Below are 71,307 nucleotides of genomic sequence, written 5' to 3'. Positions count from 1 at the left end.
CACTGTCAGAGGTGAGCAGCCGCATGCAGTGACGCTGGGTGCACTGTCAGGTGAGCAGCCGCATGCAGTGATGCTGGGTGCACTGTCAGGTGAGCAGCCGCATGCAGAGACACTGGCTGCACTGTCAGGTGAGCAGCCGCATGCAGAGACACTGGCTGCACTGTCAGAGGTGAGCAGCCGCATACAGAGACACTGGTTGTGCCGTCAGCTACTGGAGTTACAATAGAATATTTTCATTTTTAGACAATCTCACTCAAGTTCAGGCTGACCTTGAAATAACAGGCCTCTGCCTCAACCTCTGAAGCGCCGGGATTACAGGTGTGTGCCCCACACCCAGCCTGCAGTGGGCTTTTGGACCCTCCTGATCACCCGTCTTCTACAGTCTCCCTTCATGACCACAGTCTGCCCAGAATGCCAACTTTCCCCTCTCTCTCCACAGGGATTTCAGGCCTGTTTATGAGCTGCTAATTCTCTGGACGAGGCGCCTCTTCTGGGAGGGCCACCACACTCGATGGCAGTACAAACAGGCTTTTATTGACCCATCTCCATCCACGCTCTCCAAGCCATCTACCCTTACTCCCCATTAGAGGCACCATCTGTTTGCCCTGACAGCGTAATGAATTGAGGGCTCACAAATGGAGCTGACATTTAAATTAGATCCAAATCGCAGTAATGGTGTCCTTTGCCAGACATGAATGGGCAATCACTTTCACAGCGCTAGGAGAAGAGTGGATTATGCAAACAGATACTTCACCCAAATTGGTGGCCCCGAGTGACTCTCCGTGATGCCTTTGGTAGGGAGAGGAACCCGCTGCCCAGGGAAGCCGGGAAAAGAGAGGTTTTCTGCCTGATCAGAGCAGGTCACACTCCAGGCCCTTCTACCCTGCTTTGCGGTGACCAGAAGAGGGTTTTAAGGAATTGGGGCATCGAAACAACAGAGAATTCAAATGAGCTTAGTAACCTTAGCCTGCCGCCTTGTAAGATGTGGCTGATGAGAGGAAGATCCCAAGGCCGGGGGACGGGGCTAGTGTGCTCTGCAACTCGTGGTTCCTCCGGAAACGGGGCTGTTGCTTAGAGACAGCCCACCAGCGCTAAGATGCCGACCAACAACAGTGTTCCCTGGGTTCCTTGGGTTCCACCGCCGCCACAACTGGGCTCTTCGATTCAGAGGCGCCCTTACCCTAGCATTCTGTGTTATCTCAAGTGACCTCAGTTTCCCAGGGTCTCACAATTTTAGAGGGGAAGAGTCAGAGAGGCTGACAAATTCTGCCCCTCAGGGCAGGATCTGACCAATGGGAGTTGGGGTTTGCCTTTTTTGTCCCTCCTCCCCAGTCCTGGGAAGGATACTCGGAGCTGTGCGGTTGGAAGCAGCTCCAGGACTCCTGGTTCTCACCCATCAGTCACTGGGGGTCACCGGCCTCCGCTTGGGCACCCTCCTCCACAGAAAGAGGCCCCAGGACTCCCCTTCAGGACCTGATGGCAGCTGTTGGCCAACCGTGGACCGTGAGGGAAAGGTGAATTGTCTCCGTGTAGCTGTATCTTCCCCATAAAAGGAAATACTTGCTGGAAAGAATATAGATCAAATAAGCAGGGACGGGAAAGCATCTCTGCAATAAACTAGTCCCAGTGAGGTGGGTCGGGCGTGCTGACATTACATTTGAATTTCAGATAAAGAATGTCAGGCCATGTGGTCCTAAGGACCTTCCTCTCCTGTCACTGCCTCTTCCTCATCCCCCTCCTTGTTCTCCCTTTCTTTCTGAGGCTCTGTAGCCCAGGCTAGCCTCAAACTCACGATCCTCGTACCTCAACCACCCAAATGCTGGGGTTACAGGTGTGTGCTAGCACTCCCAGCAAAGGAATTGTTTCTGAGACCTCCCGTTCTCATCGATCTAGAAAACTGGTTACGCAGGTGCTCGGAGTGCTGGAGGCGGAGATACAGAGAGGTGGACAAACTCCACAAGCTAACTTGACTCTTGACCTCTAAGTCAGGACAAAGACCGATGATGCCTGGGCCACCTGAGCAGCTCCTGGAAGTCTCTCTTATTAGGGGTACAGTGTGTGGGAAATATCAGCTGTTCTTGGAAACCCTGAAGATGAATCCTGTTATGAAGCACAATTCACGCATGGTCCGCGGCACACGTGCAGTAAAGAGGAGGGTGATATGAATGATGGCACACAGAGTCTGTGATGCAGGGACACGGGGGCTCTAGTATGATTGTCATGGTTATTGACAGCCAGCTGAGGGCCGGATGCTCCTGGAGAGTATTGTGCCTCCCGAGAGGGGCAGCCAGAGCATCAGAGGTGGCTCAGGGCAGGTCTCCAGGAATGGGAGGGGCTTGAGAGGGTTAGAAGAATGGTGAGCTTTGGGCGGAGAGAGGGGAGACGGCGAGTCAGGGGGGGGGGCACAGAAGCCAGGGGAAGTAGGGTATACATTCGACTGTGTGTAGTGTCCAGGCAGGGCCAGAGCTGGACTTTGGAGGAATCAAAGCACAGGAAAATTGCTCATGCTCACATTGGGTGTGTCAGCTCACTGGGTGCAAATAGATGGCCCTTGTAACTTTCTGTACTTCAGGCAATAGCTCCCGTTGAACTCATGACTAAGGTAATTACCTGTGAGTTCTCAGAAATCCTCTTCCCGAGTAACTCAGGGGAGAGGTCAGTCATTATGGGTGCTCTGGGCTGGGCCAGTGTGAGTGAGCACGGTCACCTCTGCCCAACTTGGAGGCCAAGCGAGAGCTTGTACTGCTGGGCCTCACTCTACTTCTCTCAGTCTCTAGGGTTGGAGTGATTTTAGTTTTACATAGTGGGCGGGGGGGTCTGAAGCCCAAGGAGGCTCAGCGCTGTGACCAGGATCACCTGGCTGACTGGGAGGCAGAAGGGACACAGAACAGGACGTGGGGAAACTGACTGGTGCCCTGGGGACCAGTGGAGGTGGGAGAAGTTGAGGGTAGGGTTTGCCCTCGATGACTGTGTTCTTGGGGGAAAGCCAGCACCCACAATCCTGTCTCAGGTCTCAGTTCTGGGCCAGGGATGTGGTTCCATGGCAGAGAGCTTGCTTAGTATGCCCAAGGCCTGGAGTTTTCTCGCAACCCTAAGCAAGACTAGGGCTTGGAACTCACAGATGCTCCTTTAAAGGCACTAGCCTTCTGCTGAACAAATACCAGAACTCACTTTTAAATTTGGGGTTCCAGCATCTGCTTCCAAATACCCTTTGTGGCATTTACTAATTTACTTCGGGTCCACATTTCTCTCCTCTATGAATATAATGAGGTCTTGTCTTTCCTGCCAAATGTCTCAGGGGCTCCGCTGTCTGACTATGTGGCAATTATAGTCATGCTGTGTGTTTATATTAAAGGACGTGTGACCCTTCATGGCAGCGAATCGAGGTGCAGAGCTCTGATCCTGACTAATGAGCAAAACCTGACTGCCTGCCTTCTGCAGTGCAGCCCTTAAAAGTGACAAAATCTCATTTTAGCATTCTCCCTGCCTTCCCTTTGAACAGTAGTATACAAGATGTGGAGCAGCAGCGCCCCCAAGAGGAGCAGAGCTGTACTGCAGGACGTGACAGCTGGCCCACCTGGTAGGTTGCTGCAAGGCTGACTTTTGCGTCCTCCTCTTGACTCTTAGTGATGCTGTGACTAACTTCTGTCTGGGTCATCTTTCTTCTAGGAGAAGCCCTTGCTGCTTAAGTAGAGCATCAGAAACCAAACCTTAGACGTGTTTCTTGGGCTTTCTGGACTTTCTTACACTCCCCTTTGCTGATCTGTTCTCCCTGGGCCAGACAGTCTTTCCATGGATGCTTCTATCAGGTGAGCAAAGGAACCCCAGCGTCTCCTAAGTCAGGTAGCTTTGAATGTTTTGTTTTTAATTCTGCTTAATTTCAGGTTAATGTGCCCAAACTGGTTCAAGATCTGTGGTTTTCCTTGAATGATTCTGAAAGACCGTAATGTCTGGAAATGTTTTAGCCATGAAAGAAAGAGAATCATCCTCTAATGCCTAAGAAAATAAACCATTAATATTACGACTTTGAATGTATAGAGAAGGGACTTTGCATGTTTGATGTTTGATGTATTTGTCACAGGGGGACACATTCGCTCCAATAGAATGACAGCTTCTAACTAAGATTGGAAATATCTAAACAATTCAGACTTATACCTTAAAAATTGAAAATAAATTTTTAATGTAATATATTTATTCTCGTCCCCCAACTCCTCCCAATCCTGCTCATGTCTTAACCCACCCAACTCCACACCCTCTCTCTCTGTCTCTCTGTCTCTGTCTCTCTGTCTCTGTCTCTCTCTGTCTCTGTCTCTCTCTCTCATCAGAATACAGACAGGCATCAAAACAATGAGAAGAAGAGGAAGGAAAAAGAAGAAAACAGCACAAAACAAACACAGAAGAAAAAGAGCCAAAGGAAAAGCCAGGAAACACATAGACACACACATTTACACACACAGAAGTCCAATGAAAACACAAAACCAGAAACCATAATATATATATACATATAGACACAAAGTATATATCTACATACACAAAGTATATCTATACATATAGACACAAAGTATATATCTACATACACAAAGTATATCTATACATATACACACAAAGTATATATACATATACATACAAAGTATATATACATACACACAAAGTATATACATGCGAAGTATATATATACATACACACAAAAGATATATACATATACACACAAAGTATATATCTATACATATATACACAAAGTATATATCTATACATATACACACAGAGTAATATCTACATACACAAAGTATATATACATATACACACAAAGTATATATATACATATACATACAAAGTATATATACATACACACAAAGTATATATACATATACACACAAAGTATATATACATACGAAGTATATATATATACATACACACAAAGGATATATACATATACACACAAAGTATATACATATACATTTACACACAATATATATACACACAAAGTATATATATACATATACACACAAAGTATATATCTATACATATACACACAAAGTATATACATATACATTTACACACAATATATACATATACACACAAAGTATATATATACATGTACACACTATACACACACACACATACACTCAGAAGTCCAATGAAAACACAAAACCAGAAACCAGAAAAATACACATACATACACACACACACACACAAAGAATTTGTGAGATTAAAAAAAAGACAAAGAACCCCCCCCCCCCCAATGTTACTAAGTTCATTTCACGTTTCCTATTGTTGGGCCCGGGGCCTGCCTCCAAGATGATTTGTGTATCCACAGTAAGACTCATTGGAAAAAACTAATTTTTCTTTTCTTTTTAAGTATTTTTTATTGTTTTTATTGAGCTATATATCTTTCTCCTCTCCCCTTCCCTTCTGCCCTCTCTCAAGTTCCCCATGCTCCCAATTTACTCAGGAGAGCTTGTCTTTTTCTACTTCCCATGTAGATTAGATCCATGTATGTCTCTCTTAGGGTCCTCATTGTTGTCTAGGTTCTATATGATTGTGAATTGTAGGCTGGTTTTCTTTGCTTTATGTTTAAAAACCACTTATGAGTGAGTACATGTGATAATTGTCTTTCTGGGTCTGGGTTACTGTTGTAGGAGAAGCTGCTTGTTGGTTCCTGGCCGCTCAGACCCAAAATATTCACACAGAAACTGTATTATTTGCACTTCTGTTTGGCCAATAGCTTAAGCATATTTCTGGCTAACTCATATCTTAAATTAACCCATTTCTATTGGTTTATATTTTACCATAAGGCTCATGGCCTATCAGCAAGGTTCCTGCTGGCAACTCACATCTTTTCCCTCTGGTGGTTACATGGTGTCTCTAAACTCTGTCTTTATTCTCCCAGCATTCAGTTTGGTTTTTTCCCACCTAGCTCTATTCTTTTGCCCTATCACAGGCCAAGACAGCTTCTTTATTAACCAGTGGTATTCACAGAACAGAGGGGAATCCAACATCACCTCCCCTTTTCTGTTCAGATAAAAGGAAAATTTTAACTTTAACATAGAAAAATTACATATAACAAAACAGGCATCAAGCAAGAATTACAGTTATAATATTTATATCTTTTATCATAACTAAGGAAAAATATAACTATTTATTCTTCAACTCCTACATTGACTAGGTGTAGAGAGAGTGGCTGACCTTGTCTTGTTCCTGATTTTAGTGGAAACACTTTCGAGTTTCTCTTCATTTAGGTGCATATTGGAGTGGACTGGCTGCAAATGAGCTTTATTGGGTTGAGGTGTGTCCCCTTTATCCCTCCTCTCTCCAGGACTTTTATCATGAAGGGGTGTTGGAGAGTGAAGACTGCCTACCTGAATTCCTGGCCAGCATGGTCACATGGTCAGTGGGTTTTCAGGAGAGAGAGAGGGGGGAGAGAGAGAGAGAGAGAGAGAGAGAGAGAGAGAGAGAGAGAGAGAGAGAGAGAGAGAGAGAGAGAGATATTTTAGGTTGAAGTATTACAGAAGATGAAGAGAAGTGCTTAAACAGAAACAGCCCAGCCTGTGATGTGCCCCGTAACACTGTGACCTTCTGCTTCCTAACCCCAGAGCAGATGAATAGGCCTTGGTGTGGGAGGCTGTCTGGACACCACACCTTCCTCCTCTGTGCTGACAGTCCCTAATCAAGCGCCCAGGTCCACCAGATCCTCTCTTCTTCTCCCTGCCCATTCTGGCCTGAGCGCTCTCTTAAGGAGCAGAACTGGGTGAAGGAATGTGATTTAAAAAATATCTTTTTTGCCGCGCACTTTTGTAATTAACCAGTTTTTCAGTGCTGGAAAAGCAGGGGGCACACCGTCTAATCGATGATTCACGTGTTCGGCGGTAGAGTCCTTTGCTGGAGTGTAGTGCTTACCCCCTTGGGGAGCCCAGGGCGACACCTACTGGCAGGAAGATGATACTACAGTCAGGAGACTTCCCCAGGAATGCTTTCTCTTTGGAAAATATAACCTGAGGTCTAAAAAGCCTCCTTTAATGGGACTGCTCCCCAACATGTGTACAAACCACAAACTACACACCACTTCACTTCTAAACCCCAGAGTTCCTGTGAGAGACAACCAAACAGCCCCAGTACTCAGGCTCATCAGCCCAGCGGTCTCCAACCTGAAGAGCTACTTATGTGCACTGTGCATGTGTGCACACACCCACTTATCTGTGTGTGCATTGCAATCACACAGGTGCCCAAGAAAACCAGAAGGGGGAATCAGAACCCATGGGCTGGAGTTACAGGGGGTGGTGAGCTCTTCCAGGTAGGTGTTGGGAATTAAACCCAGGTCCTCTTCAAGAGCAGTGAGCTCTCTTAACTGCTGAGCTGTCGCTTCAGATCCCAGTAGGTCTTTTTATTGATCGTCTTTCTTATTATCAACTAGTCATTTACGTTCAGGGTTCCTATGTGTTATGGGAATTCCGTTCAGTAGCCAACTGTATAGGGAGGCTTGTGTAGTCAGAGGCTGCTCATTCGTTTCCCAGCTGCCCAGACCCAAAATAATCATACAGAAACTATATTAATTAAAACACTGCTTGGGCTATTAGCTTAGGCTTCTTATTAACTAACTCTTACATCTTAAATTAACCCATTTATATTATTCTGTGTTTTATCTGGTAAGGTTGTGGCTTACTGGATAAAGTTCCAACAACTGTCTCCTTGGGTGGCTATGTGGCATCTCCCTGACTCCACCTTCTTTCTCCCAGCATTCAGTTTAGTTTTCCTGCCTAGTTCTATTCTGTCCTGTCACAGGCCAAAGCAGCTTCTTAATAAAGTTGCAGGGAACGGTGAGCCACTTGGCACAGGAGCTGGGAACTGAACTCAAGTCGGTTGGAAGAGCAGCAAGTGCTCTTACAGATGAGCCATCTCTCCAGTCCCAATCACTATGGAGGAGACAGCAGGCGCCCTCTACTGGGAGCTTGTCTGTGGATCTGTAACATCCTATGGTTACCAGAGTCTGGAACGCCAGGGGACACACACCACACACAGGATTGGTATCCCTTAACTTGATGTACCCCATCTCCTCATGACTCCCATATTCTTTCAGTTAATACACCAATGATACTAAATCATAGTCACAACATACAGAGAGTTACCCCACATCAGGCTTGGTCCAATGGGCATGGTCTTCCCTGGAGATGCAACTCAATAAGAACCAGGGGCCAGGGATCATGTGCCTTTTGGATCATGAAGGAGCTGGCAGAGCCACAACTTGGAGCCTCCCCTTTGTCATTTGGGAACAATGTTACGATAGAGGGACAGATAGCCAGTCCCCCAGTGGAACAGCGGAGTAGCTGGTGATGTGGCCCAGATCTCATTCTGCTTTGTAATCACTGTGTACAGATTTTGATAGTAACAAAAGGCAACACAATCCCCAGACTTCCCTCCTTACCTATGTAGCTCTGGGCACCTAAATTCCTACAGCACTGCTCCAGCAGGTAGGGACGCTGGAAAGATGAAGTCCAAGAAAGACCCAAACAGAAAGTGTCTTTGACTGTCTCTTAAGCATGGCCCTCCCCGTAACTATCCCAGCAGGAGCAAAAGTACATCTGTGTCCCTCTCTTCGGCTGTCAGACTACTGAAGACTGACACACAGGGTAAAACTTTCTTTAGAAATCCTATGCTGGGGCAGGGAATGCCTGAAGTGCTGATGCTAGCTAGAGGAGTCTCCAGAGAGATGTCACACAGCTCTGACAACTAGCCAGAGCACCTTGTAGGAGGAGGAACTAGTCCAGGCACAGAGGGCGGGTGAGGCCAGGCCTTTACCAGTACTGACGTGGTGGGCAGGGCCATGCTTAACCAGGACTGACATGGTGGGCGTGGCCTTTACCAGTACTGACGTGGTGGGCAGGGCCATGCTTTAGCAGGACTGACGTGGTGGGCGGGGTCATGCCTTCACCAGGACTTCACAGCTGTGCCGGCTTTTGCCTTCTGTTTAAACGCAAGCCTCTAGTTGAGGAGATGCCTCAGGCAGTAAAGAATCTGAGCGTGGATCCCCAGCACCCATGTACAAAACCGGACCTGGTGGTAACTGTCCATAATCCTGGTGCTGGGGAGGTGGAACCAGGGGAATCCCTGGGGCTTGCTGGGCCGCTTGGTCTTACCTGAGTCAGTTCCGGGTTCAGTGAGAGAACCAGAAAATAAGGTGGAGAACAATGAGGACAACGGACATCTGCTTCCAGCTTCCACATGTAAACACACAGACAGACACATACCCACAGAGACATACACACACCACACACCCCACACACAAGCATACACACATAGAGACATACACACACACATGCACACACACCACACAAACATACACACATAGAGACATATACACACCACACACCCCACACACAAACATACACACATAGAGACATACACTTGCAAGCGCGCGCACACACACACACACACACACCAAAAACACACAGGCACACACACGCACACACAACACAACACAGACACAGACACACAACACACATAAACACACAGACACACACAGACACACCAGAGATACAGAGCACACACACCACACACATACACCACACACACAGACACACAGACACACACACACACACACACACTAAGTCTCATGTCAACGCCCTGAACAGACACGCACACACAGACACACACCACACACATGCACATACACCACACACGTGAACCACACGCGCGGACCACACACACACAGACACATCCACACACATATGCACACACAGACACAGACACACACATACTAAGTCTCATGTCAATGCCCTGAACAAATACACACACACACACAGACACACACGCACACATAGACACACAACACACAGACACACACGCGCACACACACACACACACACACACACACACAGACACACAAGTCTCATGTCAATGCCCTGAACAGAGACACGGGACCACTGATCCTCTTGATTTATTCCCCTTCCCAGTGTAGTCACACACTGAATAAATAAATCACCTTCCCTTGCTTTCTGCTCTTTCTTGACTCCCCAGTTGGCATATTGGGCATGGGTGGGTGTCTAAGCCTTGCAAACGGAGACTGTTTCCCATCCTCCCAGACACAAATAATCACACAAAAACTGTTTTATTACAACACTGTTTGACTGATGACTCAGGCATATTCCTAGCTAGGTCTCACATCTTAAATTAACCCATTTCTATTAATCTGTGTATCACCATGAGGCTGTAGCCTACCAGTAAGGTTCCGGTGTCTTTCTCCTTTGGCAACTACATGGTGTCTCCCTGGCTTTGCCTTCTCCCTGCATTCAGTTTAGTTTTCCCACCCAGTTCTATTCTGCCCTTCCATAGTCTGGAGCAGATTCTTTATTAACCAATGGTAATAAAACATAGTCACAGCCTACAGAGGGGAATCCCACATCAGAACCTAGTTTATTGGGACTACCAGAGTCTAAACTTTGATCCTAAAATTTTGGTAAAATCTGAATAATTCAGCTGGGCAGTGATGGTACATGCTTTTAATCTCAGCATTTGGGAGGCAGAGGTAGGCGGATCTCTGAGTTTGAGGCATCCTGGTCTACAAGAGCTAGTTCCAGGACCGCTAGGAATGATACACAGAGAAACCCTGTCTCGATAAACAAAAACAATCTGAATAATTCACAGGGTTCTAGATAAGTTGTTTTTTGTTTATTTGTTTTGTTTTTTGAGACAGAGTTTCTCTGTGTAGCTTTAGAGCCTGTCCTGGAACTCGCTCTGTAGACCAGGCTGGCCTCAAACTCACAGAGATCCACCTGCCTCTGCCTCCTGAGTGCCCGGCCAGAGGAGTTTTGAAGAAACAAAACTGACAAGCTGCAAACACCTCAAACTGAGAGAACAAGGCGAGGCTGGATGCACTTCAGAGACCGCCGAAGCCCTGGAGTGGCTGCAGCCTGGAGGGAGGGGCAGTGTACGGTGAGGCACCTGGGATGGGCTGGGTAAGACCTCTCAGAAGGTTCCCGGCACCGTATGCAGATGCTGGAAGGATCGACTCAGGTCAGATGTGAAGTGGAGCCTGCTGGGTGGACCTTGACCATACAGTGAGCCCATGAAGCCCCATTTCGCTTACCCGGTCATTTGTTGGTACCTACCTTTCCCACGGTTCTCCCTCTTTCAAGTCTTTGCAGAGGGGACCTAGATGTAGTGTGTTTTAGCTTTAGCGTCGTCCCTCAAGTTCTCACGTGCTAAACTCTACAAATTTATCCCATCCCCAAACTACTTCAGACACAATCCTCCTCCCTGCCACGGACTGTGGACAGGTGGTTGTTTGGGGTTACAGAGTTCAGGTGGGACACTGAGGCAGATTGTCCTCTTTGGTAAGAGCAGAATTATTAACAGCAGACAGACAGCAGCGTGGTGGGGGCACCAGTGAGTGTTGAGACTCTGGAGGCAGAGTGGGGTTTCTTACAGGTCTCAGAGGAAGGGGTGACTTTCCACATAGTCACACTGTCTGATGTCCCAGGAAGCGTGGAGAGAGGGAGAGGGTTTTGCATTGCCAAAAAGGAATGGGCAACCGCAAGAATATGGGAGCGCTGAGGAGATGGGACACATCAAGTTAAGGGATACCCATCGTGTGTGTGTGTGTGGGGGGGGGGGTGTGTGTGCCCCCTGGCGTTCCAGACTCTGGTAACCATAGGATGTTACAGATCCACAGACAGCTCCCAGTAGGGGGCGCCTGTCATCTCCTCTACAGAGATTGGTGCCTGAGAGATGGCTCAGCTGTTCAGAGCACTTGCTGCTCTTCCAACTGACTTGAGCTCAGTTCCCAGCTCCTATGTCAAGTAGCTCATAGCTCCCTGTAACTTTAGCTCCAGAGGATCGGAAGCTGTCTTTTGGCTTCTTTGGTTACCTATGCACGTGCGCGAATGCATGCGTACACATAAAAATAAAAATCCTAAAAAAAGAAATAGGCTTTTCTAGGGGTCCTTGGACTGAGCAGGAGTCTGGTTTGGATTTAAACAGAGGACTCTTCATCTTCAGGAACATTTGATTTTGGGACCTTGTTTTGGCTCAAATCTCTGGAATGTTTGACCTTGGGAGACCTGTTGTGATTGTGGGGATTCTAGGCCTGCGCACACAAGGGTGCCACTGAGGGGTTTAAGCTGAGAGCTGTCTCATCTCTGTGAAGTACCAACACAATTACCTGTGCACTCATGAATGTGACTTCAAGCAAATAGAAAAGGACACAAAATGTTAAAGAAGTGTCCCAAGATCCTTCCCCTCAGTAAAAGAAACAATTGGGTCCTGGAACGGTGGAGAAGCCTGTTAAAGCTAATAGGACAAACCTCCACTGTCCAGGTTACAAGACAGACAGTGTGCACTTCTGCCTTGTCAGATGGAGTTTGTTACATTAGCTGTAAAACCTATATTACCTTTAACCTCTTTAACTTTTAGAAAGTCCAGATGAATTGAGACAGGAGAGGAAGATGGAGAGGTATGAAAGGCCTCACATGAAGGCAGAACACTAATAGACCCGAGAATCCATTGCGTAGAGAAGATGTAGGTTCTCTGCTTCTATGATGTGTGTGCATCTCGGCCCAGTTCCTTTTCTGGAATACAAGAATTTGGAAATCACTGTATGTGGCCCACTGGCCTCTTGATCCTCTCATCTCAGAATGGACCTAGGAAGCCTAGGAGGTGGCTCGGTGGTAAAGCACTCGGTGCACAGTGAGAGTGGCCGTTCAGAGACCCTGAGTGTATGAACAGCATGTCAGAACCCAGATGCTGCCCAGGCTACCGCCCCTGCAGCCAGCAGCCCTTCCTCTCCCAGATAACACAGGCTCCCACTCTAGTCAGCAGGGTGTCAGCATCTCTCACCCATGGAAGTGAGTTTAACCTCAGAATGGCTACTGGTGGCCACACATCCTGCCTCTAGCCGCCTTCCCCGCCTTCTGCCTGGAAATCAGAGAGCCTAAACCTCCCTCGGAAAGGGATAAGAAGAGACCCTTACTCTGTCCCGTGGATCCTAACTCCTCTCCTCAGAGCTCCCATCCCCCATTTGCTGGCTCTCTGCCCATGGCATTGGTAACCTTCTTATTCCCCAACAATCCATTTCAGAGCCTCTCACAAACATGCATTGAAGACCTTTTTCCTAGCAGCCATGAATGCCGGAGGGTGTGGCAGCTGCCCACAATCCCAGACATATCAAGAACTGGGTTTAAGTGAGGTTTTTCCTCAATGAAGACACTTGATATCAACCTCAGGCCTCCAAACACACATGCATGTGCATCCACACACACGTTTCCACACATGTTAACATACACACACACACACACACACACACATACACCACCACCACCACCACCACCAGCAACAAGAGCTTCTGCGAGCCAGAGAAACTGTTATGTAATTTATATTATATCTGCTAGAGTACAGTGTAGATGGTACACTAAGCAGAAGGACACCCAAAGGAAAGCTCCCACCTCCTCCACAGATTTTTTTTTCCCTGTACGCTACTCTGGATTAACAGCGAGTACATACAGGAGCCGTGACCGCCCTTAGAAATCTTCCACAACTCATGCGAGCAGAACTGCCTGCTGACAGTCTTCTGAAGTTCACCTGTATGGATCTGTGAATATCTGGTTTAAATGTAACACCCATCCCTCAGCAGGGAGACTTCTTTATATGGGGACATGGGCTGACGCGGAAACTCAGGGCTGATCAAAGTGTAGAAACTTAGTGTCTATGGGAAGCTTAGACACAAATAGGACTCTGTAGCACACTCTGTCCCTGAGGCTCAGGGATCGTGGAGGGAGAAGGGATGAAAAGCTATAAAAGCCCAAGGCCAGGGAAGGCCGGCTTGAAACAGCGTCTTGTGGGCATGGCAGTGTTGCTGTTCCTAGATATGGGAATAGCCAGGCTAGCTTAAAGATAGACAAATATATTTTATTTATTAAAAGGGGAAAACTCACGCCACAGGAACGGAAGATCCAGGCTCTGTGCGACCGTGAGGGGAGCTACGCAGAGAGCACACCTGGGTGGTGCACAGGTTTATATCTCCCAGTCCCAAAAAGCCATGCCTAAACTAGGTTCCACCTCTTAAAGATGATTGGTTAACAAGGCTCCCCCCCCCATCATGGCAGGACCACTATGGCCATGAGCTCCCAGTGGCTGCTGTTGCCTGAACTAGGCCTGGGAAAGACTGAGCCAGCCAACACTCTGTCTGGGGTTGGGGGATGCCTAGGGGCACTCACCCCGTGACCGAGGTGCTATGGATGGCTGATTGCTTCTGGTAGAGGCAGACTCAGTCTTCTCTAAGGGTGTGGCCCTTGGTAAGATGATGCTCCCGTGGGTATACGGGCAGCACAAACTGGACTTAGTGGGTTGTTATTTTATTCAGGTACAAAGTTGGGAGTAGGTGGGAGGTAGGGACGTATCTGAGAGGGATCGGGAAAAGGAGTTGGGGTGAATGAGATCAGAATATCCACAGCACACAATGGATGCTTCTGCCCCTTGGTGTTCACCCAAGCACAAGGAGCTGGTGTGGTACAAGATTTTGCATGAGAGCACTTTGAACTGCTTTGTTTATACACAGAACCCGGAAACAAATGTCCTTCAGCTGCAAATGCACAAAATTGGGGTATAAAGTAATCTGGTAGAATCGTTGAAAAACTGTTGGTGTGTTTATCGAAGTGAGACTCATGCATAACAGTTGTATCCCTAGGACACACTCAATGCAGCAGGCTTGTGTAAGAACGTAGCAGGACGGGCCTGTTCCTTCTCAACAGCTCTCAAGCGTGCGCCTGGTTCTCTCACACCCCACAGGTAGACAAGCTGACAGGTTCCCCTTCCTTAGAGAAGACAGGAGGCCCCAATCTCACAAAGCCCAGCCTGTGGGAGGGGCACTCTTATCCCGGACGCCCCAACCTCTGCCCAGCCTCTGTCTAAGCCAGAGCTGCATCTTTTCTTCTTGGGCTCATGTCAAACAAACACTCAGGGTTGAGTGTGGACTTTTCACTCCCAGAAAGTGACGGTTGAGTGACAGGCCTTTTCAAACCCTAAGGAGTTCGCATCAAGCAACTCCCGGGTGGTCTACGTCACTATGGTGGTCTGAAGGCATCGTCGTGGTCCTGCTGTGTACAAGGAGGCCAGAGGACATCTCTGGAGGGCTCTCCTATCCAGCAGAGGGCTTTACTGTCTCCAGGCTCTGAACCTCACTGGCAGCCCAGACTGTGTTTGGAAGTCTTTATTCAGTGCTAGACGGGAACACAGGGACCTGAGAGGAGGGGACCGAGGCCCAGATCCTTTAGTAGGCAAATGGCAGAGCTAAGATTTGAACTGAAGTCCAGTTCTAGACCAATGCCCCCCACGGATTCTTGCAGGGCTGCTCTGGAAAGCTGCTGACGTTGACAAGGATGTCATCTCACAGTGGGGCTTTAAAACGCGTGGAACAAAATGCATGATCCCCAAGCCCTATTAAAATGGCCAGGCATGCTAGTCACATTGAAATGCATTTGTCAATATTTTGTTTCTGAGACAGATTCTCACTGTGTAGCCTATGATGGCCTTGAATTCTCAGTTCTCCTCCCATAGCATCCCGGGTGTTGATATTATGGGTGTTTTGCCATGCTGGCTCAGTTGCCATGACTTTAAACGTTGCACTGTATCACCTCTGTGTTATGGGTGTTGGTGTATCTGTGTGTCCGTGGTGAACCTGTATGTCATGACTATGTGATGTGTTGGGGTGTATCTGTGTGTCCATGGTGAACCTGTATGTCATGACTATGTGATGTGTTGGGGTGTATCTATGTGTCCATGGTAAACCTGCATGTCACGTCTATGTTATTAGTCTGGGGGTATATCTATGTGTCCATGGTGAACCTGGTGTTCCCCAGGTCTGCTAGATAGGCAGCAGACTCCAGGAATCTGTCTGTCTCTCCATCAATAGGATTACAGGTATGCTGCCCCACCCAACTTTTTTCTTTTAATTTTTAAAATTTAATTTTTATGTCTTTGAGTGTCTTGCTTGCACGTACATTTAGACCGTGTCCCTGGAACTAGAGCTACAGACAGGTGTGAGCCATCATGTGCATGCTAGGCGTCTCAAATCTTCGTCCTCCGGAAGGGTAGCCATTATTCTTAATTGCTGACTCACCTTGCAGCCCCCACACCCAGGTTTTATGTGGGTGCTGGCAATTTGGACTCAGGTCCTCGTGCTTGTTTAGCAAGCACTTTACCCACTGGGCCATCCCCCAGCCTTGTGGGTGTTTATTAATGTTTTAGATTCAAGATATATCTGTAGTTCTGGGAAACAGAGATTTTTCAGGAAGTCGTGAGTGATGTCTGTTATGATGGGGATGTGAAACACAGTTATTAGTGCTGACAAAGTCAGGGGTCATATTCCAACCGACGGAATGATAAGAAGGGATAATTCTGTTCCCATCCAAGTTTCCAGACCTCTTGCCTGCAGGTGTGGAATCACTGGGCTGTGTGTGCATGTGTTGTGTGTGTGCCCTAGGTTCAGATTCCCTCTGTCACCTCCACCCCGTCTCCCTTGCCTTTGACTGCTCCCTGGCACCACTGGAAACCTGTCAATCATGTCAATCAGCTGAGAATGAGCTCAGAGCTGGGTGCTATTGAACAGCAATTCCCAAACACTTCCCGAGGCCTCATATATCCAGAGTGTGTTGGACCCAGAGCCTCACAGGGAAACAACGACCCAGCTCCTCCTTCCAGAAGCTCCAGTCCTGGAAGGCAGTGTTTCTTGGCACACGATGAACTTCTGAGTGAGCTACACAGGTAAAAGCAAGGGCTCGGGGGCCAGAAGAGTGACCCCGTGTGGTAGGTAGAAGACGCCAGCGGTGGAGCTGTGAGAAGAGAGTCCACTTAGCCCGAATTCCTTTTCCTGTTTGTGCAGCCTATGAGTCTGCTGTAAACCGCGACCCTGGCCTCATGTTACAGCCTCAACTGTCCCCAAACAACAGACAGCTGTGAGAGCAACCACTGGCCCTGAGCAGTCGCTAGGCAGCTGCTAGCTGTGAGCACAGCAAGGGAACTGTAGCTGTGCCTTGGAGGCTGTGTCTTCCGATGCTCATGCAACCCCTGTGCTAAAACATCCTGGAGGCTGTAGTCAGGATGGTCCGCTACAGAAGCAGCTCAGGCGTTGTCCCCACCATGTGCACTAGGAAGGCTCTGTATCCCCAAAGAATGTGCTTTCACGGTGGCGTCCTCTTGGTGGCTTTTCTAGAGGATTATGGGAAGAAATACCCTAAAAGGGAGACCTGCCCTCCATGATTTGGGAGGGAAAAGGAGCCACGGGGAATGCATTTCAGAGGTTGACCCTGACGTTAGAAGTCAGGGTGTGGAGAGTGCGCTGCCTGCAATCCTAGCTCTCGGGAGGTGAACGCAGAGCAAGTGTTCAAGGCTAGTCTCTCTGAATCTGCTACCCGCACCACATTTAAAAAACCATCTTTAAAATTTACAATGCAGAACCCACTGGCCACTCCCTGCCTTGGGGAAGCTCACTCTCTTCTCTCTGGAGTATTTACTCTGCTATGTAAACTTTTGCTGGAAACTGCCTGTCATTCTACTGAATTTTTCCTTTGAAAAGACAAGGTCCCCCGTAACTCACGGGCCAGGACTCCCTAAGGGTGGCACTGGTACTAAAACTGGGGACAGGCAGCTTCAGGGGGCAGTACTTAGGCACATACGCTTGGTCACAAGATGTTTTCGATTGAAAACCTAGTCCCATCATGCCCTTGTGCAAACCAACTCAACCTCTATGCCTCAGTTCTCCATTCTTAGGGAGCGGTGACTAACACATCCTAGGTGTAAAGTTAAGTTAGCCATGATGTCACTGGGGAGGTGGACAGAAAGGGTGGGATAGGCACCCTCACCCTGTGTGTGTGTGTGTGTGTGTGTGTGTGTGTGAGAGAGAGAGAGAGAGAGAGAGAGAGAGAGAGAGAGAGAGAGAGAAGCTGCCACTATACCCAGCCAGAGTGTGGGAATTGCTACCCCGAGTTATATTTCCCTGCCCCCATTCGAGATGCTTATCTGCAAAGAATCATAACTTCCCTCTGCTCCTGGAGTTGGATGAGGAAGTTTGAGTGCACGTGATTTTTCCTTGATCCCTGCTGGGGTCAGGTGACAGTCCCTACTGGGGACAGGTGAAGGTTGAGTGCACATGATTAGTCCTTGACCCCTACTGGGGTCAAGTGAGAGTCCCTCCTTGGGTCAGGTGACAGTCCCTTCGCAGCCCCCTCCCCATTTGGTGCCATGGTATAAAAGCTAGCCCCAGCAGAACAATAAACGGGCTGCTGTTTCACCTCAACCTCGTGCTCTGTGGATTTCATTTAACCTGGACACCCTCCTCTGAGACTCGTGGTTCCAGACCGTGCAGGCGCGGTACCAGAGCTCTCACCAATTTGACCAGGGAGCCCCCAAAGAACTTGAGTCCACAGTGAGAGCCTGTCTCAAAAGCTGAGGTTATAAGCATACACCACCACACTTGGCTTTTCCTGTGAGTATTGGGAACCCTAACTCAGGGTCTCAAGCTTGTGTGGTAAGTACTTCACTGTCTGAGTCATCTTCCCTGTCCCAGAGACATCAGGGTTGTGCTGAAGCTGGGTCCCTCTTTCGGGAAGAGAACAGGCTGCCCTACGTGGTGACCTAAGGTGGGGCACAGCCAAGCATGTTTTTATTTTCACACCTCATTGGAGGATAGCATCATAGCTGTAGTTTTACCAATATTCCTCCATTAGCTGGGGTTGGACTGTTAGGGAAAGTTCACACAGTGACACACACCATGGGTGGCCCGACGACATGTCAGACAGCAAGCCCAAAGTAGCAGTGCCTGGTTCAGACAGTGTTAGGAGTGGAGTGGGGAGGAACTTCCCCTTAGGGAGTTCTCAGGATTCTTCTGGTCCAGATAGCCCTCCCTGTAACTCTCACTGGGACACACAGATGACAGCAAGCATGGAGAATCTTGGAAAAGTCCAGAGATCACCTCAACCCTCGATTCTGGACATGCTCCCTGGCAGCATTTCAAAACTAAGGCCACCACCCAGAAGAGGTTAGGAAAGTGGGGGAAGGGTCACAGCCAACTCTACAAACACAAAACAAACTAATGGCACTGTGCTCTGGAGGCAGAAGAACCAGGCTGTGGGGTGAGCTGAGGACCAGCAGGTGGCAAAAGCCTTTCCTACTATGTTGTGTGGAAGTGGGCCAGGTCCCCTCACTCCTTGCCCTGCCCTGTTCTGATGGTGTCTGTAACCTTCCCGCCAGGCCATCTGACCTCTGAAGCAGGGGGCGGCTGAAGTGGCGGGGTGGTTAAATGAGGTTTGTGCTGGGGGCTCTGACTGAACAAGTGTCCAGAGCCTTTGGATCTGTCCAGAGCCCGTCAACTCCCCAATATTTTCTAGGAAAACGAGTCAGGCCTAACTGCCTCTGTCCCGCGTTCCTTGCCAGACTCAAGCCCACGCCCAGGTCCTCTGCTCCCACGGGTGGCTGCTTGTTCCAGGCAGTGTTTCCTATCACTCACATTTCCTCATTCTGTCCTGCATTTCCCGTGTGGCACGTGATCTGGCTAGAATGCCAGAGCTACTCCTGTGACCGACTGGTGTGGAAGGGGACGGGAAGGGGTGTTTTCTCCGTAGACTAGTTGAGGGGTGCCTATGTGCAACTTGAGAGACCATGTTTGATGGGGTACATCCTCAGCTGGGCTGTTGGTTTGGATGCGAATGATCCCCTACAGGCTCAAGTGTTATAATGCTTGGTCTGCAGCTGGTGGCGCTGTTTTGGGGGCCTGTGGGACAGTTAGGAGGAGAGCCTCACTGGGGCCAGGCCTCGAGGTTTGATAGCTAGGTCCTGATTCTGATCCACTCTCTGCTTCATGATTGCCACCCACTGTGACCCCTGGCTCCTGCCACGGCACCTCCCCAACACCACGATGAACTACGTCACTTCTTAAACCCTGAGCCCAAGCTCTTTTAGTTGCTTCTTCTTAGGTGTTTGGTTAAAATGGAAATATTACCACTCTCAGAAGGCAAGCCAACTCCCTGGACTAACTGTGCTGGTGAGCTTGGGTTCAAGCGAGGGACCTGCCTCAATGAATAGGGGTGAGGGCAATGGAGAAAGACTCTTGATGTTGGTCTGCAACTTCTACACACATGCTCCTACACATAAACAAAACATGTAAACATGCATGTACAGCACACAGAGGCACATTCATGCTCCTACATGTGAACAAAACATGCAAACATGCACACCAGCATGCAGAGGCACAGGAAGAAGGTAAATGTTTGGATTCAAAACTAAGGGTGCAGACAACCAGCTGGGTGGAGGCTGAGGGTGTGGTTCTGAGTAGTCAGACCCAGATCCAAGTTCTGAAATTTGAATGAGCTCATCTCTCTGCATAATTCTCCTCCTTCTGAAATGGAACCGAGGGCGATGAGGGAAGGAACATACACGAGTCCCTTAAAGCAGTGTGCCTCCAGCCTGAGGAATGTTTACACTACTGTTCTTCCTTTTCATCTGGGCTCTGGCCCAGGAGAGGTGGACCACTGTAGATCCAGAGGCGAATTATCATGCGCTATCCTTAGCCCTGATGGTAGCCATTCATTGCTCACCTCTGTGTCTGACCCAACATCTTTGTGACTGTCAGGTTAATCCTTCTGTGATGTCTAAACTGAATGGACCTTCTAGCTAAGAATGTCAGCAGCTCATGTCTGAGACCTATAGCAGAGATGTCCTCACTGTGTACAGGACAGCAGAGATGTCCTCACTGTACAGGACAGCAGAGATGTCCTCATTGTGTACAGGACAGAGAGATGTCCTCACTGTGTACAGGACAGAGATGTCCTCACTGTGTACAGGACAGAGATGTCCTCACTGTGTACAGGACAGAGATGTCCTCACTGTGCAAAGGACAGCAGAGATGTCCCCATTGTGTACAGGACAGCAGAGATGTCCTCACTGTGTACAGGACAGCAGAGATGTCCTCACTGTACAGGACAGCAGAGATGTCCTCACTGTACAGGACAGCAGAGATGTCCTCACTGTGTACAGGACAGAGATGTCCTCACTGTGCACAGGACAGCAGAGATGTCCCCATTGTGTACAGGACAGCAGAGATGTCCTCACTGTGTACAGGACAGCAGAGATGTCCCCACTGTGTACAGGACAGAGATGTCCTCATTGTGTACAGGACAGCAGAGATGTCCCCACTGTGTACAGGACAGCAGAGATGTCCTCACTGTGTACAGGACAGCAGAGATGTCCTCACTGTGTACAGGACAGCAGAGATATCCTCACTGTGTACAGGACAGCAGAGATGTCCCCACTGTGTACAGGACAGAGATGTCCTCACTGTGTACAGAACAGAGATGTCCCCACTGTGTACAGGACAGAGATGTCCCCACTGTGTACAGGACAGAGATGTCCCCACTGTGTACAGGACAGAGAGATGTCCTCACTATGTACAGGACAGAGAGATGTCCTCACTATGTACAGATAGAGATGTCCTCACTGTGTACAGGACAGCAGAGATGTACCCACTGTGTACCCGATAGCAGAGATGTTCCCGCTGTACAGATCCGGCCTACCTGGTTTCTCCACCAAAGCATCTGAAACGTCCCTGTCCCATGACTTCCCTTGTCCTGTGGCTGTGTGTCACAGTTCATAAGCCTCCTACCATGATGGAATGTCTGGAATCTGAATTCACATTCCTGGGCCACAGCCACTCATCTGTGTTGGGGAATATTATTTTTAGGTGTGTGACTTTTTTTTTCTTCAAAGTTTATTTAATTATAAAAGTTTCCATTTCCGCCCCTCCTCCCACCACCCTCCCACTCCCCCCACTCCCTCTCCTCTTCCCTCTCCATCCCTAAGAGCAGTCAGGGTTTCCTGCCCTGTGGGAAGTTCAAGTTCCTCCCCCCTCCCTCCAGGTCCAGGAAAGTGAGTATCCAAACAGACTGGATCCCAAAAATCCAGTATATGCAGAGGAAACAAGTCCCAGTGTCATTGTCAATGGCTTCTCAGAAAGACTCCGGGCCAGCCACATTCAGAGAATCCGGCCTAGGTGTGTGACTTTTGTTTATGCTGCATTTGTTTAACTCTGTGAAGCTGTTCTTGCGCCTGTCTAAAACTCCTAATGGTCTAATAAAGAGCTGAGGCAGAAGTGAGGACGGGCAGGGCTGGCAGGCAGAGAGGATAACCTGAAGGAGAAATGAGGAGAAAGAGGAGCAGGAGAACAAGGAGAGGACATCGGGAACAGCCACCCAGTACACAGCAAGACACAGAGAAAGACGTAAAGTAAAGCATACAGAAATAGAGAAATATAAAACCAGAGGCAAAACATAGTCGGGTTAATTTAAGTTAAGAAAATCTGGCAAGAAACAAGCCAAGCTAAGGCCGGGCATTCACAACTAAGAGTAAGTCAGTCTCAGTGTGATTTGGGATCTGGGTGGCAGGCCCCTCAAAAAGTCAAAGAGTCCAACATCATACAATACACATGTGGCTCCTTGAGGAGGGGAAAAGCATGACGGTGAGGTGTGTGTGTGTGTGTGTGTGTGTGTGTGCGCGTGTCTGTGTGTACACGTGTGTGCACACGCAGGGGACGTTAGGAAGACCGAATGGCTCCTAGCACCAGTCTGGGGCAGCGGACTCTTCCTGTGACCCTAGGTCACATGTCTGTGTGGTGTGCCCGTGTCTGTGTGTACACGTGTGTGCACACGCAGGGGACGTTAGGAAGACCGAATGGCTCCTAGCACCAGTCTGGGGCAGCGGACTCTTCCTGTGACCCTAGGTCACATGTCTGTGTGGTGTGCCCGTGTCTGTGTGTACACGTGTGCGCACACGCAGGGGACGTTAGGAAGACCGAATGGCTGCTAGCACCAGTCTGGGGCAGCGGACTCTTCCTGTGACCCTAGGTCACATGTCTGTGTGTGTGCCCGTGTCTGTGTGTACACGTGTGCGCACACGCAGGGGACGTCAGGAAGACCGAATGGCTGCTAGCACCAGTCTGGGGCAGCGGACTGACTCTTCCTGTGACCCTAGGTCACATGCTCCGGAGAAGCACAGCCTATTCCTGGAGCTCCAGCACAGTGTGCATAGAGTGTCCATCTCATGGCATTTATGAGTGTGTGCACATGTCTGCATCAGTGACATCATCCACCTGATTTTGAGACAAGGTCTCCCACTGAACTGGGACTCGCCGGCCCCAGGAGAGGCCACCTTTGAGACAGGGGCTGTAGGCTGCCACTTGTCAGCCTCCCCACTGTCAGGGCTCTCCGCGGGTGTCACCATACTTGCCTTTTTACCTGGGGTTCAGAAATCAAACCGAGGACCTTGTGCTTGCAAGGCGGACACATTACCAACTGAACCATCTCTCTATTCCTGGGAGGGCGGTGGTGGTGCATGCCTTTAATTCCAGCACTCGAGGGGCAGAGACAGGCCGATCTCTGGTCTACAGAGTGAGTTCCAGGACAGGCTCCAAAGCTACACAGAGAAATCCTGTCTAGAAAAAAAAAAGGAAGGAAGGAAGAAAGGAAGAAAGAAAGAGAGAGAGAGAGAGAGAGAGAGAGAGAGAGAGAGAGAGAAAGAAAGAAAGCATTTTGAATCAAGGACAAGAAGCTGGGAATTATGGGAAGGGTTACGTCCCTTCCCGTCAGTAGACACCTTTCTTCCTGCAGCCCAGAGCTCCACCTGCGGCTAGTGAAGACCAGCAAGAGTCACTCTGGAGCCAGCAGACATCTCAAAGATGTGAGTAAAAGACGGTGCTCACTTGGTGCCTTTTCTGCGGGGAGCTGTGGGGTCAGAAGCCCAGAGTGGCAAGACTCTGGAAGAAGACTAGATGATCCCTCATACGCTCTGTGAGGACAGGATGGACTCACCCCAGGAAGACAGGGGAAAGGAGAGAGGGTGAGACACGGGACAAGGCAGGTCCATCCAGGGCTCCTGTGCCAGCAGCTGGTCTGCTGAGGGCCGGCAAGCGGTGGCAGATTGCAGATCACCCGGCATGGGTTCAGTGCTGAGCATGCTGTGGGGGAGAGCTACTTGTAACATAATAGTGGGTCATAGCTGCACCTGAATAATAATAGCTCATTGGCCCCAGAGCTGGGAGGAATCAGAATAGGGATTTGGGGAGCCATGGAGAACGCAGGAGGCTCATGGTGGGTTGCTAGAGCTAGGCTGTGGAGACATGAAAGTTGGCCACAGTCAATGGTTCCAGGTTTACACTCTGAGCTCTGTAGAAGAGAGAACCAGGGGGCTTTCTGAATGCCTCTAGTACAAAGCTCTCCTCCACCCCACCCAGTTTGGTCAGAGCTCCATTTTCAACTTACTGCCTGGCTTTATGACTGGCATAAAACATCTGGTAACCATCTCGGGGTGGAGAGCACTTCCGCTCAGTGTTGCAGGAGTTGGGGCAAATACTGCCAGCTGTTCATGTGAGCGGGCTTGGTCACCGCTCTAGAGGCCTGGCAGTGGACGCGGGAAGGACTCAAGGTCTAAGGTTGGTGGCTATATGACTACACAGCCAAGGAGGGACCCGGGCCCATGGCTGATGTGTGAGCTGGAGCTCTCTCATAGGGTTCTTTGTTTCATTGATAAAAGAATTCAAGAGCAGCACAGATGGAAGTTCAAGAACAATTTTTTTAAAAGAAACTACCCAGGGCAGGAAGTTGTAAACTTCAGCAGCTGCCTGAAGGGGAAGGGGAAGGGGAAGGGAAAAGTCACCCGGTCACGTTAGGTCAGCACAGAGGTCACATGGCGGAGGGGAGCTTCAGAGAAAGTGTAGAAGCCCCCAAAGCGCCAGAAAAACCTACATGGGTTCTGGCCAGCATCAGAAAGAAAGAGGTGGAACAAAGACCTCAGAAAACTGGCACCTCCTAAAGGTGAGCGGGTCTCATAAATGTGGGCAGACCCAGCTAACCTCTGGCTGGTTCCGCTAAGATGGCTGTGTTAGGGAGATGGGATTCTAGGAGAAAAAGTCTAGTGTCTCATCAAAGGACTAAAGTTTTTGGCATTCCTTAAAGTACATCTGCCTTCCTAGAGATAGTTTCTCCTTCCTGAGCCTCCTAGCCAGGTCATTGACCCCACCCAGCTGGAATGCTAGGTCTCCACCCAGGCCAGAGATTTCTTCCTCTTGGCCAAAATTTCTGGGCCTTCACTACTGTGATGTCAGGGACAGACAGTTCCTTTCCTCACTGTCTCAGGGACTGTGACGTTTCGGGAAAGGACCAGTCTTGCTGGGAAAGTGCTTGGGTGAGTTCCCTGGAAATCTGGCTGCCCGTGCAGAACTGTGAACTTCCCTACCCATCTTTTCTGCACCCCCAAAGCGTGGCTCATTAAAGGTGCCACAGCTGGGGAGTGACATGGAGGCCAGATGGTAGCCTCTGGCCACATCTCAGATGGACAGGATACAGATGTGTCGAGATATTTAAACAGGGGTGGAGACAGCTGGGCCAGCAAGATAAATTGTGACAGTCAGAAGCAAAGAAGTGATCCAGTCTATAATGATCTGGAAAAGAAAAAAAAAACAAAAAAACAAAAAGGAGAGTGGAGAGTCAACTCTGTTTCTATAGTAAAATTCCAGAGAACACGGCAGAGAGACCGTTGGCCTCAAAGTCAGCAGTTGGCAACACCACGGCCATTGTTGGTTACTGGAAGTATGTGTGACTAGCATACCGAAAGTCAGTGTGATAAGAAACAAGTTATCTGCCTGGGCTCTAGCAACCCACAGGACCTCCCTAATTATAAAAGAAAAAAAAGGTAAAATCTTTGTGGGAACACAGAGTTCTACGGATGACCTGGCTAGCATTCTTTAGACCTATCGGGGCTGGACAAGGCAAGGCATAGTGCTGTCCCAGGATAGAGGGACTAAGGAAACTCAGGCAAATGCCACGAGGGAATTAAATACGGTTATTAGTCTATTCCATGTTGCTCTAACAAAACACTAACAGCTAACACTTTATCTATCAAGAAAAAGGCTGCAGGCTGGAAAGGTGACTCAGAGGTTAAGAGCACTGGTTGCTCTTCCAGAGGTCCTGAGTTCAATTCCCAGCAACCACAAGGTGGCTCACGGCCATCTATAATGAGACCTGGTGCCCTCTTCTGGTGTGCAGGCATGCATGCAGGCAGAATAAATGTTAAAGGAAAGAAGGAAGGAAAAAGAGGAAGGAAGAGGTTGAGAGCCAGTGAGATAGCTCAGGGGTTAAGGATGATGCTTGCCACCAAGTTGAGTTTGACCTTTGGAACCTACATGGTGGAAGGAGAGAAACTGAGTCTTACAAGTTGTTCTCTGACCTCCATATGTGTGCTGTGACATGTGCATACACACATGCACACACACACACACACACACACATTTTACATACTGGAGGTTCAAATGTGTGTTATGGGGTCAATATCTGACCTACTCTGATGAGAAGCCTCAGGGCAGATGGGCTCACAGTCTTGGGGACACATCACATGGCCAAGCAGGAGCAACACAATTGAACTCATTCCATTTAGTAACAGCCCATTCTTGAGACCTCTTCCAGGATCCAACTGCCTCCCTTGAGACCATCTCTTAAGGTCCCACCCACCTCCTCTGAGCACAGCCACCTTGGAGACTAAACTTCCAGAATGTAAGTGTTTGGGACATGTTCAGACCGTGTCCAGACTGTGGCATCTGTGAGTTCGTCAATAGTATGGGTTCATGTTCTTTTGCAATCATTTGATCTCTCTGCTATGTTTCCATGGCATTAACACTGGGAAAAGCTAACTGACTTCTGTACAGGAATACTGTTGGGTGGGTGAGGAAGGAGCCCAGGCCCTAGAAATTTAGGTGTTTTCTAGGAGGGAAACAGGCTCTGGGCTCTTGTTGAACACTCTCTGGGTCTCATTTGCTGATCCACTGATAACTGGTATTTAGCCTCACAGAAGGTCTGGTACTCTTCTGTCTGAGAGGAGACCCGTCAGATCTTGCCCCCCACTCTGGTGATCTGTGGAGTTAGAAATAGGCAAACGCCCAAGTTCATGGTCACTTCTCATGTCTGAAGGAAGAGCCCCACCTAAATCCAGTGCCGACATAGGCTATACCCCCAGCGGCAGGAGGGTGGTGACCTCAGAGGCAGCCTGAGCTATGTAGCGAGTCTGAGGTCTCCTGGACTACAAAGTGGGACTCTTTCCCCCAAACAGCACAAATGGAGCGGTGGCGCACACCTACGGGCCCCTCACTATGAACTGGAGGCAGGAGCCCAGTTTCAGCTCTGTGAGACCCTGTCTCTACAATGATTTACTCAGACAGCCGGGACTGCATCTCTACCTGGCAGGTAGATTCAGGGCATGTAAGGCCAGCTCCGAGTAAGCAACAGTGTAGTCTGCTCCAGCCATGTACTATGGCTGCTTGGGAGACAAAGCACTTACCAAACAGGGCACTGACTTGTGGCAGGGGCCTGGCCTGGAGGAGAAGGTCCTGGACCTTAGGAGAGAAGAGCCAGCCACTCACTGCTGAGCATACAGCTAGCAACACGTTGTACACCCCCGCCCATCCATTCACTCATTCAGTCCTGCATTATCTCCTCAAGTTTCCCTGCAGTTGAGGGAGAGCAGAATGCAAAATAGAACCACCAAGAAGTGAGAGAAGGGAGCCTGGGAGGCGAGGCTGTCTCTTTGCTGCTGATCTGCACAGACCCAGCACAGTGGGGCATCCCACTAAGGGGTCCAGGATGGACAGAGCTGAGTGCTGGGTGGAGTTGGGAAGATCAGCCAGGTGGCCAGGATGTTGAACGCAAGCTGCTAGGTTTGAATTAGTGTGCTTGACTCAACCGCTGGAAAATTGGGGACTGTGCTCTTCAGAGTCACTGGGCTGCTCTTGGGGCACTCCTTCCTGGGGTGGGGGCCATCAAAGCTTGGCACACTGCAGCGGATGGGAGGGAAGAGCATGCTTCCCCAGCCCCAGGAAACCAGGATGTGTGTCCGGAGATCCACACTCACTCTGCGCGTCCCTGAGGAAGAGGCAGCAGCCACAGCCACAGGGCCCTCTCAGACTCCGGTGGATGTCCCCAGGCAATCAGGTCTGGCAGACCTCGTGGGAGGGTGGAGCCGCACTGAGGCTGTAGCGGTCTCGGTAGCCTGGACCTGGCTCTGGGGAGAGGGAGGCATGGAACAATTTCTACCCCAGGGGGAGCTCTTCCCCTCTTTGGGACCCCGCATTGTGGATTCTGAGGGTTGGGCCTCAGATGGGGTCCAGAAACTGTCTCTCAGGGCGGAGATCCACTTGCTTTCCTGGAGTTAAGGTTAGAGCCCGTGCCCTGACATTCGGTGTAAGGCAGACCTAGCTCCGGTTTCCCAGTATGCCAGTTAGAGAGGCAGTAATAAAAAGCAGAGTTTTATTTAACGTGGCCACACTGAAAGAGGGACAAAAAGGGACCCAGTGATCTCCTCCCCAAGCTCGTCTTTGGGGTCCTGATGTGAAGCTTAGGTTTAAACAGAAGGTCAGAGGCTTGCACAGCCCAGGGGTCCCTTTGGCTCCTAGTGGTTCAGTGACCACCCAGGGGTTCCCCAGTCTTTGGAAAGTGCACTGATCAGCTTTCTGTCTTTAGGGGTGGTGGAGGTAATTCAGCAAAATGACAATGGGGGAGGTTTAAAAAAAACAGGTTTTTTAAAAAAAGCAGGGGAGAGGCTGGGGCCAGAGAGGGCCTGCTTTCCCAGGGAGGGCTCCTCTGGGAGGGGGGCTGCTCTGGGAGGGGGCTACTCTGGGAGGGGGGCTGCTTCCTTTGGTTATCAGCCCAAAATGTTCCCAGGAAGCTAGGGAACCCTGAGGAATGCCGTCTCCCCGGCAGCCGGGGAGCTGGGAGCTTGGTGTGTGTGGGGGTCCTGCCCTGTGGGGACTGGTGAAGCTCCTTCTAGACCAGCTGTGGCTGCAGACAGGGCTCTGGGCAGGAAGACAGACAGACTGACCGACCTTGCCGAATTGTCCTGAAAGTCCTATCTTACAGGGAGGGGTTTGGAGAGACTTTGCATCAGGTCTGACTTTTCTCATGTTTATATAGCGCATTTTACATTAGACATTATATTTATGTGTGTGTGCCACGTGGCTGTGGAGGTCGGAGCTTGACCTTGGGTATTGGTTTTTGTTTTTATTTTTAGTTTTTTTGAGATAAGGTTTCTTAGTGTAGCTTTGGTTGTCCTGGAACTTACTCTGTAGACCAGGCTGGCCTAGAACTCAGAAATCCACCTGCCTCTGCCACCCAAGTGCTGGGATTAAAGGCATGCACCACCACATCTGGCACTGGGAATTGTTCTTTAGGGGTCATCTGTTTTTCTGTTTTTTGTTTTTGTTTTGAGACAGGGTCTTTCACTGGTCTGGAGCCCACTGATTAGGGTTGTCTGGCTAGCCAGTGTTTCCCAGGGCCATCCTGCCTTCTTCTTCAGGTCCCCAGCCTTGCAAGGCTAACACTTTACAGACTTTCCCCAGCCCTGGACACATGTTATTTTAGTCATCAAGAAAAATAACATATTGGGGCAGGAGAGATGGCTCAGTGGTCAAAGGCTTTTCCAGGCATCCCAGGTTCCTTCCGTTCCCAGAACCCAAGGGGTGGCTCATTACTCTGTAACTCCAATTCCAGGGGATCTGACACTCTCTGCTGGCCTCCATGGCCACCAGGCACACTTCCTTCTATCTAGGCAAATTATTGACATACATAAAATAGAGAGAGAGAAAGAAAAATAAATTTTAAAAAAGGAGCAGTTAGTGTAGTGTACAAAGTGTAATCCCGTGCTCAGCGTGCAGAAAGAGGATAGCAAGTCTGAGGCCAGCTCACTCCGTGAGCGACAGTCTCAACAAAGTTAAGGTAACAGGAGCATAGAGGCAACCGCCTTAGTGCTATTCCAGAGACGGAATGAATGAACGAAAGTGAGAAGTCCTGAGAACAGATCCTGGCCTGCAGTAAGCACCGTGTAATTGTAGGGCGTTGCTACCCATGCAGCTAGGATTTAATAACTGATGGTTTCCTAAACCCGTGATGGAGGGAGGAAGGGGAGAGCCAGTACCACCCACAGCTCCCTAGAGACAGGCTTCTGGTGCCTGGCACAACCTATCTGTGTTTCTATTCTGGGGATGGAGGATGTCCCTGTATCTACTGGCTGGGGCTGTCTCGATGTCTGTCTCTAGCTACTGCTGGGCCAGGAAAATCAAGAACGCCACAACTCTGGGCTGAGGGCTAGAGGGGCGATCAGAAGCTGAGCAAGAGTAGTTCCCAAAACAACCAGGGAGTCTCCCGGGGAGGGTCGGATAGCCTGAGGTTCTGCGCGGGCCATGTTCTGGATCACAGGATCCTGAGGCGGCAGGGACGAAGTTGGCCCGAGCTGTGTCTGGGAGGAAATAAAATCAGAAAGGAAAAAATGAGTGAAGAGAGGGAGGAGAAGAGGCGCCCACACCATTTAAACGGCCATCATTTTGTTCTAATGCCAGTCCTGCACCAAGGAGTCCCGGAGACAGCGGTCACCCTCGGAGCCCCCAGACTTAGGAGAAGCCAGCTCTGTATCTGGAAGGTGAAGGAAGGCTGGCCAGGAGTACCCTGTGTGAGTGCTGGGGACTGGGTAGGGGTGCTGTGGGGAGGGGTGGCTTTCTGGTCCTGGGCAAGCCAGGAAAGGCACTGTCCACTAGAAGTGACCAGATCGGCCACTTTTACATTCCACTAGCTGCAGAGCCTGAGGTCAGCCTCGTCTTGTTTGTTTGAGCAGTTTGAACATTCTTTTGGGTTTCACCATCCAGAGCACACTCTGCTGGAATGGATGGAGGTCAGCCTCATTAGGCGAACTACCCACCTGGCATCGTTCTTTAGAGCTCTTGGCCGGGTGCCTGGCCGTGGTGATGCACGCCTTTAATCCGAGCACTTCAGAGGCACAGCACTCTGTGAGTTCCAGATCAGCCTGGTCTACAGAGCAAGCTCCAGAACAGACTTCAAAGCTACAGAGAAACCCTGTCTTGAAAAACCAAAACCAAAACCAACCAAACAAACAAAAAGAGCTCTTGGCCGGGACCCAGGGCAGTGGAAGGATGGATGCCTGTCAGCAACTCTGGATCTCAGATCTTGGAATTTGGATCTGTGACTTGGATAAAGGTTGAATAGGCAACTTGAGTTTAGTATGGGTTATCCAAGCGTGAGGAAACCCCCACTGTAGCATTTGCCACCCTCAGTTCTCCCAGCACTGACCACAGTGTTGATCACTGTGCAAGAGCTCACAGACTGCCTGCCAAGCCCATGTGCCAGCTGCACAGCTTCAGGGCTGGCTCGATTGTCCGCATTGTCTCTGGCCTACGTTGCTCAGGCTGAAGCTCCATTGAAGGAACCATGTCCTTCAAACTTAAGTTTGTCTGTTGAAAGGGGGACCTCAGACTAAGGCATAGCAGTTCCCCCTTGAGTTTTCAGCCCACCAGCTCATTCATGACTTTGGGAGTTGGGTGTTACCTCATCACACCTGGTTCACCCTCTGGTGATGTGGGAGTCCCCTCTGTGTGCTGTGATTACCTTAATAAATAAAGAAACTGCCTTGGCCTGTTGATAGGGCAGAACTTAGGTAGGTGGGAAAGACGGAACTGAATGCTGGGAGGAAAAAGGCAGAGTCAGACATGCCAGATCTTTGCCGGTAAACCACTGTCACGTGGCAATATACAGATTCATAAAGATGGGTTAAATTAAGATGTAAGAGTTAGCCAATAAAAAGTTAGAGCTAATGGGCCAAGCAGTGATTTAAATAACACAGTTTCTGTGTGATCATTTCGGTTCTGGGCGGCCGGGACAAACAAGCGGCCGGGACGAACAAGCGGCTCTCTCTTCCAACAGTCTGGAACAGGGAAGTCACTGGAACAACCTTTGAGGATCCTGGGAGGACGTTCCAGGCATGCTTAGGTCACATGTCGTGGCTCACAAAGCCACTTGTCCCAGAACATGAGCTCATGTGGTACCGCCTACAAGGCCACACGCCACGTGGATAGAGCTGTGCTTTTTGTTTTTGTTTTTGGAGGTTTTATTCTATTCTGTTCTATTTTATTTGAGACAGGGTTTAATGTACCTCAGGCTCATCTTGAACTTTCTGTGTGACTGAGGATGATCCTGAACTTGTGATCCTTGTACTTAAACCTCCTGAGTTCAGGGATTGAAGGTGTGCAACACAGCCATACAGCACGGAGAGTCAAACCTGCGTCCTGGGAAAGGAAGGGCTCCAACAGCCCAGCTACATCCCAGCATAGATATAACAGCCTAACTGTACCACAGATAAAGTCGTGTGCCTCTGTGTCCCTAGCTTTATGGGAGGTGAGCTTAGTGGAACCTGATCTTGTCAGCCCTCTGACTAGACATCCTTAAGCGATTCTCTGGATCCCCCAAAGTTTTCCCTGCAGAGTCTCTTTTAGAACCCACAAACTTACCCCAAGAAGGGAACAACTCACTCTGCTCAAGGTTCTGATGGAGAAGCCAATGAATGTAAGTGGATAAAAATGACCAAAGCTCACACTCGCTCTTGTGAGTTACAGGACTGCACAGTGGCCAGGCAAGCATGTGCCATCCATGCAGTGTACAAGGACATAGTTGCTGAATCAGTCGGGTAGTGTGGATGGACATGTTTGGAGAGGCTTATTGCTTCAGAGAACCTGGAGAGCTTCCCAGAATCCTCAAAAGGCAGGAAGACCTTCAGAATTGGCTCAGGCCCAAGTAGAGCTGCTGTCCCTGACTTTGATCTCAGCATCTGTTAGGTTGCATGTTTGCTAAAGCAAAAGTCAGGGTCTTTGAGAAATCAGATCAAGGCCAGGGCAGAAGGTGCACAGATGCAGAGAACAGCGAGGGTGCAGTTATTGGCATCCTGATGGACAAGCCCTGAGCCTCAGAAGGGTTCTCTTCACCTAGAACCCTCCTCAGCTCAGCTCCTGATGCCAGCCCAGGAACGGGAGGCACTCAGAGACAGGAGAAGCCATATGTACAGGAGAGGAGGGGGAGCCACCCAGGCAGGCACAGAGCCACCTCTGAGGCCAGCCAGGAAATGAGCTGGGTCCTAGGGAAGACTTTCCAGACTTGTTTACGGCTTGCCCAGCATCTGGCCCCCAAGCTATTAGATAGGAGCCCAAGGGTGGGGCAGAAGCAGAGAGGGAGTCTCCAGCGTTCCATGGGAGGAGCGATGTCCCCACCCAGCCCGTTCCTTCCAAACTCATATATGCGCAGAGTCCCACTTGGGCCTCTGGAGCCAGCAACGCTTTCAAAATTCTTCTTATAAAAATAAAAATAGAAAAACCCACAAAATTCTACCAGAAAGAACTGGGGAAAACATTGCCGCATACATGAGAAAGGTAAAACCCATACCACATAAGCCTCTTTACAAAAACCGGGTTATGGCAGTGCGTGCCGGCACTCCAGCACTTGAGAAGCGAGGCAGGGGGGTCACCACAATCCCCCAGCTTCTTATGGAATGAGATTCCCACCCACCAAAGGCATAAGTCAATGAGTGCAAGCTGCCACTGAGCGCATGAGACGCTCACCCTCATGGGTCTGGAGAACAGGGAACAGGGGAACAAAGTCTAGATGATGTTTAGGAGGAACTGATGTGTATTTCACGCCTCCTGCCTCATTAGCACCGCCAGCCCGCAGACCCCTCCGTAGTGGCCCAGCACAACTCCCGCTGGGCCTCTAATGCATACCCATTGTTGTCTCCCTCCCCACTGGTGAGCAATGCAGTGTGTTGGACTTAAAGGCCCCTCCCCTTGGGTTCTAACCGGGAGTGAAATTAGTGTTATATTCTTGATCAAAGAGGCATCTTCTGCTATGAAGGAAGGTCATCCTCTTTGACTAAGCGTGCAGCTTCAAGCCGGATGTGTGTGTGTGTGTGTGTGTGTGTGTGTGTGTGTGTGCATAGTGTAAGGAAGGGGATGCCCCTTCGCTAGACAGATAAGCCACATTAGGTGGTCAATGGGATGACTGACAGATGTCAGGCAGATCACCCTAAATACCCTTCTCTTTTCTTCTGTCTCTGTACCTGCCTCCACCTCTCTTTGTCTGTAACTCAGTACAGGATTGAGCACAATTTTAAGTTCACTTCACCATGCTATGGTTCATGCTATTTTTATGCTTCGGTACATAGCAGCACATAGGTGTGCGTGGAGGTTTTCTAGACAAGACCGCAAAAGCACAGACCGAAACTAGAGGCTGGGGTGGGGGGAATGGGATTTTATCAAACAGTGCAGAAGAAAAACTCAGAAGAATGATGAGGGAGCCTACAGGGTAGCAAAAAATATGAGTTATTCATCTGACAAGGGGTTAATACCAGGATTATATAAGGACCTTAAGCTATTACCCTCTCCCAAATTATCTGATTTTAAAAAGAGCAAATGATTAGCTGGGCATAATAGTACCTGCCTGCAATCTCAGTGCTTGGGGTGCACAGTCTGGAGGATCAGGAGTTCAAGGTCAACCTCTGCTGCAAGGCAAGTTCAAAACCAAAACAAATCAAAGCAAACAGAACAAAACAAACAAAAGACAAGAGAGGGTGAAGATAGTTCTCAAAAGGAGACACGTAGTAGTCCATAGTACACCCTAACCATACTCCCCCACAGTTAACATTAGTGACCTTCAGGGAAATGTGAGTGCAACCCCTGTGTCGGATCACACCACGCGAGTAAGAATGACTCACATGAAAGAGACAGAAAGCAGGGAGGCAGAGGCGAGAGTCGGACCAAGTGAGCCTGGTCTACACAGCCAGTTCCAGGCCAGCCAGGGTTATATAAAAACATAAACAAAACACAATGCAAAACAAATAACCTTGCTGGCTGGGATGCAGAGAAAAGAGGCTCACAAGCCGTTGGTGGGATGTAAATGAGGGCAGTCACCATGCATTCTGAGCTTGGCCTGATGGCCCAGGAAAAATGCCCCACCGCCATGGCATTTAGCATGCAGATTCTCAAAATAACTGTACATCGAACCACCAGATGTGTGTATGTGTGGGAAACGCAGGCCTCACAGAGTTGAGAGATGAGCAATCGCTGAAGGTGTGGAAGAGGCGGATGGATGGGGTGAGGATGTTGTCAGCAGCGGAAGAGGTGCTGGGGAGCCTCTGCATGGTACACTGACTGCAGAGAATCATGTGTGCTGTGGGTATTTTTAAACCTCGAAGGCAGATTCTCATTAGAGAAGCAGAGACTCACCGCGTCCCACAACTCTGCAAGAAAGGAGCCAGGGCAACAAGGAGAAAGAATTCTGAGAAGAGAGGGAAGCCAGAAGAGCAGGGGAACTGGAAAGGGAGCGGAAAAGAGGAGACACCAATTTGGAACTAATACCAGCGCTCTGGCTGGGCTCAGAGACCAGACACTGCAAGCAGGAGGTAAGCTAGGGTGAAGCCAAGCCCAGCTGCTACCAGTTACCCCAGCAGACAGCACGGTTGAGCAATCCATACTCCATCTAAGCTTTAATACAGTTCAGGGGACTTGCTCAAAAGATGACACCTGACCTGCAAGGCATGCAGAGAAGGAATCTAGGCTACAGCTCTGGGTCAGAAGCCCTGGAAATCAATAGGCCTGGAATAGCCTTGAATCAGGGTCCCTATGGACCATCCAGCTGCATTGATTTGTTGGGAGGTGGCATGCCAGACACCGTGGTATAGGGGAGAGTGATACAAAGTTACAAATCTGCTGAGGGGTTCCACAGTCAGAATCTTAGTCTGTGATGGTGTAATGGGGAATCTCCCAGAGACAACGACCCCAACAAAGTTTATAGCCAATTGAAAATCTTTATTCCAGCTGACTAGGTCTACACTCAGGCATCCGCATCCGGAACCTACGTATTGTCCAAATCAAGAGGTTTTCGAAGGCAAACCAACACCCTGGCATCTCACTTGGCAGATGCAGTGGGGCAGGGCAGGGGTGGGGGAGGGGAAGGGGCTCTCCACTCCAGTAAGCAGTTTAACAGAAGCCAAGGTAAGCAGTTAGCTGGAGGGAGGGGGCTTCTGCACAGGCAGACAGTTTAACAAGCTAAGTTAGCTGGGGCATCTTGACCTCCAAGTTCTAGAATATAGTTGGGTAATTCTTCTATGACATTCTCCACTAAGGAGATCAAATTCTAGTCAAGTCTAAAATAGCTTCAGCAAGAATACAAGACGGAGGAACCTGTTGTGTTGTCTTGCTCTCACGATGAAGAGGGGATCAGATGAGACAGCAGTTAGTGGGCTACCAACATTTTTTAAAAATCTGTGTTTTTAAACTAAACCCTATGTAGTGCTGGGTGGCTTGGAGCTGGCTGCATAAACCAACCAGTCTTGCATTGGACTTGAAGTCTCTGCCTATTCAGCAGACTTGCTGTCTCTGGAGCCAATCTTGAAGGCGCTGGTGTGAGTTCATGACCCTCTTCTAGTTCTGGACTCAGCGAGTCACTGTGAGTGGGGTGGATGTCCAGTTCCCATACCAGAGCATTCTGGAAATCGCTTCGGCATTTGCTACTCTCCTGGGCACATGGACTAGAACCTTCCAGGCTAATATATGCCAACCATACCACCCCGCAGACTGTTGGCAATGGCCAGATTCTGGCTACTCTGTGCTTACATGCTGGCAATACTGAACCCACGTATTAAAAACCTCTGGAGAGGTGAAAGCCCTGGGTTGACAATGCTCCCCTTAACCTGCTCAGGGAGATGCAGTGTCTATCTGCACGTCACCCCAACTTGTGCATGCTGAGGGGGGGGCACCACCTCGGGTTCCTGTTCAGGTATTTATCCACAACCTTGGGAGAGTATCAACTTAAGGAAGGTGCATTATTCGGGCTCAGGGATTGAGGGGACACAGTCGTTCATAGTTTAGATTTCTCTCTTTAATCTTTGTGTTTGTGTGTGTTTACATGTTCATGTATGTGAGTACAGGCAGGCCAGTAGATGTCAGAGGACAAAAGCATGTCTTGGTCTTCTTTGCGGTCGTGTACCCCAGGCTAACTGGCCTTTGAGCTGCTGAGGCTTTTGTCTTTAGGCGTTCTGGGATTATAGATGTGCTGCTGCCCCTGGCTTCATGTAGGTCTGGGCATCAGAGCTCAGGACCTCATGCTTGGCCAGTGAGTGCTTCACCCACCGAGCTCTTTCCCCAGGCTCTCACTATGACTTCTTGTTTCCTGCAGAACTTCAGCCATGCCCACCAAAGCGTCCCCCCTGCCGCTCACCACCACCGGCTCCGAGAACAGCAGCTCCATCTACGACTATGATTACCTGGACGATGTGACCGTCTTGGTCTGCAGGAAGGATGAGGTCCTGTCCTTTGGGAGAGTCTTTCTGCCGGTCATCTACAGCCTAATCTTTGTGCTGGGCTTGGCTGGGAACCTCCTCCTCCTGGTGGTACTTCTCCGCTACACACCGCGAAGACGGATGATCGAGCTCTACCTGCTGAACATGGCCATCTCCAACCTCTTGTTTGTAGTGACGATGCCCTTCTGGGCCATCTCTGTGGTCTGGCATTGGGTTTTTGGCAGTTTCATGTGCAAGGTGGTGAGTGTTCTCTACACAATTAACTTTTATAGCGGCATCTTCTTTATCACGTGCGTGAGCCTGAACAAATACCTGGAGATCGTTCATGCTCAGCCCCTCCACAGACCGCAGACCCGGTTCAGGAACCTGCTCCTCATTGCCGCAGTGTGGACCACGGCCCTGGCCATCTCTGTCCCGGAAATGGTCTTTGTCAAGGTCCACCAGACCGCAGATGGCGTGTGGCACTGTTATGCAGATTTTGGCGGACATGCGACTGTTTGGAAGCTCTACCTGCGCTTCCAGCAGAACCTCCTGGGATTTCTCCTTCCACTCTTGGCCATGGTCTTTTTCTACTCCCGCATCGGTTGTGTTTTGGTTAGGCTGAGGCCGCCAGGCCAGGGCCGGGCTCTGAGGATGGCCGCAGCCCTGGTGGTAGCTTTCTTCCTGCTCTGGTTCCCGTACAACCTCACTGTGTTTCTGCACTCGCTCTTGGACCTGCACGTCTTTGGGAACTGCCAGGTCAGCCACTCTCTGGACTACACGATGCAGGTGACGGAGAGCCTGGCCTTCTTCCACTGCTGTTTCACGCCCATCCTCTATGCCTTCTCCAGCCGCCGCTTTCGCCAGTATCTGAAAGCTTTCCTGGCTGCCGTGCTGAGATGGCACCGGGACCCTGGCCCTGCCCAGGCCCTGCCATATAGCCATTCGGAGAGCAGCAGGGTTACTGCCCAAGAAGATGTGGTCAGCATGAATGACCTGGGAGAGAGGCAGGTTGATGACTCCCTTAACAAGGGGCATGTGGGGACTGATTAGGCCTGAGTGGCCCTGCCATTCTGGAAAGAACACCGCTCCCTTTCAGGGCCCGCATGTCCGCACTGCTTGGCCCAGCGGCTCTCAACCACCAGCGGTCCTTGCTCATGGCTGCCCCTTCCTCTGTCTCCCAGGACCCCATGCTGTCTGCTGATTCACTGCAATGGTCTCCATGATCTTTGCTTCCATCACGTGTCCTTCTGTGGCTCTCTGGGCGCCCAGCAGCCAGTGAGGTCATTCTACTCGGGCTTTGAGGGCTTTGTGACCAGCCTATGACCTCACCTCTGCCACACTCCCCCCACCCCCCAGTTTCTGGGTGCAGGGCTCCCTGGTCTGCACTGTGTTTCCGGAGCATTCCAGGCTCACCCCAGTAGGGAGAGTTCAGCTGTGCCACCTGCCTGGACAGTCTTCCCCTTGGGGAGCTTTTGGCTCCTTCCTTTGCTTCTTGGGGTCATGGTTCAGATCTCACCGTGTTGGTGAGGGACCCCATGCTCACCCTACTTCATGCCCTGTCTGCATCCCCGATGCTCTAGACTGTGTGCATCTACCCTGACCTCTTACTCAGTCCACAGATTTCTCCTGTTTGTGGCGTCCACTCGTTACTGCCTTAAGCCCATCCACCCCCCTAGAGCTGCGGAGAAAGGCTCCTTAATGCATGGCTCACAGCTACACTCAAACCAAGCCACGTAAGAAAGTGTCTGTGGAGTGTGAGTGACAAGTTCTTTCTCTGTGGCATTTTTGGGAAGAGCCACAGGCGCTCTCTCCACCAGGGCCCTTTTCTGTGTAACTCAGAGAAATCTATACCTTCCTGGCCTTGACAGTAGCTCCAGAGCTGTCGTCTGAAGGCACCGGAGGTGCTTCAGTCGGAGAACAGCACAGCAGGCATACATCTGGCAGGAGGAGGGCAGGAACCGTCCCAGATTGGGACTGATCTTGGGACATTCAGTCTTTCGGGGTCTGTCAGTCAAGTTCAAGGCTTTCTCTGAACTTTCCGAAACACATGCTGGGGAGAAGGCAGCCCCTCAACACATCCTGCAGGGAAAACTGGGTATGCACGTGTGGGAGATTAAAGCAAGATCCTATCTCTCATCCGGTACAAGAGCAGCTAAAAATGGATCAAAGACTTTAATGGTAGACCAGAAGCTTTGACCTGAGGGAAGAGCACAGGGGAACAACCAAGACATTGTTAGAGGCAGGGACTTTCTGAGCAGAGTTCCAGTACCCCAGGAAACACAAGCAGGAACTGAGAAGCAGGATTGCATGAAGCTGCATGGCGTTAGTCTCCAAGGCACAGGGCAATGGTTGGGATTAAAAGAGCCCCATCTGTCTCTTTAATCCCCCAAGGCACAGGGGCAATGGTCAGGATAAAAAGGCGGCTCCATCCTGTCTCTTTAACCCAGCTCACTTTTACCTAACAGGGCCAATATCCAGACTGCACAGGGGACTTAAAAATTGACAACGTCAAATAATATAATTAAAAAACATATGGGTGAGTGGTCTGAACAGGCATTTCTCAAAAGCAAAGACACATGAAAGCCGCTCTGCACCCTTATCCGTCACGGAAACGCAAATCAGATGATGCTGCAGGTCTACCTCACCCAGGACAGACAGTGTTCCCAGAGAAGTTACAAGAACAGCATAACCATGGACTCTGGTGGGACACAGGGGAGAGGGACCCTTAGTGGCTGCCACTGGGTAAACTGGTACCATCCGTGGGCAGGAATTTGTTGGTTAAAAAACTGAAACTGCTAATGATTCATCAATAAAACCCCTGAGTGTCCCTGAAGGAAGTGAAGTCGGCGAACTCCGGAAACAACCGTGCACCATATTTATCATGCTGTTTCCAAAAATAGCCAGGATGGGAATCATGGTAGCCACCCAGAAGCTAATAAACAGATATGGAAAACACACCATAAACACACTGTAGGGTATTTTACCCAGCCTTGAAGAAGACGAAGAGGAGAAGTCGGAAAATGGTAGTGTTCTGGTTCTGGTTGAGTGAAGTGACGTAAGCCAGTCTTAGAGGAGTATCACTTATTTCCTCTACTTCGTGGAAACTAAGACGAGAGAGTAGGAAGTAGGTGTAGGGAGAGCAGAGCAAGGAAGGCATGCATGACATACACATGTATGGAGAGGTCACAGAGAACCCTGTCAGTCTACACAGGATGAGTCCATAACTACAGCAACAATAAGCTTTGCTTGGCATGAAGGCGAGGACTGTGTGTGCATGCACACACACGTGTGTGTGTGTGTGTGCATGCGCACGAGTGGGTGTGTGCACGTGTGCGCACGATGAATATATATGTGCCAGTATGTAGAAATAAGAGGACCAACTCAGATGCCATCCACCTTTGTTTTTTGAGACAAGGTCTCTCCCTGGTCTCCCCCTTCCCCGAGGCTGCACTGGTCTATGCTCCAAGCCTGGCTTTTTGGCACAGGCTCTGGGATTGGACTCAGGTTCTGGTCCCTGTGTGGCAGGTGCTTCCTCGACTGTTGCTCTTCATCCAAGGCCAGCGCTTCTCAGCAGCATCCAGGCACCTTCACCCTCCAGCTCCTCCGTTTCCTGAACACCCGCCGCTCCATGCGGCTCTCTGCCCTGCTCCCTCTTGTAATAAAGTTTGCTTCTGGTCATGCGTGCTGCCCTCATCTCCCGAGCTAATCCTACCTGCCCTGTGCTCTGGGTGGAGTCTTAGACTGTTCTGATTTGGATCAGTGTCCTCTGAGTTTCCCGTGTTAACGATTTGGTCCCAGGTGTTACTGCTGAGTAGCGGAGTAACCTCTAGAAGGCAGGGCCTGCGAGCAGGCCCTTGAAGGAAACGCTGGAACCTGAACCTTTGCCCTCACCACTGTCTCCCTTCGCGAGCTGAGCAGTGTGCTCATTCCGTGCGTTGCCATCTGGCCCAACCGCCAGCATCCCAAAGCCATGTATCTGGGGCTACAAGACTGCAGCCTCCTGACCCTGAGCTCAAATCTTTTCTCTTTGGTCATTGATGACCTTGGGTCCTTTGATGCAGTGACAGGAAGCTAACACATAGAGCAATTACAATTTTATAGTTTCACGGCCACGCGAGTCTTTGGGGACGGACATGTGACCTAGGCAAAGTCAGTGGGACGTAGACAACCGGGACATACTGGATAGAGCATGAAACTAAAAGGGGGAGAGTGTGAGGTCTGGTTGACAAGAAGTGAAGTGAGCAGACAATTCCCCAGCGCTGGCTTCACCTTCACACCTGCCTGTAGCTCCACTCTCCCCGCAGTGTGGGTCCATACTTCTTTGTTATGAGCATACTCACTGCCACCCAGTGCATGCTTGTCACCCTTCTCCAGGAAGCCTCACAGAACCCCTCACAGCTGGCTCACCCCTTACAGCACAATAAAGACGAAGCACAGCACAGGAAAGGAACCCTAGGTAAGTGAAGTGGAGGGCAGGATGGTGGGCGGCTGTGTTCCCAGACAGCGGAGATGCTCATTTGTAAGGTCTTCATCCCACACGTTGCTACCAGGGCTTGGTGTATAGCAGATGCTCACAGAGTACTTCAGGGGCACATTCGTTCATTTTCTCCTGAAGACAAAGCGGCTTAAGGAAGGAAGGGTTTACTTGGGTTCACAGTTTGAGGTACAGTCCCCTGTAGGGGACGTCACATCACACCCACAGTCAGGAGGCAGAGAGAGATGGACCCTGGTGCTCTGCTCAGTTTCTCCCTTTTATTTGTTGCTACCCTGGCCACAGGATGGTGCCATCCACAGTCAGGGCAGCCTTCTTACCTCATCTTCCTGCTCAGCCAATCTATGAACTCCACACATGCCTACAAGTTAGATTCTACGTTCTGTCAAACTGACAATAGCCGGAACGGGATCTCTACTCCCCCCTCCTCTTCATTTTCTTCCCCTCCTCTTCCTTCTCTCTCCCTCCGTCCCTCTCTCCCTCCCTTCCTTCCTCCCTTCCTTCCTCCCTTCCTTCCTCCCTCCCTCCCTCCCTCCCTTCCTTCTCTTCTTCCTCTACCTTCTTCCTTCTTTTATTTTTTGATTTTTGATTAAGTTCTTTTTTTTTTGAATGAACGACGGATGAACGGAGAACTGAACAGGAAGACAATGTCCCACCGAGTTCTTCTCTCTGCACACTCTGTAACTGTGTGCTCCCTGCAACGCTCACATGCACACACATGTACACACACCTATGCATTCATACATACAGTCACATACACATGCACACATACATATATACACGCACACACATGCATGTTACCCATACCCACCTCTCTCAACTCTGATGTCAGGTCTCTCTGTCCAAGGCCCCAGATTCTTTATGTCCGGGGGAGGGGGAGGATTCCAGGCTCCCTCAGTTCTTTATCTGTGGTTGATTTGTCTGAGAACATGGAGGAAGGGTATTAGAATTCCCGAGACCACGCATGTCAGACAGACTGATGAGATGCAACCCAAGTTATGGCGACAGGACCAAGGTCTCCCAAGTGCCCGACTTTGTGCCCGAGATGCGCAGATGGGATGGGACACAGTATGCCAGGTGAGGGAGTTCAGGGGCCTTGTTACCAGCCTTGGTGACATGTGTGTATTTGTCTAGGATATCCATGTACACGTGTCTGTCCCTGACAGTGTGTTGTGTGGGCTGCGTACAATACATACAGCTGTGGATGTGGCTCTACTATGAACGTGTATCTGGTGTGTGCACTCAGGCTTTCTAACTGCTCTTAATTGTCTCTGTGTGTGTGTGTGTGTGTGTGCTGATTGTACACATGGGTGGGCACAGATTGTACGTGTGGGTGTGCACTGATTCTCTGTGTACATGTGGTTATGCACTGACTGTTTATATGCGTGGATGTGCACTGATGGTGTAACCATGGGTGTATACTGATTGTGTACGCGTGGATGTGCACTGGTTGTGTACGACTGAGTGTGCACTGATTGCCTGTGAACAAGTGGGTGTGCACTCGTTGTCTGTGTATGAGTGGGTGTGCACTTCCTGAGAAAGAGACTGATAGTCAGCAGAGCCCTGCCGGAGCAGAACGCTGGCTGAAGACACTCCTGCTTATAGTTGTAGGGACCCTGTGCCCTGTGCAGCAGCTCACCAGTCTGTACAGCCCAGGCCAAGGCAGAGCCTCTTCTCTCACCGCTACCTACTTTCAAGACTGAACATTGCTCTGCTCCCTGCTCTTTACCAGGCCTGCCATGTCTGGCTCCCCGTGGCACCACCCAGCCTTAGCCAACAGTCTCAGGGGTGCCTCTGTATGCACCTGACCACCAGGCTTGGGGGTGAGGAGAACTCTGCTCTGTGCTGGCTCAAGGAGAGGGCGGGAATGACTGCCTACAGCTAAAGCTGCTGGTCCCTCGGCGCTGTGCCGTGAGACAGGAGTGTTCACAACAGTAACTATGTGGAGGAAAGTCTTTTCCCTCCCAGGTGCCCAAAACCCACCATGGAAGACTTGTTTTTACCTTATGTTGTCTTGACTTTGTGAATTTTGTGGGTGACAAGCTCTTACTGTGAAGTCTAGGCGCCTCTGAACACGAATCCTCCTGCCTCAGACTCCTGAGTGCTGGGTCCCTTGTGTGTGCCTCCACAGACAGCTGAGAAGGCCTCTCTGGTCTTATTCTATTGTAAGCCATCTCCAGAGAGAATCCATTTGCTGCTCTTCCCTTGGAGGCCTTGAGGGGAAGGAAGGGACCAGCACTGCTAGGCTGGGCCAGCGTGACTAGGTGTACCCTTGGGTCTCCTCTGACAGGGCTGTTCCCATCATTCCTCATGGAGGGGACTCAGGACCACAGGTGCCCAGGGCAACCTATACAAGCAGACAGGCACTGGATTCTCCTGCATAGCCAAGATTTCTGGGAGACCCCACATGTGAGACAGAGCGCCTCTGATCACCTCAGACCTGGCCACTGATTGTCTTGGTCCTTCACATAAATTTCTGGGCTCTCGAAGGCCACTCTCTGCAGGGGGAGAGTTTTCTGCGGAGCTGCCCAGGCCACTTGCAACTGAGAGCTTCTGGCCCTGACTCAGGGGACTCACAGGCCAGGCTCCTGCGTCCTCTGAATATGTGAAAAGGGAGAAAACCTGGCAACGAGGACCCAAGGTTGTCCCCTTCTCCTGCCCACTGAACTGAACACGCGCTGGCTGGATGGGACCCACTGGTAAACTCACCGTTATGACTCTCGGTTTTGCACCCCGTGGCCCTGACTATCTTCTCTTCCTGTGTTCCTTGACTTGTGGAAGTGGACAGGTAGGGGCTCTCAGACTGACTTCATCATTCAAGAAAGGCAGGTCTCGGTCCAGGGTTGCACAGCTAGCTGGAGACATCTTGCCCCAGCTTGAGCCTCTGCCCACTATCACAGGCACACACACACACACACACAGGCACACACTCTCTCTCTCTCTCACACACACACACACACACTCTCTCTCTCTCTCTCTCTCACACACACACACACACATACAGCATCGGGCAGAATAGGCAGGCGGAAAGGACACAGAGCAGTGTTGGGAGAGCATCTCTGCCTGGGCCCTGCGGTGATGAGGCTGTCTGTGCTGCCTGGACCCTCCTTTTCCAGCATCCTCCGCCTAGCTACAGTTGTCCCCCCGCCTGTCCTAATCCCAGTCAGGCCCCGCTACCAGCCAGTACAGCTCTGGTGGCAACACTCGCCCATTCTCCAAACTGAGGAAGTGTGTCTGGCCCTAAGGTTACCTGTATTTCATGTACCAGGATGCTAAGGTCATGCAAGGGCGGGAAATGTTTGACTACAGAGTAAATTTTCCAAGGCTGGAAATCAAGTTTCTACAACACATGTTTAGAGAACTAGTAGACAGAGACAGATGGACATGTCACCAGACTCTGGTGAGCTCAGTCCTTGGTTCTGGTGGTCCTGGGTCCCCTCCGTGAGGACTAATGAAAACAGTCCCGTCAGAGGAGACCCAAGGGTATGACTAATCACACTGGCCCAGCCCAGCAGTGCTGTGTCCCTTCCTTCATCCCCCACACCTCTCATCAGCTTCCCCCCAGGACCTCCAAAGACAAGTCCCTGATGGGCTTGAAGCTGAACCAGGAGCAGGAAGAGAAAACAAAGACAGTGACAGCAATGGTCTAGCCTAGGTGTACTGGAATGGATAAACCATATAGGGAAGCCCAAGGGGCCCAAAGCCGTGTCTGGGATGGGAAGATGGGGGCGGAAGAAGGCTTCCAGGAGTAGCTGGTACTGGGTTTGCAGTCAATGCTACACCTTTGTCTTGGGGACGGCCCACTGCAGAAGCAGGTAAAAATGAAGCAACCCAGAGGACAGGTGCATGGGGGTGACAGAGAGCCGGGGAGATGAACGGTGGCAGCCAGAGATACTCTTTGAAAAGGGTTTTGGATATCTGTGTGAACCAAGGGTCGGGTCAGGCCTGTTTGGAAACAGGCAGAGGCTACAGGCCTAGGAACGGCAGCAGAGGTGGGTGGAATGTGATGTTTCTGAGGCACTACAGGGCTTGAGCAGACGGAACTGGGCCCGATGACCGCGAGGGAGGAGGCGAGGTGTTTGGTGTCTGCTCTGGGTCATGGGTGAAGGGGAGCTCTGAGCAGAGAGGCAGGGGAGTAGGGAAGGAAGCCGGTCACCAGAGCGTGGGATGGACTGTGAGTTCCACACAGCCCGAGCATATCCGAGGGGCTGTGTGATCTGACAGGGAGACAGAAGACATGGAGGTACAGAAAACCAGCCCAGTAGTCTGGGAGCCACGGGGAGACGATGCAGAGAAGAGAAAGGGGCATGGAACCTCCAGGGGCTCCTGTATCAGATGTGGGGATTCTCCACGCCTGGCTCCAGAGCCCTTAAACTGTGGCTAGGACACTTTCAAAAGCTCCCACGAGTTTGCTGACATGACCCCAATACCGCAAAGCACCCGGTGAGTTTCTTTGAAATTGTTTAAGTTCTAGTTCTTTGTAAACTCTGGGCTAAGAGATACAGGCCAGAAAACAAGCCTCGACTTCAACCCTTTGCTTTCTCTTAGCCGGTTTATTAGGAACAATTACACACATGGCTCGACAACATCGAACAACACCTCCAGTGTGCAGAGTATGGGCACCGAATAGAGCGGGCAGGAGGGTTTGAGACAGCATTCGCTAGATGCTGCTTGACTCATGCGAGCTCAGTTTGTCCTCCAGGATGAGACACTCACTGCAGATTGAGATTGAGCTGTCCGTGGGTGCTCCTCCTGAGAGGAGGGTCTGGCGAAAATCCCTGGGGAGACAGCATCTTTCACAGAGCATTACAACCCAAGAGATGTCTAAAGGGCAAGACAGCAGGGATCCTCGGAAGTGGCAGGGGTGCCACAGAGCCAGAAGAAAGGCTGTTTGGTGCCACTCTGGACTACAGGGTGTGGTCGACTCATGAGCTCACTGCATGCATGGGCTTCAGGCGGTAGCGGAATTGCACCTCATAGCTGGGCTGTGAGGTGCCGAAGCCCCAGCGCCTCGGGTGTAAAGGGGGCACAGGCACGTCGGGGTCCACCAGCTCAAAGTCAAAGTACATAACCATAAGTAGGACAAAGATCTTCATCTCACTGAGGGCAAAGAACCTGCCAGGGCAGATGGAGACACCTGAGCCCCAAGGCATGTTGTAATGGTGGATCTTCTTGCCTGACTTGTAGAAGTCCACTTTCCGGGTGCCATCAGGGTTGAGGAAGCGATTATACTTGAAGACTGTGGGGTCGGGATGGATGTCAGGGTCCATGTGCACCGAGAGGTAGGGGAAGAGAGCCACCTTATCTCCACGGCGGATCTGGTACTCTTGCCCACTGTCCATCTTTAGGACATAATCCTTCTGCACCATCCTAAGGAGGGTGGGGGAAGCGCCCAGCCGTAGGGTCTCCTCCATCACACTATCCAGCACTGGCGTGTGCTTTAGGGCACTCAGTGTGAAGGCAAAGGACTTCCTGCCTTCTAACCTGCCCTCACCCAGGACCCGGGTGGCTTCTTCTTGTACGGCCTTCAAGGCGTCCTGATGCTTCAGCAAGAACATGAGGGCCCAGAAACAGGTTGGCCCCGTGTTCCCCTGGGAAGCCCAAAGCATCATGAAGTTGAATTTGTCCTGCATGGATGAATCTATTCCCTGCTCCCTCAAACACTGAAGCATGCAGCCTAACCAGTTACTTATGCCGTCTTTCTCCAGGTTTTGTTCCACAGAGAGTTTCTGGTGGAAAAGACGCTGGAGTTGTCCCACTTCTACCCACTCCTGGGGCCACAGAACAGAGTAGACAAACCTGGGGAAAAGCAAGTCAAACCTGCGGAACTTGGTGAACAGCTCCTCGGACTCAAGCAGATCCTGTGCCTTGTCCTTCGTGCAGCCAAACAAGCTCAGGAAGCCAGCCTTGAACAGGACGCTGTAGCAGAAGTGAAAAAGGCCATCTTCGTGCCAGGAGCTGGCATCCAGACTCGGGCCTTTGGGCCCTAGCATCACCAAGGTCAGACAGTCCAGCATGGCCTTGTTGAGGTCCTCCAAGCCTTGTCCCATCAGATGCTTGGTACTGGCGGAGTGTACCATCTGGTGGTCCCCAACCATGGACCGGTATCCAAACACCTTCAGCACCAGTTCCTGTGCAAACTCTCTGAAGTCTAGTGTTCTCTGTGTGTCCTTAATGATGGGGCCAAAGGACAGGGGGTCCATGACAAAGGTGATGTACTGGCCTCCTAGCTGCACCGTGAACACATCCCCGTGCTTGGCCCGCATCCCCTTCAAGAATTCATACATATTCTTCCGGAAAGCTACAGCGTGGCCCAGCCAGGGCACGAGACCCTTGTCCAGAGGTGGCTCCCGTGGCCCGCGGTGCCTGAGCAGCTTGAGCAGACACAGACAGCCCACAACGACGGTGAGCAGGACTCCGAGCAGCGGACTGCACAGCATCATGGCCAGACTCCAGCTGAGCTCTGCACGCAGTCTTCTCAGTGCAACACTTGTCAGCTCTCGGCCGCTGGAATTGCTTTATGTGGCCTTCAGAAGTCAGGAAGGCAAAGGTCCCTTACCCTTGGACCTTGCTCTGTGCTGTGAAATGTATAATAAATAACCCCTAGTTAGCTGGCACCTGGGAGCAAAACGGCATTCCAGCTTAACACATGACACAGCAGAGCCTGGCCAGGCAAGAGGAGGAGGGGCTGATCAGAAGAACTGTGGCCATAGGCTCCGTGTAGGCTCTTACATCCAACGTGCTGTCTCTGCACTTGCCTTGAGTCCACCCCTGCCGACTGCCCACACTCTCGTTCACCCACACATCAGTTTGTTTTCTAGCTCTTCCACTAAATGTACACATCACCTTCATCTTAAACGTTTTTTTTTAATTTATTTTGTGTGTATGATAGGGTACACGGTTGACATTGGTATCTTACAAATTTTTCAGTTTGTGTGTGTGTGTGTGTGTGTGTATGTGTGTGTGTGGTACATGGTTGACATTGGATTCTTACAATTTTTTATTTTGTGTGTGTGTGTGTGGGTAAAAATCCTGTTTTCAATTTCTTTTAGATAAAAAACAATCAGCAATAAAAAAGAGAAGTATAAAACTTGCATGCAAATGCTTTTAGATAAAAAACAATCAGCAAGGAAAAAGAGAAGTATAAAACTTGCAAAAATTGCAAAATAACCATAACTGCCATGCTTGCATCCTGACCACAGGACCCTGTTCTGCCCACCCATCAGGAAGCATCTGGTGCCAAGACTGAGACAGATAAAGTTTGTGGGCAATGTCAACGTTTTTATGATATTTCTGGGAAATTTGATGGAACAGACAGTTGCGGCCCGGGACTGATCCAATATGCTTATGTTATGTCCGATCATTTTGTATCCCATACCCATTATGATAATGTTATGGTTTTTGCCTTTAAAAATTTGTTGGAGTTGCTGTTCAGGGTGCTCTACCTCTTTGGAGACGAGAGACACCTGGTGGCGCTATCGTAAATAAAGCCTCCTGCTTCTTGCATCTGCTGGACTGGTTAATCGAATCGCGGGGCTTCTCCCTCTTGGGCCTGCACCCAGTGGGTGAGGGTCTTTCATTTTTGGGAGACCCCTGACTCCATCCCAGACTCCATCAGGAGGTAAGTTCGGGAAGGACTGACGGGCCCACAGACTCTCCGATTCTAGCACTGGAGGACGCTCCAAGGGTGGTCTGGGTGGCTGGCTGGGTGGTTGGGGAGAGGCCGTCCTCATCCCCGGGATGCAAGGGTTCGAGTCCCCGCTCCCACCTGAGAATCTGCTTTCAGTTTTACACAGATTTTGTGCCGCACAGCTTTTGGTCTGTGTTGTCTTTGTCAGTTTTGTTTTGTGTCTTTGTTTTCTTGAGTTTGGTTTTGGCTTTTCGTGTCTTTGGCTTTATGTTGTGTCTTTGTTTTTGTATATATGTTTGTACTCTTGTCAAAATCTGGGACCACGGGGTAATAAGTAATCACCTCTCTGACCCTAACTCTGACTTTAGAGAGAAGTTGCAGACTGAGCTATGGAAATCTGAAAGAAACGGGGAAAGCGGTCTGCTTCCCGGAATGGCCCACTTTTGAAGTGGGCTGGCCACAGGCGAGACGTTTTAATCTTGCCAGCCTGACCCTTATGGCCAACCGGACCCCGTTCCCTATATTGTCACCTGGGAGAGCTTGTCCAGAGAACTCTAGGTCAAACCATTTTGTTACAGGGCACCTTGGCCTTCTTCCCTCTGACTTTGGTAATGGCAGCCTGCCCCTCCCCCACCTCTCTCACCCTCTGACTCTGATAATGGCAGTCTGCCCCTCCCCACCTCTCTCACCCTCTGACTCTGATGATAATGGCAGTCTGCCCCTCCCCACCTCTCTCAGATGCGCCCTGCAGGAGCTGTGCTGCTAAACTGCCCAGCTTACTCTTGCGACTGCGGGGAGTGGGTGTGGGGGGCAGGGCGTGTTTTTGCCTGGGGGAGATAGCCCGGGCTGTATCCAGGGTAAAGCTTCTGGTTAAAAAATTGGGGAAAGTTAAGCTGAGTCACTTTAAAAATATGTGCTTTTGGAAAAACTACAGATTGTTGGTTTCTATATTTCTTACTATGCAGTGTGTCAAAAAAAATCCCAGTTCTGTTTAGATTAGTTCAGGACTACACTGTCTTCAAGAACAATCGCTATAGGAGCCCAGCTGAGCTTCTAAGCCAGCCCATGTTTAGATCTAAATTTAACACTTGACTGCTCGCAATGCTTGTGATGAGATGGGGGTCCCGAGTTGCCCCACATGGCGAAGATCAAGTGAAGCCTCTCACCCCACTATGACAACAATGGTGTTATTGCTAAATGATGAGGTTGGATTAAAATGGCCCTTTTCCTCTTTATAATGTTTATGACTTTTTAAAACATGATGATTCTCATTTATTGTTGATATAAAAGAGGTACATTTTGGGTTGTTTTCAGATTCTGTCTATGACGAAATAGTTCTCCTACGTAAAATAGGCCCAAAAGGAACATTGATAAGTTTTAAGGTAATATGTTATCTAATTCTGAAAATTCACCATACTACTGTTCAAAGTAGCTGCATCAGTTTGCATTTTTACCAGCAACAAAGGATTTTTATCCCACATTCTCTTAAGCGTAAATTGTCAAACAATATTTTTAATCTTGGTCATTTTTACAGGGATAAGATAAAATTTCAGAGTTGTTGGATTTATATTTCCCCAATGATTAAGGATGTTATACTTAAGCAAAATTTAAATATCTAGTCATTTAAGTTCATCTGTTGAGAGTTTACAGTTTAGGTCTGTAACATAATTTTATTGGATTATTTGTTCTTATGAGGACTAAGTTCTTTACATAGTTTTAAAATAATTGATAAAGATACCTTCCTATTCTACAGGCTGATATTATGTTCTGTTAACTATATCCTGCTGCGGGAGCTCCTTCCGCTCCTTCAGCCAATAGCCACTGAGATACCAGCCCATTGGGGCGTGGTCTCTCTCTCTTTAAAAAAAGCAGCGGTTGTCCTCCACTCTCTCTCTGGCTTCCGGCTCTGCTTCCAGCTCCTAGACTCCTTTCCTATTTGTGCAGAGGGGCTGTTGTCTGGGATGGTAATCTGTAAGTTTTTTCCCCTTTGAATAAATAACCATTCTATTAATCATAATTCCAAACTGGTGTGGGATTGTTTGTGACTTACGCCTTCATCTGGTGCCCAACGTTTGGTTGTAGAAGCCCCCCCCCCCACTCAACTGCTTGCTGCCAGCTCGGCTAGTCACGAGCCCTCCCTCAGCTGCGGCCTGTGCCCTGTGTGTGGAGCCAGCAGTTCAATTAAACCCCACGCCTCCCAAGCTCCACAGGCTTGGGATAGTCTCTGCCCACCTGGTTTGCTCTTTTCTGAGTTGTTTTTAAATTTCCCTTGTAAGTGCAGCACTTGAGTGGTGTGAATCAGAACGCAAGCAGTTGCCAAAAGCTGCAACCCCTCGGGGCGACTCGGTCACGAGGAGGCATACGCAGCCTCCGGGTTGCTCTTTTCTACCCCTGGATTCTGGGTTTCTGGTTCCATGTATGGAATTGATTTAATTACATTTTCTTTGTTGAGCAACTTATATTTCCGAGTTTTTAACAAATACTAAGGTGGACACTGAAACAGGACCCCATTTCCGTCACCTTTGCAGTGGTTCTAGTCACGACTTGGCAACAGCGCCACCTACTAGACAAGAGGTAATATGGCAGTTTTTGTTTCCAATGTCAATTTTACTGTTTTCTTTATTAATACAATGGATTATGTCATGCAAGGTTTATATGACTATGGGGATACATTAATTTACTTGTTACTAGGCTTCAGTTTTCTTTTCAATATTTTATCATTAAGGAAGATACGATTTTTACGGACTAATAATGAACAATTAGTTGAAAGGATTAAAATTATTGAAAATCAGGGGTTATCTGAACAAGTGGATACTATGATAGACAAAATTGACTCTATATCCAAGGGTACCCGAAGAGGCAGCATGCATCCTGCCCAGCTGAAAAAGGTACTGAGCCGTGTGGCTAACATGGATAAGAATAATGGGGTAATATATGTTATAAGAGCTAATAAGTGTCCAGAGCTAAGGGCCAATCAGTTTATAATCTTATGGAGTCTTGTGAGTGATTTTTCTTTGGGGTTTGCCAGCTGTGGGGTACTGGGTGGGACAGAAACCCCAACAAGCCAGCCCTCATGTTACAGATGGCACCCAATGTGGATAACTGAATCCACAGAAAGCCTGAGAAAGCTTGAGAAAGAATAGAGTAAAGCATGTTTTCTTGGTGGCAGCAATTTCTCAGGTCTGCTCTGCTTGCTAGAGGCAAGCAAGCCCTCTCATCTAAGAGAGGCTTCTTGACTCAGCTTTAGCTGCAGAAATTTGTAGCTCCTTTAAGAGGTCCTGCCACGAAACACTTAAATGGTGTTGATGAAAAGCTGAACGCATGCTTTTCGGTTTTCAGCTGTAGCAGGAAAAAAGCTGTGCTGTTTTAAAATGCCAGCTTTCTGGGCTGTCCTGCCAGGACAAACTCTGACTCTTTCAGGCAGGCAGTCCAACTGAGTGTGGTCTGTGAGCAGAATGCTGCAACTTGCTTGCTGGCAGGGACCTTGAAACACTGTAGAGTTGTGGCAGTGAACACAGCTCTGGCTGGTATCTCTGCCATGAGGCTGGAAAGCTAAGGAATGGGCTGGATCTAGCTGTCAAAGCCACAGCTTTACTCCTACCCATATTGCTTGGTAAAATAAAGAGTCATGTGGTCAGAAAAAGATATATAGTAAAGAGAGATTGAAAGAGGAAGAAAACCTCTAAATGGTTTACAGTGTGTTAAAAATATATGCAAGATAAAAGTTAAAGTTCTTAAAGTAAAAAGAAAGAGAGTAGTTGAGTGTGGTAGTACACACCTTTAATCCCAGTGCCTGGGAGGCAGAGGTAGGTTGACCTCTGTGACTTCAAGGGGCAGAGGTAGATTGACCTCTGTGACTTCAAGGTGTGGTAGCACACACCTTTAATCCCAATGCCTGGGAGGCAGCGCAGACAAGTCTCTGTGAGTTCAAGGTGTAGTCGCAAACACCTTTGAGCCCAGCACTGGGGAGGCAGAGACAGAGGGATCTCTGTGAGTTCAAGGACAGCCTGGTCTACAGAGTTATTCCAGGACAAAGAGATATACAGAGAACCTGTCTCAAAAAGTAAAAGTAAAAATAAAAGAAATAGAGGTTAAAATAAAGATGGAAAATACACAGAGAATCTTGATACTGTATGCTATTATGCTCTCTTTGAAGTGTTTGAATGCTGAGGAAGGAGCAACAGCTGCTAAAAGACTTTTATTTATAAATGCTGCTGAACTAACCCAAGATAGGTATTTTGAAAATACCTTGGCTTCAAAACTGAAGTCAAAAGGTATGTTACTTTGGAGAAGAGATGTTGCTTTTGTTTCCACAGAAAATGAGAAGCTGTGGATTCATTCTGAGTTAAGAAAAATCAGGTTCGATAAAGGAAGACCACCTGAGAAATCTCCAATAGGACCAGAGGGCCCAGATGACAGAGTTCTTCATCCAGAACAGGTTCAAGACTGCTGCTTGAGATGATCAAGACTCACAGGATACTCTAGTCAGAACTGGATTATAACTCTGAATTTTCTTTAGGTCCCCATAAGATCATCAGCGTCCCCAACCAGCAGGAAGTAGCCTGGAATACTACGCCCACATTCCCAAAAAATGGACTATGGATATTTTCCTTTGTTTTTTTTAAAAGAGGGAAATGGTGTGGGAGAATTGTTTGTATTCTGTCAATCATGTATTTTAATAAAACACTGATTGGCCAGGCAGGAAATATAGGTGGGTCAACCATACAGGAAGTAGAGGTGGGGCAATGAGAATAGGAGAAGGCTAGGGAGGAGGAAACTCCCTCTGCCATTCCTGCCCAGACCACCAAAGAGGCAGCATGTAACCTGCCCAGCTGAAAAAGGTATTGAGCCGTGTGGCTAACATGGATAAGAATAATGGGGTAATATATGTTGTAAGAGCTAATAAGTATCCAGAGGTAAGGGCCAATCAGTTTACTGTAGGTACACAGGTCTTTTTCCCTTTCTTCCTGGTGATTCGCAGGACCGGTTGACCTCTGGCTCTCTGGAGATTCTGCACTAGCATTGGCTTGAGGGTATAGTTTAGAAAGAACTTGGCTCTCTTTTGTTATGGTGATTCCACCTGTAAACAAGGTTTCAGCTTTGGGCCCTATACAGCTGCCACGCCTGGCTCCCACAGCTGATTCTGCCTGAGGCGCCAGGCACCTGTAATCTTATTCCACTGCTCCTGATGGGAGGGGGCCATGCCCTTATGAACCCTCTTGCCCACTGGTATAAATACTCGACTTGAGTTTAATAAAGTGGCTATTTACTCTTTGGTAAGTGAGCAGTCTCTTTGTGTGTCTGTTTAAACCCTTAGGACAATCGTCCATTCTCGTGGACTCGAGTTCAGGAAAGTGCGTGCCTGAATCGGGCTTGGGTATCCACAGAAAAGTGCGGAGGTTTACAGATGGTGTCCCTCGGTTCGGGCACTGAATAAGGACTAAAAAATCGCGTTCTGCCGTCTGTGGATCCACCACGAGAACCCAAGAGGTAAGGGTCCCCCCACGATCGGGAAACTGGCCAGTTTTGTAGTGTGCAATTGTGCACATGTGATAAGGGGGTGAATAAGCTTGATGTGAAATATGGGTGCCAAAAGGTCTGATCCGGAGCTGAAGGCCAGTGGGCAAATCAGCTGCTAAATTTCATAAAGAGACTAGGCACCAGGATTAAATGACACTTCACTAGAGACTGCTTAGACTAATTTAAAACTCAGTCCCTGGCTCTCACATGCAGGGAACTTTAATTTTTACCAAAGAGAGCACGCTGGACGCAGTTAGCTCCCGGCGGGAATCCGTTCCCAAGGCAACAGGGCCAATGTAACTGATGACTAGCAAAGTAAATAGCCAAGGGCCCACATAAAGTGCAGGCCTCGGGCTGAGAGAGGATTAAAGATATATTTGTAAGGTCCACTAGGAGTTTTTGAGTAACAAAAGAACAGCTTCACAGAGCTTGTCTTTCAGGGAGATTAGAAAGCTCCCATGCATGTTTGAATGCGGGTCACAGGACTGCACTCGGTCCTTCACCATGGCTGAGGTTCTGCAAGGTGCACTTAGGAACAGAGAGACAAGCTGCTGGTTGGTGCAGGGAGGAGCACAGGCCGCTGGTGGGACCGTGACAGGCAGGCCAGGGAGGGTAAAAAGGCAGCGGTGTGCCGGTACACTCAGCCGCAGGTGCAAACTCGTCCGGGAGGCACGGCCGCGCTGACCAGACACAGAAAGGCAGTCGCAAAAGGCGACGCAAAAGGCAGTCGCGCGTATGCTGGCTCCCTCGCCCAAGGCGGCCGGTGAGCGGCCAGCCACAGGAATCTAGGACAGGGCACAATGCCGGTTGTGGCGGCGCCTGGGCGGACAGATAAATAAAAAAACGCTAGGTGCGCACCCCAAGAGGAAGGCAGAGAGACTTGGGCGCGCAGCCCACAAAAAGCCACAATAGCCAGGCCTTGGCGGTACAAAGGATAGTTAAAAATCTGCCCGCCAAAACTCAGGTGGTAGTTTGCAGACGGAGCAGAGCAGGTCTGTGTCCCGCCCCCCACTGTGCAGCGTAGCTTCGACAGTTTTAAGTTGGAGACTGTAATAGATTCAAAGATTCCTTGGTTTTACAGACCCAAAAGCGGTTAGCTAAATCTTGAGATGATTTGTTGCCTAATTTTCTAAAAATCCAGACTGTGTCAGTTTGCATTTCCACCAATGGTGGAGGAGTTTCTCTTAAGCACAGGTTATGAGCAATATTTAATCTTGATCATGTTATAGGGATAAGATAGAGTCAAGAGTTATTTTGATTCACACTTCTCCAATGATTAAAGATGTTATAATTGAGGATTTTTTAAATGTCTTTCAGTCATTTTTGAGTTTGTCTATTGAGAGTTTTCAGTTTAGGTTTTTTGCATGTATTTTAATTTTATTAAATGCTCTTTGGAGGACTATTTATGGAGTCCTTATGTTTTTTATATGGATTGATGACTGACAAAGAATTTCCATATCTATAGCCAGATATGTCGATCCTATTAATTATTTCTCAAATGTTGGCGGGAGGCAATGTGCCCCCATAAAGATAACAATTTTAATAATTCTATCCAGTTATGTAAATGCTCATGTACTGGATCAGATGATTATTTTCTGCCCCTGGAAAAGTTTCAGGAGAAACTAATTCTAAAAGATGTTTTGGGGCTGACCATTCAGCCCAGTTCAAAGACCTGTTGCAATGGTGCAGGCCAATAAAAATGATGTTTTGAGGTTCGCTAATTCAGTCCAATATTTAGGTCACTTGCAATGGCACAGGCCAATAGGATTTGCTCCTTGGAGACAGAGACCTACAGATCTCTATATGTCCAAGACCTGCTTGGTTGTAGTTTAGATCCTAAACAGCTAAGCACATCGCTCCCAGAGACCGACGAGGGGAGCCAGTTTCAATGGTGCACGCAGGCAGGATTTGCCTCAGCTAGCGTCTGGCATGGTCCAGGTCATGTACTAATGTACATGGTCCGGACCGGGTTTTGATTTGGGAAAGAGGAGCAGTTTGTGTGTTTCCACAGAAGGCAAAACACTCGGTCTGGGTCCCTGAACGTCTGGTGCGGACCATGGATTCCTCTATTCAGAGACCTGAGGACGAGGCGAGATCAAGAGATCCCACGGACACGGCGACGGAGGCGGTGGCAGAGATGACAGATTCCTGAGAGATGATCCAGCGCCTGACTTTACCCCTTTCCCAGCTTTCTATCTTTGCTCTGCCTTGATCTATCCGTTTCAGCCAAGGCTGCTTGACCCTGAGGGGAAAACAGCTACCCTGATTGCAGCTTTGGGTGCTTGCGGCAAAAACCTTGCCAGATAGACAGAATTACCATAACTATTCAAAGTAATCTAAATTCACAATTGGACGCTGTAGTTAATCTTTACAATCTGGGTGTGGATTTTGACCTCTGCTGGTCGCAGGTTAAGATTTTGCTGCTTTTTCTCGGACCCCGGAATACAAAATTACTAATTGGCGGTAATTTAGTTTGACTAGTCATACCAGGAGTCCCATTTGCCGGTGCTGTAGCCCTATTCAAATGGCTCTATTCTGAGCAAACGTCTCAGATATTGTGCAAGCACTGTCTCTTCCAGGAATGCTTATGTATATGCTGGAGCGTCTTCACCTGGCCAATGGCTTCAGGTCCACCACGGCCTGGCCCTAATAGGTATTCGCCTCAGAGTATCTTTCAGCATAAAAATGGCTGGACTCAATGTATGACTAGTGAAGCAATGACGGGTTTATTGCACGGGGGGGTGGTCTCGCCTAAGACAAGGGGTGCGTTTGGACCTGAACACATTCCCAAAGATGGATTTAGAGATCTGACCCAACTGCCGACATGTCTAAGACAGCTACTAGTCGTCATATTTTATATATATTTAAAGGGAGACTTGTAGGTACACAGGTCTTTTTCCCTTTCTTCCTGGCGATTCGCAGGGCCGTTTGACCTCTGGCTCCCTGGAGATTCTGCACTAGCACTGGCTTGAGGGTATAGTTTAGAAAGAACTTGGCTCTCTTTTGTTATGGTGATTCCACCTGTAAACAAGGTTTCAGCTTTGGGCCCTATACAGCTGCCACGCCTGGCTCCCACAGCTGATTCTGCCTGAGGCACCAGGCACCTGTAATCTTATTCCACTGCTCCTGATGGGAGGGGGCCATGCCCTTTTGAACCCTCTTGCCCACTGGTATAAATACTCGACTTGAGTTTAATAAAGTGGCTATTTACTCTTTGGTAAGTGAGCAGGTCTCTTTGTGTGTCTGTTTAAACCCTTAGGACAGTCGTCCATTCTTGTGGACTCGAGTTCAGGAAAGTGCGTGCCTGAATCGGGCCTGGGTATACACAGAAAAGTACGGAGGCTTACTGTTTATAATCTTATGGAGTCTTGTGAGTGATTTTCTTTGGGGTTTGCCGGCTGTGAGGTACTGGGTGGGACAGAAACCCCAACAAGCCAGCCCTGATGTTACAGATCTAATAGTTCATTTAAACAAAACTTTAGATGGTGATAAAGATTTGAATAGTCTCAGAAAATTGACAGCTGAAGCAGAAAAGGAACTGACAATGATTGAGGAAAAATTGCAGGAGGCACATGTGGATAGGGTGAACATGAATCTTAGTTCCATCCTAGTCATACTGCCTTCCAGAATTTCTCCTACAGGGATTTTAATGCAGAGGGAAGATATTATTTTAGAGTGGATATTTATACCTCATAAACCAAGTAAAAAAATTAAAAACTTATGTAGAAAAGGTTTCTGAATTAATTATAAAAGGTAAACTGAGACTTCGTTAACTAGCAGGTATAGACCCAGCAGAAATTATAGTGCCTTTTACTACTGAGGAAATAAGAAAGTTATGGGAAGATAATGAACCATGGCAAAGAGCTTGTGCTAATTTTTTGGGAGAAATTAACAGCAACTATCCAAAAAGTGATAGACTTAACCTCATAAAGAGAAGTTCTTGGAATCTTCCTAGAATTGTACATGATGCTCCAATAACTGGAGCCCGGACATTTTATAGCGATGCAAATAAATCAGGGAAAGCAGGTTATAAATCGGAAGAATTGAGTAAGGTGGAACAAAGCTTTATAATTCTGTCCAGAAGGCAGAATTATATGCCATTCTTATGGTGCTAAGGGATTTTAAAGAACCTCTTAATATAGACACAGATTCACGATATGCAGAAAGAGTTATCTTGCATATTGAAACCGCTGAATTCAAACCAGATGACACAGAATTGACTTCATTGTTTATCCAGGTACAGGACATAATTAGGAATAGGCTTTGTCCAATGTACATAACACACATCCGGTCCCATACCGGTCTGCCTGGCCCTCTAGCACAAGGTAACGCTGAAATTGACCAATTATTGATTGGAAGCGTGTTGCAGGCCTCAGAATTTCATAAAAAAAATCACATCAATAGTAAAGGCTTAAAGAAAGAGTTTTCCATTACATGGCAACAAGCTAAGGACATTATAAAGAGATGTCCTACTTGTTCTTTCTATAATCAAACACCATTGCCTGCAGGGAGTAACCCAAAGGGTACTCAAAGGAATGAAATCTGGCAGATGGATGTGTTCCACTTTATGGAATTTTTTAAATTAAAATATGTATACCACACCATAGACACGTATTCAGGTTTTCAATGGGCAACTGCCCTGAGCTCCGAAAAGGCTGATTCGGTAATCACATATTTATTGGAAGTTATGGCCATCATGGGTATACTTGCACAAATAAAGACAGACAATGGTCCAGCATATGTATCTAAAAAAATGAAACACTTTTTTGCTTATTATAATATAAACACATTACAGGTATACCAAATAATCCTACAGGTCAGGCAGTTATAGAAAGATCAAATCGTACTATAAAGGATATGCTGAACAAACAGAAAGGGACGAAAGATACCCCCAGGAATAGATTGCATAATGCTTTATTAACCTTGAATTTTCTTAAAGCTAATGAGAAAGGAACAACAGCAGCAGAGAGGCATTGGATAATGGAAAAAAACTTCTGAACTAAGCCAACCTGTTTATTTCAAAGATGTGCTGACCTCTCAATGGAAGCCAGGAGATGTGCTACGTTGGGGAAGGGGTTTTGCTCTTGTTTCCACAGGAGAAGAAAAATTGTGGATACCATCAAAATTAATAAAGGTTTGATTTGAAGAGGAGAAACCTCTTGGAAAGGAGAAATGACAGCTCATCCACAATGATGATATTCATACAGGTGGTAAGAAAAACATATAGAATGGGGGCAGGATTCTGTTCTTATCTCCACAGGAAAACACTCATCTTTGAAAAATTAAAGGGACCCTGAATATTTGAAAACTGACAGATGGAAAATCACGGCCCAATAGGGACTATCAAGAAAACTGAATAGGTTCTGTAAGTAAAATATACTAAATCATATTTCTAAATTTATAGAGCTGGTTTTAGAGTTGGACTCTGGCTCAGTCCCTCTCTAATTCCAAGCCTGTTGTTAAAAGAAAAACCCAGAGTTTCTGGAGTTTCTGTCTCATATCAAGAGCCATGATATGGGACAGAAAGAAATATGAGTTTAGAAAACATCTTTACTTTTCTTCATATCTATCATACCTTTCATTAAATATATCTATCATGCCTTTCATTGAATATATGTATGTCTGTATATGTCTATATGATTACTGTTTAAGTTTTCCACAATGAACAATGAGTTTTTCCTGTAGCGACATTTGAAGTTTCCAGGAAGAAGATGGGGCCCCATAACAACAACTCCACCCGGTTGATATGACGTCATGATACTGATAGCGCTACTACAAGACCTGTTTTGGGTACCAGCTACACAAGACGGTTCCAACGTGGTTAGCTGAAATGGTACACATCTTGTACAACATTCTGGTCAGACCTCCACAAAATACTCAGAGACTATTTGCAATTTTAAAAGACATTGATCTTGAAATTTAACCATCATTTTTACTTTCACAGGATCCCCCAGAAAGAACGTCGCCCCCATGACAGCTGGAAGTAATTCTAGAGAATGACGTCCCCTCTCCCAGTAAAGTTTGTCCTTGGGTTTAGGGACATCATTTAGGGGTTGGTTATAATTAGTATATGGTTGAGGGTTGGGGGAGGAATTTTATGAGTGAAGGAATCTTAAAAAAAAAGAGGGATAATTGGATTATGGGATAATAGATTTGTACTTGTGAGTTATTGTTTCTAGACAAATATATTGGTATCGATTCTTATATATTGATACAAAGTTAAATTATGTTGACTATTGTATGCATGCATGCTTCTACCTCTGTTTAAAACATTTTTATGTATTAATATACATATATATTGTATTGATATATGTATATTTACCATATTGCATTGTACTCTTCTACCTCTGATTAAGATACTTATATATTGTTTATGTATTGATATATATATATTTACCATATTGCAATGTATACTTGCACATTGTTTATATTTGGAGGTCATATTGTCCTCATTTATTGTACAGTTGTTTATTGTCTCAGTCTTTAAGTTAGATAGGTATTGAAAATTATATAGATCAATAGTCATCTAAGTTTGTCATTTATAATTAGACTAATCAGGTTCTTTAGATATTATATTCAGTATAGATAGATAATCTTCAACCTGTTCAAAGAGCTGTAGAAAATGGCCTTTAATCTAACTCAGAGTTCTGTGGTAGTGAGACACAATTGCTCCTGGCAACACTGATCTATTCCCAAGAGAATGTTGAGCACCAAAGACACTCCACCTGGAGCCTTTCTTCTTGGCAGAACTGGCCTTTGGGTAAAGAAATGCCCATACCTCAACTACTGACAGAGTTACAGAATATCCATAAATGGATAAAACAGGACTGTCATATCCTGCCAAGACAGGGTAAGATAGTTTTGAAAAGTTTCTTGCCTTTGAAAATGGTATGTCAGTTACGTCAGACCTTAGCCAAAGTTGGTTGCTTCAACGCTGCAAACGTGACTTTGTGTGTTTGCCCAGGTATTAACGAATCAATCCCACACCAGTTATGTTTTAAGGGGTTATTTATTTGGCGGGGGGTAAAACTTACATACACCATAAACCGTCAGGAAGGGAGCCTAGTCGCTGGAGCAGGAGCCGGGAGCAGCAGCTGAGACCGAGCACCGGAACCAAGAGGGCCTTATCCGGAACTGCTTCTCTTTTTAAGAGAGAAATATACCACGCCCCAGTGGGCTGGTATTTCAGCAGCTATTGGCTGACGGAGCGGAAGTCGCTCCCCGCTGCACTGTGGGCTCCTGCTTCAGTAGTTATTGGTTGAGGCAGCGGAAGTTACTCCCACAACACCTCCCCCTTTTGTTTAAGTAAGAGAGTTCTAAGCCTACTACGAAATTATATACAGTAAGTACAAACCTACACAATTATATACAATAAATACAAATATCCTATTCTAACTAGCTTAAGTCTTGTATAAGAAATAACTTGGCCACGTCATAAAAGGAAAGTAACTACGTTTATATAATCTTCAATCCCATCAAAGATCTGAGAAGGGAAATAATGTTACCTAAGTAATTAGGAAGTGCAATCAAACTTCCAGAACATGTAACAAATCACAGAGACAACTGGCTACCTGGGCAATCACCCAAAATCACGTTTGCAGCGTTGAAGCAACCAACTTTGGCTAAGGCCTAACGTAACTGACATACCATTTTCAAAGGCAAGGAACTTTTCAAAACTATCTTATCCTGTCTTGGCAGGATATGACAGTCCTGTTTTATCCATTTACGGATACTCTGCAACTCTGTCAGTAGTTGAGGTTTGGGCATTTCTTTACCCAAAGGCCAGTTCTACCAAGAAGAAAGGCTCCAGGTGGAGTGTCTTTGGTGCTCAACATTCTCTCGGGAATAGATCAGTGTTGCCAGGAAGGATTGTGTCTCCCTACCACAGAACTCTGAGTTAGATTAAAGGCCATTTTCTACAGCTCCTTGAAGAGGTTGAAGATTATCTATCTATACTGAATATAATCTCTATGTATCTAAAGAACCTGATTAGTCTAATTATAAATGACAAACTTAGATGACTATTGATCTATATTATTCTCAATATCTATCTAACTTAAAGACTGAAATAGTAAACAACTGTGCAATAAATGGGGACAATATGACCTCCAAATATAAACAATGTGCAAGTATACATTGCAATATGGTAAATATATATATCAATACATAAACAATATATAAGTATCTTAATCAGAGGTAGAAGTGTACAATGCAATATGGTAAAATATACATATATCAATACAATATATATATGTCAATACATAAAAATGTTTTAAACAGAGGTAGAAGCATGTATGCATAAAATAGTCAACATAATTTAACTTTGTATCAATATATAAGAATCAATACCAATATATTTGTCAAAAACAATAACTCACAAGTACAAAGCTATTATCCCATAATCCAATTATCCCTCTTTTTTTTTTTTGATTCCTGCGCTTATAAAATTCCTCCCCCAACCCTCAACCCTATACTAATTATAACCAACCCCTAAATGATGTCCCTAAACCCAAGGACAAACTTTACTGGGAGAGGGGACGTCGTTCTCTAGAATTACTTCCAGCTGTCATGGGGGCGACGTTCTTTCTGGGGGATCCTGTGAAAGTAAAATGATGGTTAAATTTCAAGATCAATGTCTTTTAAAATTGCAAATAGTCTCTGAGTATTTTGTGGAGGTCTGGCCAGAATGTTGTACAAGATGTGCATCATTTCAGCTAACCACGTTGGCATTGTCTTGTGCAGCTGGTACTCAAAACAGGTCTTGTAGTAGCGCTATCAGTATCATGATGTCATATCAACCAGGTGGAGTTGTTGTTATGGGGCCCCATCTTCTTCCTGGAAACTTCAAATGTCACTGCAGGAAAAACTTATTGTTCATTGTGGAAAAATTAAACATTAATCATATATATTAATCATATATTAATATCATATATTATATGATTATAATAATATATAATCGTATATTAATCATATAGACATATACAGACATACATATATTCAATGAAAGACATGATAGATATATTCACAGAAAGGTATGATAGATATGAAGAAAAGTAAAAATGTTTTCTAAACTCATATTTCTTTCTGTCCCATATCATGGCTCTTGACATGAGACAGAAACTCCAGAAATTCTGGGTTTTTCTTTTAACAACAGGCTTGGAATTAGAGAGGGACTGAGCCAGAGTCCAACTCTAAAACCAGCTCTATAAATTTAGAAATATGATTTAGTATATTTTACTTACAGAACCTATTCAGTTTTCTTGATAGTCCTTATTGTGCCATTATTTTCCATCTGTCAGTATTCAGATATCCAGGGTCCCTTGAACTTTTCAAAAATCAGTGTTTTCCTGTGGAGATAAGAACAGAACCCTTCCCCCATTCTATATGTTTTTCTTACCAACTATGAATATCATCATTGTGGATGAGCTGTCATTTCTCCTTTCCAAGAGATTTCTCCTCTTCAAATCGAACCTTTATTAATTTTGATGGTATCCACAATTTTTCTTCTCCTGTGGAAACAAGAGCAAAACCCCTTCCCCAACGCAGCACATCTCCTGGCCTCCATTGAGAGGTCAGCACGTCTTTGAAATAAACAGGTTGGTTTAGTTCAGAAGTTTTTTCCATTATCCAATGCCTCTCTGCTGCTGTTGTTCCTTTCTCATTAGCATTAAGAAAATTCAAGGTTAATAAAGCATTATGCAATCTATTTCTGGGGGTATCTTTCGTCCCTTTCTGTTTGTTTAGCATATCCTTTATAGTACGATTTGATCTTTCTATAACGGCTTGACCTGTAGGATTGTATGGTATACCTGTAACATGCTTAATATTATAATAAGCAAAAAATCGTTTCATTTTCCTAGATACATAAGCTGGACCATTATCTGTTTTTATTTGTGCAGGTATACCCATAATGGCCATAACTTCTAATAAATGTGTGATTACTGAGTCAGCTTTTTCTGAGCTTAAAGCGGTTGCCCACTGAAAGCCTGAATAAGTGTCAATGGTGTGATGTACATATTTTAACTTGCCAAATTCTGGAAAGTGAAACACATCCATCTGCCAAATTTCATTCCTTTTAATACCCTTTGGATTAGTCCCTGCAGGCAATGGTGTTTGGTTATAAAAAGAGCAAGTAGGGCATTTCTTTACAATCTCCTTAGGTTGTTGCCATGTAATAGAAAACTCTTTTTTCAAGCCTTTGCTATTGACATGATGTTTTTTATGAAATTCAGATGCCTCCAGCACACTACCAATCAATAATTGATCAATATCTGCATTACCTTGTGCTAGAGGACCTGGCAGACCTGTATGGGATCGGATATGTGTTATATACATAGGGCAGAGCCTGTTTCTGATCATGTCTTGTACCTGGATAAACAATGAGATCAGTTCTGTATCATCAGGTATAAATTCAGCAGTTTCAATATGCAAAATAACTCTTTCTGCATATTGTGAGTCAGTAATTATATTAAGAGGTTCTTTAAAATCCCTAAGCACCATAAGGATGGCATATAATTCTGCTTTCTGGACAGAATCATAAGGACTTTGTTCCACTTTACTCAATTCTTCTGATTTGTAACCTGCTTTCCCTGATTTATTAGCATCGGTATAAAATGTATGGGCTCCGGTTATTGGAGCATCACGGACAATTCGAGGGAGGATCCAAGAAGTTCTCTTTATAAAGTTAAGTCTCTTGCTTTTTGGGTAATTGTTATTGATTTCTCCCAAAAAATTAGCACAAGCTCTTTGCCATGGTTCATTGTCTTCCCACAACTTTTTTATCTCATCAGCAGTGAAAGGCACTATAATTTCTGATGGGTCTATACCTGCTAATTGACGAAGTCTCAATTTTCCTTTTATAATCAATTCAGAGACTTTTTCCACATAAGTTTTTAATTTTTTACTTGGTTTGTGTGGTAAAAAAATCCATTCTAAAATAGTATCTTCCCTCTGCATTAAAATTCCTGTAGGAGAAATTCTGGAAGGCAATATAACTAGAACGCAACTAAAATTTGGATCCACCCTATCTACATGTGCCTCCTGTAATTTTTCCTCAACCATCATCAGTTCCTTTTCTGCTTCAGCTGTTAACTCTCTGGGACTATTCAAATCTTTGTCACCATCTAAGGTTTTGTTTAAATGAATTATTAGATCAGGTGTTATCCCAACAGCTGGTCATAGACTGGAAATGTCTCCTAATAATCTTTGAAAGTCGTTAAGCGTTCGTAACCGGTCTCTCCTGATTTGTGCCTTTTGAGTCTTAATTCTTTGTAAGCCTATTTTATAACCTAAATAATTAACAGAATCTCCTCTCTGAATTTTTTCAGGAGCAATTTGCAATCCCCATTTAGGTAATACTAGTTTTACTTCTTCAAACAGCCTTTCTAAGGTATCTTTGTTTTGATCAGATATCAGGATATCATCCATATAGTGGTATATTATGGACTTAGGAAATTGTTTGCGTATAATTTTCAATGGTTGGCTTACAAAATATTGGCACAGGGTGGGAGAGTTCAACATTCCCTGTGGGAGGACGGTCCACTGGTACCTCCTTGCAGGCTGAGAGTTATTATAGGTAGGCACTGTGAAGGCAAACTTTTCTCTATCTTTTTCTTGTAATGGTATAGTGAAGAAACAATCTTTCAGATCAATAACTATAAGAGGCCATCCCTTTGGTAACAGGGAGGGCAGAGGAATTCCAGATTGCAGAGGGCCCATAGGTTGAATAACCTTGTTGATATCTCTAAGATCTGTCACCATTCTCCATTTACCAGATTTTTTCTTAACAACAAACACAGGAGAGTTCCAAGGGCTGGTAGATTCTTCTATATGTCCAGCATCTAATTGCTCTTGTACCAGCTGTTCTAAAGCCTGTAACTTTTCCTCAGCTAAAGGCCACTGTTTAGTCCATATTGGTTTCTCAGTCAACCATTGTAGAGGCATGGCTGTTGGTACCTCTGAAGAGCCATCAATTGTGTTGTGTTCTTGTATAGCTCTAATGGCTGGTTTCCGCCATCTGTAATATCTTGTAATATTGTCCTCAGAAATATGGGCTCTGGAAGCAGCAGGAATGTTAATTTGGGTATTCCATTGCTGCAATAGGTCACGGCCCCACAAATTCACTGCAATATTTGCTACATATGGCCTTAGTTTTCCTATTTGTCCGTCTGGACCTATACAATTGACCCATCTCGTGCTTTGTCTTACTCGAGATAGGGTTCCAATTCCTAAGAACTGAATATCTACCTCCTGAAGAGGCCAATGCGGATGCCAAGACTCTGGTGTAATGATACTTACATCTGCACCTGTGTCCAGTAAGCCAGTAATAAGTTTGCCATTTACACACACTCTTAGCTGTGGCCTTTGTTCATTTATAGAAGTCTGCCAGAATATTCGTTTACTTTGTCCTCTTAGATTTCTTGATTTATTCACCACATTTAACTCATCCTTCAGGCCGTTATTGCTTTTAACAGCAGGCATGGGGCATTCTAATTTCCCTGAAGAGGCATGTTCTCTGCAGTGATCGGAAATGACTGGACCACATTTGCCATGGGGGCCTTCGAGAGGCCCCCTATTGAGTTTCCGGATGGCAACGGGTTGCCCTGTTTATCTCTTGTTGACCTACACTCATTCGTCCAATGCCTGCCCTTTCCACATCTCCTACATAATCCTGAAGGCTGAGTCCTCCTATTCCTGTTATTCCTAGAAGAGGCATTATTCCTGGACTTCCATTGTCTGCAGTCCCTTTTCATGTGTCCCATTTTGCCACAATGAAAGCATTTTGTAATCTGATGTCTCCTTTTACCTTTGGAAATTGCTTCTTGTACCCACGTTTCATTGCCATAATCAAATGTATCAACATTCATTGTATGTAAAACCCATTCGTCCAAAGGCGCTGATCTGAGCTTTAAAGGCCCCAGGATCCTTTTGCATTCTACATTGGCATTCTCATAAGCCAAAGACTCAATTACTATATTTCTTGCTTCTGGATCAGGTATCCCTATTTGTACAGCCTTAGTTAGTCGTTGCAAAAAGTCACTAAAGGGTTCTCTCTGACCCTGTTTGACCCTGACATACGATTCTACTCTCTGACCTGAGTCTTGAACCCTGTCCCAGGCCCTTAGAGCTGCTGTAGCACATATGGATAAAATGTTTTCATCATAAAGAGCTTGTTCCTGAGGATCAGAGTAAGGTCCTTCCCCTAGAATTTGATCTAGAGAAACCTCAATTCCTTTCGCTGATTCTTGTTGTTGTAAAAGTCTGGCCTCTTGTTTGAATAGGCATTTGAAATGCCATAAAGGTCCGTTCTCGAGGACAGCTGATGTGAGCTGGTTCCAATCTTGAGGGGTGGCCCTGTTGCTCAGAGCCCAGGATTTTAACATCTCCCTAACAAAGGATGAATGTAGTCCATAATTCACAATTGCTTGTTTAAATTCTTTCAGATCATTCATACGTATAGGCTCCCATGTATGTTCTTTAACGACCTTAGGGTTTTTGGAGCCGGTTATCTTTTCTGATGTTATTACTGGAAAGGCAGGTATAACTCTATGTAGACTGAGAGTTTTTTGAGGTGAAGGTTGCCTTTCTAACTTTTGCTCCTGTTCATCAGAGTCTATGATTTCCTCAATCTTATTAAATCTGCTCACCATTGCCTTCTGTAAGTCCTGAATCTCCTGTCCAGTATTATGCTCCAAAGCCTTCATTAACGATTCTAAGGCATGGAGCTTGTCCGTCAGAGACACGATATCCTCCTTGGACATAATCCTCATGGCATGTACTGTGCCTTCTTGTATGGAAATCCTGTCAATTAATCTATCATACCCTTTTGATAAAGTCCGATTTTCACATTCAATGGTTATAATCCTCTCAGCTAATGTTTCAGCACTTACAGTCATGGACTGGAAGTTATACGTCATTTTGGTTGTCCCCTCCTCCAGGGCAGTGACGCTCCCTTCTAAAGAAGCAATATCAGACTGTACCTTCTTGATATTTTGGTCAGTTGACCGAGTCATATCAAACAAAGATCTAGTCTCCTCCTTGAGAACTCCAAACTCTGATCTAGTCTCCTGCTTGAAAACTCCAAACTCTGATCTAGTTTCCTCCTTGAAATCTCCAAACTCTTTTTTGAGGAGGTTGGTATCAGTCTGAATTGTTCTTAAGGTTTTAATCTCTGCCCTCAGCATTGTAGATTCAGTCTGTAAGGACTGTATCTTTCTTATAAAATAGCCAAACACCAGAAAAGCAACAGATCCCAGGAATAACAAAGTAAGAGGAATATCTGAGACATCCTTCAGAATATCCTCCATAGCGCAACTGAAAAAACCATTGAACTTTTGGATAGTAATATTTTCCGACATTTTCAATCAAAGGAAATTGTACTTGTATGTATGTATGTATGTATTTATTTTCAACCGAAAAGAAAAATCTTACCTGTAATGACCGTTGCCTGCCAGTAGGAGGTGGGGCGCACCTGAATCCACGTGGCAGTGGTGTTGATTGAGAAAGTAAACTCTAGAATATATACACTCAAATCCAGAGGTTAAATCCACAGATCACAAAAGGTCAGAGAGCTTCTAGTGGCCAAAAAACAAGGCAATAAACAAGGCCCTGCTGCTCTGTTCAACCGGATGCAGAGGGTCGTGACACAGCCACTGCGCTGTTGCTAAAGAGGCCTAGTGCTTTGGGCCCCGTGTCCCTGTGCTGGGATTAAGGGTCAAGCTGCTTTCAGCACTCCTAATCAGTTATGGGTTTCAAACAGCTTGCTGGAACTTCAAAGGGAGCTTGCGCTGTGAGCTCTTTGACTCACGTTGCAAGGAGAAATTTAAAAATCCGTGCCGAACAGGGCAAAGTAAGCCGGCAGAGACTGTCCGGACCTGTGTATCCTGGGAGGCCGAGCTGGGGGTGGGGGGGTGGGGCGGTTCTTAAACCAAACGCTGGGCGCCAATTATTAACGAATCAATCCCACACCAGTTATGTTTTAAGGGGTTATTTATTTGGCGGGGGGTAAAACTTACACCATAAACCGTCAGGAAGGGAGCCTAGTCGCTGGAGCAGGAGCCGGGAGCAGCAGCTGAGACCGAGCACCGGAACCAAGAGGGCCTTATCCGGAACTGCTTCTCTTTTTAAGAGAGAAATATACCACGCCCCAGTGGGCTGGTATTTCAGCAGCTATTGGCTGACGGAGCAGAAGTCGCTCCCCGCTGCACTGTGGGCTCCTGCTTCAGTAGTTATTGGTTGAGGCAGCGGAAGTTACTCCCACAACACCCAGGTAGCCAGTTGTCTCTGTAATTTGTTACATGTTCTGGAAGTTGTTTGATTGAACTTCCTAATCACTTAGGTAACATTATTTCCCTTCTCAGATCTTCGATGGGATTGAAGATTATATAAATGTAGTTACTTTCCTCTCATGACTTGGCCAAGTTCTTTGTTATACAAGACTTAAGCTAGTTAGAATAGGATATTTGTATTTATTGTATATAATTTCGTAGGTTTGTACTTATTGTATATAACTTCATAGTAGGCTTAGAACTCTCATACTTAAACAAAAGGGGGAGATGTTGCAGGAGCTCCTTCCGCTCCTTCAGCCAATAGCCACTGAGATACCAGCCCATTGGGGCATGGTCTCTCTCTCTTTAAAAAAGCAGCGGCTGTCCTCCACTCTTTCTCTGGCTTCTGGCTCTGCTTCCGGCTCCTAGACTCCTTTCCTGTTCATGCAGAGGGGCTATTGTCTGGGACGGTAATCTGTAAGTTTTTTCCCCTTTGAATAAATAACCATTCTATTAATCATAATTCCAAACTGGTGTGGGATTGTTTGTGACTTACACCTTTAATATCCTTTGCTATACAAAAAGCTTCTCAGTTCTGGAGATTTTATTTATTGATTGTTTCTCTTAATGTCTATGCCACTGAGGCTGCATTTAAGATTACATTTAAAACTCTTTTCTTCTATGAGGTTTGGTATTGTTGTTTCATGTTAAGGTCTATGATTCATTTAAAATTTAATTTTGTGCATAAAGATAATTAAATATTCAATGGTTAAGGCCATAGTTATAATATTCTTATAAGAGATCTAGAGATATAAAATGAAATTCTAAAAGGGAGAAATTGACAGTCACAATGCTGGGCTCATGGCAAATCTCAAGGGGGCTGCAAAGCACCCCACTAATTTGGCCAAGATAAAAGAGGTTCTCCAGGGGTCAGTTAAAATCTATGTTCCTTAAATGGTTAATTGAGGTTTATTGGCATTTTACCCAACCTCTGAAGGTCAGCAGGCAGCAGTAGCCATTGCCTTCATGGGATAGTAAGTATCAGATATAGAAAAAAAATTGCAGCAAATAGATAGGATAAATAAAATTTTTAAAAAAATCTGATAAAATTGGCCCTAGAGACCAGCAAAAATGACTGAACAAATCTCCCTCCCTCTGTATTATTCTGGGTTCAAAACACCCAGGGATAATTTAAAATCACTCCTGACCTCTCAGAC

General features: G+C 47.4%; 2 protein-coding genes and 2 long non-coding RNA genes across 7 annotated transcripts; 3 read left to right on the top strand and 1 right to left on the bottom strand.

Moving 5' to 3' along the window:
* Positions 1-814: 814 nt before the first annotated feature.
* Positions 815-4,180, top strand: LOC125393757 (uncharacterized). 2 transcript variants are annotated; one of them, XR_015001520.2, is made up of 3 exons: positions 815-1,514; positions 3,506-3,580; positions 3,670-4,180. It is a non-coding gene; the product is annotated as an uncharacterized LOC125393757 (long non-coding RNA). The 2 variants fall into 2 exon arrangements; XR_007229933.3 differs by having other exon boundaries at positions 3,503-3,580.
* Positions 4,181-27,778: 23,598 nt separating this feature from the next.
* On the top strand, positions 27,779-40,860 carry Ackr2 (atypical chemokine receptor 2). 3 transcript variants are annotated; one of them, XM_048423835.3, is made up of 3 exons: positions 27,781-28,007; positions 30,407-30,516; positions 37,077-40,860. In XM_048423835.3, the coding sequence occupies exon 3, from the start codon at positions 37,087-37,089 to the stop codon at positions 38,230-38,232; it is 1,146 nt and encodes a 381-aa protein (XP_048279792.3). In that variant the 5' UTR covers positions 27,781-28,007; positions 30,407-30,516; positions 37,077-37,086; the 3' UTR covers positions 38,233-40,860. The 3 variants fall into 3 exon arrangements, with proteins under 3 accessions (XP_085545200.2, XP_048279792.3, XP_048279791.3); XM_085689074.2 differs by lacking the exon at positions 30,407-30,516 and having other exon boundaries at positions 27,779-28,007; XM_048423834.3 differs by lacking the exons at positions 27,781-28,007; positions 30,407-30,516 and adding an exon at positions 34,723-35,301.
* A 5,347-nt stretch (positions 40,861-46,207) lies between these two features.
* On the bottom strand, positions 46,208-48,229 carry LOC125393321 (7-alpha-hydroxycholest-4-en-3-one 12-alpha-hydroxylase). Its single transcript, XM_048423716.3, has one exon. It carries the CDS (start codon positions 48,115-48,117, stop codon positions 46,600-46,602), a length of 1,518 nt encoding a protein of 505 aa, XP_048279673.3. The 5' UTR covers positions 48,118-48,229; the 3' UTR covers positions 46,208-46,599.
* A 2,926-nt stretch (positions 48,230-51,155) lies between these two features.
* Positions 51,156-58,049, top strand: LOC146894537 (uncharacterized). The gene is made up of 3 exons (XR_015737643.1): positions 51,156-51,275; positions 54,622-54,794; positions 56,836-58,049. It is a non-coding gene; the product is annotated as an uncharacterized LOC146894537 (long non-coding RNA).
* The last annotated feature ends 13,258 nt before the right edge of the window (positions 58,050-71,307 follow it).

This window comes from Myodes glareolus, chromosome 4 (assembly GCF_982192425.1).
Source record: "Myodes glareolus chromosome 4, mMyoGla1.1, whole genome shotgun sequence".
Taxonomy (NCBI): domain Eukaryota; kingdom Metazoa; phylum Chordata; class Mammalia; order Rodentia; family Cricetidae; genus Myodes; species Myodes glareolus.
Note: the sequence above shows the minus strand (reverse complement) of the source record. Positions and strands in the feature narration are given on the sequence as shown.

Coding starts and splice junctions, on each gene's coding strand:
- LOC125393321 (XM_048423716.3), bottom strand. CDS start 48,117: ATGATGCTGTGCAGTCCGCTGCTCGGAGTCCTGCTCACCGTCGTTGTG.
- Ackr2 (XM_085689074.2), top strand. CDS start 37,087: ATGCCCACCAAAGCGTCCCCCCTGCCGCTCACCACCACCGGCTCCGAG.